At 42.5% G+C, this 63,983-nt stretch overlaps 1 protein-coding gene across 1 annotated transcript; it reads right to left on the reverse strand.

Moving 5' to 3' along the window:
- Positions 1-4,305: 4,305 nt before the first annotated feature.
- Positions 4,306-46,321, reverse strand: LOC132209503 (serine protease inhibitor Kazal-type 2-like). Its single transcript, XM_059645026.1, has 4 exons — positions 46,235-46,321; positions 16,296-16,345; positions 8,200-8,309; positions 4,306-4,389 (listed from the first exon to the last, which is right to left on the reverse strand). Exons 1-4 carry the CDS (start codon positions 46,311-46,313, stop codon positions 4,344-4,346), a joined length of 285 nt encoding a protein of 94 aa, XP_059501009.1. The 5' UTR covers positions 46,314-46,321; the 3' UTR covers positions 4,306-4,343.
- Positions 46,322-63,983: the final 17,662 nt, after the last annotated feature.

Genomic DNA, 63,983 nt, shown 5'->3' on the forward strand with positions numbered 1-63,983 from the left:
ACGATGAGAGACAGTGGGAACTGCAGATGCTGGAGAATCCAAGACAACAAAATGTGAGCCTGGATGAACACAGCAGGCCAAGCAGCATCTCAGGAGCACAAAAGCTGATGTTTCGGGCCTAGACCCTTCATCAGAGAGGGGGATGGGGTGAGGGTTCTGGAATAAATAGGGAGAGAGGGGGAGGCGGACCGAAGATGGAGAAAAAAGAAGATAGGTGGAGAGAGTATAGGTGGGGAGGTAGGGAGGGGATAGGTCAGTCCAGGGAAGACGGACAGGTCAAGGAGGTGGGATGAGGTTAGTAGGTAGCTGGGGGTGCGGCTTGGGGTGGGAGGAAGGGATGGGTGAGAGGAAGAACAGGTTAGGGAGGCAGAGACAGGTTGGACTGGTTTTGGGATGCAGTGGGTGGAGGGGAAGAGCTGAGCTGGTTGTGTGGTGCAGTGGGGGGAGGGGACGAACTGGGCAGGTTTAGGGATACAGTTGGGGAAGGGGAGATTTTGAAACTGGTGAAGTCCACATTGATACCATTAGGCTGTAGGGTTCCCAGGCGGAATATGAGTTGCTGTTCCTGCAACCTTCGGGTGGCATCATTGTGGCACTGCAGGAGGCCCACGATGGACATGTCATCTAGAGAATGGGAGGAGGAGTGGAAATGGTTTGCGACTGGGAGGTGCAGTAGTTTGTTGCGAACTGAGCAGAGGTGTTCTGCAAAGCGGTCTCCAAGCCTCCGCTTGGTTTCCCCAATGTAGAGGAAGCCACACCGGGTACACTGGATGCAGTATACCACATTGGCAGATGTGCAGGTGAACCTCTGCTTAATGTGGAATGTCATCTTGGGGCCTGGGATGGGGTGAGGGAGGAGGTGTGGGGGCAAGTGTAGCATTTCCTGCGGTTGCAGGGGAAGGTGCCGGGTGTGTTGGGGTTGGAGGGCAGTGTGAAGCGAACAAGGGAGTCACGGAGAGAGTGGTCTCTCCGGAAAGCCGACAGGGGTGGAGATGGAAAAATGTCTTGGGTGGTGGGGTCGGATTGTAGATGGCGAAAGTGTCGGAGGATGATGCGTTGTATCCGGAGGTTGGTGGGGTGGTGTGTGAGAACGAGGGGGATCCTCTTTGGGCGGTTGTGGCCGGGGCGGGGTGTGAGGGATGTGTTGCGGGAAATACGGGAGACGCGGTCAAGGGCGTTCTCGATCACTGTGGGGGGAAAGTTGCGGTCCTTGAAGAACTTGGACATCTGGGATGTGCGGGAGTGGAATGTCTTGTGGGAGCAGATGTAGCGGAGGCGGAGGAATTGGGAATAGGGGATGGAATTTTTGCAGGAGGGTGGGTGGGAGGAGGTCTATTCTAGGTAGCTGTGGGAGTCGGTGGGCTTGAAATGGACATCAGTTACAAGCTGGTTGCCTGAGATGGAGACTGAGAGGTCCAGGAAGGTGAGGGATGTGCTGGAGATGGCCCAGGTGAACTGAACGTTGGGGTGGAAGGTGTTGGTGAAGTGGATGAACTGTTCAAGCTCCTCTGGGGAGCAAGAGGCGGCGCCGATACAGTCATCAATGTACCGGAGGAAGAGGTGGGGTTTGGGGCCTTTGTAGGTGCGGAAGAGGGACTGTTCCACGTAACCTACAAAGAGGCAGGCATAGCTGGGGCCCATGCGGGTGCCCATGGCCACCCCCTTAGTCTGTAGGAAGTGGGAGGAGTCAAAAGAGAAGTTGTTGAGGGTGAGGACGAGTTCGGCTAGGCGGATGAGGGTGTCGGTGGAGGGGGACTGGTCGGGCCTGCGGGACAGGAAGATCCCAAGGGTTTCCAGATCTAATTAGGCAGTGGAGGAAGACAAATGAAATAGTTGTCAGCAAGCAATTTGTGGCAACAATTGAATATCTATGAATGGAGCTAAGTGAAAACAATCCCAATTGGGACAAGAGGCATCAGAGGCAGAGGATGTGATCTACATTTGCAAAAACTGCAAAACGCCTAACAATGGAGACAATTAGTGCATTATGATCACAGTCATAGAGGCTATCAGTCGGAAATGGTTCATTTTATGCCATGACCAGGGCTGAAACCTGATTGAAGAGCTTCAGAGTTGTGATCTAGCAGGGCACCAAGGCAGCGATATTGCACAAAAACAAAGTTGCTGGAAAAGCTCAGCAAGACTGTGAAAGGAAAAAGAGAGTTAACATTTCAGGTCTAGTGACCTTTCTTCAGAAATAGATGTTTATGGATTTCAGAGAAGTGGAGGTTGGAAATTGGATAATGATTTGAAAGGACTTTTTTCAAGTAAGAGGTGGTGACAGGAGTTTTGAAAGGGAGAGGTAACTGTTGACATTACACATTCACATGCATACAAGAAGGGAATTTGTATTGGCACCAGTTTGGTGGGAAAGGAATCAAAGGATGACCTTGGATCTTGAATTTCAACGGAGCAGGAGATTGGAAAGAAGTGAAGGATGTCAGTTTAGGGTTAAGGCCAGGGGAAGTCTAAGGAAGTTTGCCCGAATAGTGAAAGAGTGAGGAGATAGGGCTGAAGCAAAAGAAGTGAGTCTCAGTCAAATAAGTCCTGAGCTAAGATAATAAAATGTGAGGCTGGATGAACAGGCCAAGCAGCATCTCAGGAGCACAAAAGCTGACGTTTCGGGCCTAGACCCTTCTTGGCCTGCTGTGTTCATCCAGCCCCACATTTTATTATCTTGAATTCTCCAGCATCTGCAGTTCCTATTATCTCTGATACTAAGTCCTGAGCTCATTGCTTTTACTGTTGGGGATCAGGGAGGGAAGAGATATTTTACAAGGATCATTGGTAGTAGATAAAAGAAGCAGCAATTATCTTAGTTTTCCAATGTTGTCTTGTAACTTTCACTATGGCCAAAATTCTTGAATCTGCAGCCTGTGTGGCATTTGAAGAATAATTATTCAATCATCTTATTTGAAATGAAATTCAGGTCTGAAAAAAAGGCATTTCAGAGGATGCAGAGAAAAAAAAATCGTGAGAATGAGTCTACAGATGAGGAACTTAAGTGGATAGATTCAAGAAACTGGGCCATTTCTATTCGGAGAAAAGAAATTTAATAGAACAGATTTGATGGAGGTGTTCAAATAATGATGAGTTTGGAAAGAATAAACAGGGGCAAATTGTGCCCTTTGGCAGGAGAATTGAGAACCAGAGGACAACAATTTAAGATAATTGGCAAAAGAAGCAACAGATATGAGTAAAAAGGTTTTTAATACACTGACTGGCTAGGATCTGAAATGCACCACCTCACAGTGTGGTGGATGCAGATTCACAGAAAAGGTCTTAAAAAAAGAAATGGATAATTATCCAAATAAGTAAGAAATTACAGAGTTATGGGGCAAAAGGCAGGGGTATGGGTCTAGGGAAGTCAATCTGATAGAGAGCCAACACAGACAGTGCAATGACAAAAGCAGAAGTTGCTGGAAAAGCTCAGCAGGTCTGGCAGCATCTGTGAAGAAAACCTCAGAGTTAACATTTTGGGCCTGGTGACCCACCTTTTCTGAGGAATTAATAGGACCTGAAAAGTTAACTCTGATTTTTTTTGTCACAGATTCTGCCAGACCTGCTGAACTTTTCCAGCAACTTCTGTTTTTGTTCCTGATTTATAGCATCTGCAGTTCTTTTGGTTTTTATCCAGGAAGTACAGTGAATGGCTTCCGTCTGTGCTGTAAGCACTCTTTGTTTCTGTAACAGTAGCACCAATAAAGCAAGGTTAGTTCATCTTCAATTTAAATTCTTCCTCTGACTAGTTTGTGGTAGTTTGGAATATTCTTTGTAGGATAACCCACTAAGCCAACTAAGTAATTAATTTCAAGGTAACGAATTTTAAGTGTGTTGTTTGAAGGGTGTATGATTGATCTCATCAATTGGAATCCCTTTTAAGACTGAAAACTAAGCAAGTGTACTACAGTGCCACCTCAGGAACAAGCAAAAACAACAGCTTCTATTAGTACAATGTACAGTACAAAAGAAGCAGCAGCACAATTGTGAGGAAATAGTAAGAATAGCAACTGTCACTGATATATATTCAGGTTCAGAGAATGAAGAAGCACATGCATGTTCACCACATTGGCTGTTTTTAAAATTATTTATTGACAAGTCTTTTCATTATGACTGTTGCAGTTGACATAAGGTGGCTGATTGCTTGGTTAATCAGCAAGTCATGAAGATGACCTTTCATGTTCCTGGTCAGCACTGCCAACGAGCACCTAATCAGTGAATCAGCCCTCAGAAAGAAAAGTCAAATATGTTAAAAGCACAGAGATGGAGACTGGTTCTTGTTAATCGTATTTCTTCTTTTCTCAGCTCAAGGTTCCCCACTGCTTAGTTACTTTCTGTTCACTTCAACAATTTCCATTCTTCCTTATCTTCACATTCTGACTATATTCCCTGGAGATAGAGGGAGGAAATGCTTTAAGCAAGGACATCACCAGTGGAATGATCAGAAGAATGACATGGCTGAGATTACATGCAATGACTATATTACTCCAAATTTAAGACAATAACCCTAAAAATTCTGCTTGAACAGTCTTCTTGTATAACACTAGAACAATTCTTTTCAAATAGGCCAGAAGATTGGCAAGGGTGCTGTTTCTGTTCAGCTCTTACCCCAAAAGATTATTCCTCTGAATTTCCTTGTGTGATTTGGCCATTCCACCCAATGAATTATAATCTAAGCAAACAAGGACCAGTGACATTGCTGCCTGAAGCCTTTTTGTTCTCAATGGATTTGGTGAGTTGTAATTCTCATAAGGACTACCATGGAGTCAGGATCAGCCAAGAAAGATAAACATTATGGGGACCTTTGATCCTTTGTTATGAAACTTGAGTAGAACTGATGAAATTTGGGAGAACTTGTTCAAGATGTTTTGTTACATCAAGCAGAAATAGCCTTCTGATTCCCTGCAACAATGACAGGCAAATTTAATCCCTCAGCATCCAATGATGGCTTTCCAGGAGCAGGTAGACAGTGAACATACCCTTTGTAAGTCAAGTTTAATTTAGATAAATGTGAGGTGCTACAATTTGGAAAGGAAAATCAGGATAGGACTTATACACTTAATGGTAAGGTCTGAGAGTGTAGCCGAACAAAGAGACCTTGGAGTGCAGGTTCATAGTTAGTTGAAAATAGAGTCGCAGGTAGACAGGACTGTGAAGAAGGCATTTGGTATGCTTGTCTTTGTTGTTCAGTGCATTGAGTATAGGATTTGGGAGGTCATGTTGAGGCTGTTCAGGACATTGGTTAGACTACTTTTGGAATACTGCAATACCAGTCTCCCTGCTATTGGAAGGATGTAGTGAAGCTTGGAAGGATTCAGAAAAGATTTACAAGCATCTTGCCAGATTTGGAGCGCTTGACCTACAGGGAGAGGCTGGATAGGCTGAGGCTATTTTCCCTGGAGTGTCAGAGATTGAGGGGTGACCTTATTGAGGTTCATAAAATCATGAGGGGCACAGATAGGGTAAATAGACAAGGTCTTTCTCCCAGGATAGAGAAGTCCAAAACTAGAGGCATAGGTTTAAGGTGAGAGGGGCAAGATTTAAAAGGGACCTAAGGGCTTAACTTTTTCCACACAGAAGGTGGTGCATGAATGGATTGAGCTGCCAGATGAAGTGGTGGAAGCTGGCACAATTACAATATTTAAAAGGCATCTGGATTGGTATATGAACAGGAAGAGTTTAGAGGGATATGGGCCAAATGCTAGTAAATGGGACTAGATTAATTGGGATATCTGGTCAGTATGGACGAGTTGGACCGAAGGGTTTGTTTCCATGCTGTAAAGCTCAATAATTCGATAATGATGTGAAAAACTGGATGTTCACAGCAACAGCCTTTGAAGGTCAGATTTACAGACCAACTTGCCATCTGACAGGCTGCAATGTGAAAATGCTTTAACCACCTTCACATTAGGTTATTGCATGGTTAGTCCCATTCAGCATGTATTTTGTGAGCACCCACAGCACATACAATGAAGGAAGATACAAGGGCACCCAACAAAATAAAAACCACTGCTGGGTGTCAAAAGCTCTTGTCTTCATTTGCTGACAAAGCCTCAAGTAGGATTTCACCTACGTATTGTTTATCACCCAGCCATTGAACCAAGGGCTCACTCCAGAGTCCTTGTAAGATGTAGGAGCATGTGTGCACTCAAATTATTGTACTTTTGGTATAGGTCAGCATCAGAAGCTGACAAGTCAGTTACTGTGCAACAGAAATTCAGAGTAAATCTTACGCTGCCAGATGATTTTAAAAAAACTCTCTGCTGCTTTAGTTTTTATCCCTGCTCCTCCACCCTTACCTTACATAGTTATAACGTCCTCACAGGCAAAAGTTAAAGGGAAAGACTTTTGTAAATTCAAAAAGAAAGAATTGATGCAGCGTGTTTTACGATTGCAAGACATCACAAAGTTAGTGAAGTACTTCTTTTGAAATTTAGTTATTGTTCTAAACAATGTAAGTGGTATTTATACCCATAAGCTTCTAATTCAGAGGTAAGAGGCAGCTATCCTTGACATTAAGGACAAAGATTATCAAACTTTTTTTAGTGGAAGATGAAAGGAAACATTGCTAGGAGATCCAAAAGGGGATTTTTAGCACACAAACAACTGAATGTGCTTGAAGTGGATGAATACGTTAAAAACCACCTCCAATCCACCAACTTTATACATTTTTGAGACAGAGCGAGCGGGTAGACAATAAAACCCCTTCCGTAAGGCTGGTTGGTAATTTACACGTCAATGAAGTATCTAGCCTCTGTCGTAACCAGCTTTGTAGGTTTCACAGTAGGCATTTGAGTGCAAGGATAGCTTCAGAGAGAATGTAAATGCCTTCACCACCATCACCCTGTCACCCATTCTGAACTATTACTAGACCTACCTCTTCCTGCAGCATGCTGTGGTGTGTTCCCTGCCTGACTGTAAGCCAGATTGTTCAGGACACTGGGAAACTCAAATTCTCTGTTGCTCACCTGAAACTCCACCTGTCTCCTGGTATGATCTACCCCTATTCATAAGCATGACTCTACTGTTTGTGTAGATCAGTCAGGTTTAGACTAAAAAGGTCATGTATTGTAGAACTAGAAAAAAATTGTCATCCTTTTCACAACCTTAATTTTGGCATCACAGTTTATGAGGATTATCTAAGTCCCTAGAAGGGAATGCAGAGAAGATTTGTGACTAGACATAGGAAGGGATTGTTCTTAAGAGCAGTGAAGTTTGTTGTGCACAGATTAGATGGGGGCAACCATTCCCTCTAGCTGAAAGGCTAGTAATAAAGATGTAAGGTATTCTATTGTGGGATGTGGGCATCATTGGCTAGCCGGGATATATTGCCCATTCTTCATTGTCCTTAAGATAGAACATAGAGAACATAGAACAGTACAGCACAGAACAGGCCCTTCAGCCCACAATGTTGTACCGACCATTGATCCTCATGTAAGCACCCTCAAATTTCTGTGACCATATGCATGTCCAGCAGTCTCTTAACTGTCCCCAATGACCTTGCTTCCACAACTGCTGCTGGCAACGCATTCCATGCTCTCACAACTCTCTGTAAAGAACCTGCCTCTGACGTCCCCTCTATACTTTCCTCCAACCAACTTAAAACTATGACCCCTCATGTTAGCCTTTTCTGCCCTGGGAAATAGTCTCTGGCTATCAACTCTATCCATGCCTCTCATTATCTTGTATACCTCAATTAGGTCTCCTCTCCTCCTCCTTTTCTCCAATGAAAAGAGTCCGAGCTCAGTCAACCTCTATTATAGGAAAGATGTGGATGCTTTGGAGAAGGTTCAGAGGAGGTTTACCAGGATGCCTGAGGAGTTGTAAAAAGTGCTGGACAATTTTGGAGATTAGTACATTTCCCTGACCTTATGGTGGACTGAACATCATTGATGAAGCAGCTGAAGATTGATGGGTTACAAGGGCATTACCTGAGGAAATCCTGCAGAGATGTCCTGTGAATGTTTCACTGACTCACCATGAGTTCAACTAAAAGCAAAAATGAAACAGATGATTTTTAAGCTGGGTTTCATTATGGGATCGGACTTGTCCAGGATTATGAAAAACCCTACAACACATGGATGTCCACTTCAAGTAGTGAGTGCATTACCTCTTTCTCAATAGCAATAAATGATGGGTCTTGCTGCTGACATCTATGTCCTAAAACAGAACTCTCAAAGAAAATATTTGACTTCTTACCAATTGTGTAAGCACAACATACACTCGTTAGGGAATGTTATTTCATTTGTTCCACAGACTGGGTCCCGAATCCTTGAGCATGCTCTTGTATGGTACTGCGCACAGTTAGGCTGAAACAAAAAGAAGTAAACTAGAGGCATTTTCAGCAATATACAAAAACCTGGAATAATGATCAACCTCCAAGAACAATTTTAAATTACAAGATATTACTCCTCACTTAAAAAAAAAGCCAGGAGAAGTCAAATACTATAAATAAATATTTAGGGTCTGGAAGCATTTATGGAGGAACTGAAGTCAGTCAGTGTTTCATTTTAAAATGAATTCTTAATCATATCTGGCATTTACACATCATCTGCGAGGTAATAGAATGTCCCAAAATACTTCACAGACAGATGTGATACAGTTCCAGAGATATTAGAACAAGTGATCAATATTTGGTTGAGCAGGAAGATGATAAGGAGCATTTTGATAGGAGGCAAAGTTAGGCCAATAACAGTGGGGAATGGGGAGATTAGAATGAGTGAGGGGAACAGCAAAACTGAGACAGCCGATCGCCAGCCAGCAATTACCAAATAAAGGATTTAGAGAGAGTAAGGAGCCAAAGTGAGGAGTCCAGGTAGAGAAGGTTGGTAAAATAATCTGAGCAGAGGAATGACTTATGCATGTAGAAATTAGTATAATGACAGAGGTTATGTATGAAGAACTCAGCATGGCACAAAGCTTAAATTCCTTGAGATGGAGTCAAAAGGGATGAAGGTCTATGCTGTGAATGGAGCACTCAGTCAGAGAGATAGGGCTGAAGGGGAGGAGGAACTGGGATGGGAAATAAAGGAGTGGGGAATGTATAAGAATGTACAAGAAAGCAAAGTTAGAGGAGTGCAGATTTCTTGCAGAATGTAAATCCGGATGAAGTTTTTTAAAAATAAGGAGGAATGAAGCCATTTGATGACAAGGATGTGAATTTTAAATCGTCACTTTGCATTACTTTTCACTTCAATGCCACTTCACTTTAAGGAGGCCCACCAAGACATTTCACTCTTCTCTTTGCTGGGATTTCAGTTCATTTCATCTTTCTTGTTCTCTTTCATTGCTTTCTACTTCCCTTCCTGTATTTAATTACACATCTACAAAACCCACTTCCACTGCCACATCATCTTCCTGAGTAACTAGGTCTGGCTATAGTTTAGTCCATGTAGATTCCACCAATGATTACAATGATCTCCTGAATATTCAGAATTCCTTGAACTGCTCTTCTCAGTATATCCTGAATCCAGTCTTAATACCACACACACATCGCCATCCTTGACATCCATCTTCAACAAAATCTTTTGATTCTACCTCAAAACAATCAAGTTCACAGTACATCCCATCCCAGTTCCATTTGCCAACATTTTGTGCACTTACTTAACCTATCAATATCCCTCTGCAAAATGTTTGTATCCCCCTCTCAACCTGAATTTCAACTTACTTTAGCATCATCTGCAAATTTGGCTGTGATACACACATTTCCTTCCTTTAATTCATTAACATTTTTATATAGTTGCAGTCCCAGCACAGATCCCTGTGGAACCACACTGATCACAGTTCGCCAACCTGAAAAGGAGCCTCCAACTCGCAATTGCCATTTCCTGCCCATGAGCCAATTCTCGATCCATTGTTAGAGATAATATGAACTGCCAATGCTGAAGAAGAAACTAAAGAAGGGTCCAGACCTGAAACATCAGCTTTCCTGCTCCTTTGATGCTGCCTGGCCTGCTATGTTCTTCCAGCTCTGCACCTTGTTATCTCTATCCATGGTAATGTACAACTTCCAACAATATGGGTGCTTATCTTATGACTTAACATTTTGAGAATTCTTTTTGTCGAGCCTTCTGAAAGTCCAAACACAACTGGTTCCATTCTATCCACTGTGGATGAGACTTCCGCATAAAATTCTAATAAATTAATTATTACAGAGACAGTAGGAACTGCTGCTGCTGGAGAACACAGCAGGTTCATCCAGCTCTACACCTTGTCTCAAAAAATTAACTAGCCAGGCGCGGTTTCCCTTTCATGAGGTCATGCTGACTCTGTTTGATTATGTTATGACTTACCAAATGTTCTGCCATTTTCTTAATAGTTGATTCCAAGACTTTCCAATAAAAGATGTCAGGGTAGCCAGCCTATAGTTATCCATGTTTTGTCTCCCTCCCCATTTGAATAAGGATGTCAGTTTTAGCAGTTTTCCAATCCATTGCTACTTTTCCAAAAATCATTGGATTCTGGAGATGTATAATAAATGCATTCACTATCACAGAAGCTTTATGTTAGGATCCTACAATGCAAGCCTTTTGTCCTATTAGTTTGTGTAATACTACTTCTTTAGTGATGTTGATGGTGCTTAATTTCTCCCCTGTATTCATCAATCTTAATGGAATGTTTAAAGTAATTTTCACCACGAAGGCTGAAGCAAAATATCTGTTTAACTCCTTTGCCATTTCCTTGATCCCCAAAACTGTCTCTCCAGATTCATTTTGTAAGGGTCCTATATTTCCTTTATCTCCCTCTTCCTTTTTATATATTGAAATAAGCTCTGACTGTCAGTTTCTTTATTCCTCCTAGTCTGTCCTTATTTTACTTTCCCTGTCTTTATTGTCTTTTTAGTCCTCCTTTGCTGGATTGTGAATTTATCCCAGTGTTTGGGACTGTGACCAATTTTAGCCTCCGTATGTCTTTTTTTTCCCCAAACTTAATTCACTCCTTAAAGCTTTCTTGGTTAGACTTGGTTGGTTTATCCCCCTCAGAATCTTTCCTCCTTACTGAGACATATTTTTGCTGAGAGTCATGAGTTACCACTTTAAATGTCTACCACTGCTTGCACCATGTCATTTCTGGTAATTTATCCACACTGTTCACTTTGGCTAATTCCATCCTAGTTTCATTGAAATTACCTTTACTTAAGTTAAATACAGTTGTTTCCAACCCAAGTTTCTCACTCTCAAACTGAATACTAAATCATATTATGGTCACAACCTCCTAGGGGATGTTTTACTCATATTATTTATTCAACCTGCCTTATTAACTATTACCAGATCTGAGATAGCCTGTTCCCTGATTGGCTCCATGTCACATTGTTCTAAGAAACTAGCCCTAATGAGTTCCAAATTCATCATTGTAGTTACCTTTTCCAATTTGATTAACCCAAATCAACAAGAAGATTAAAGTCACCCATAATTATTTTTCTACTCTTTTAAGATGCTTTTAGTTTTTGATTTATAGCCTTTCCCACAATGTGGCTCCAGTTTGGGAGCCTGTAAACTACTCCTACCAATATCTTCTTTACCTTCCTTTTTTTGGACTCTTATCTGAGATCATCTCTCACTACTGTCCTCATTTCATTTCTTATTAATAGTGCTACCCCACCATGTTTTCCAACCCTTTTGTCTCTCTGAAAGGTCAAATCTACCTGATTGTTTTGTTCCCAGTTTGGTCTCCTAGTAACCATGTTTTTGAAATGGCTATAGATCATATTCCTTTACAGTAATTCCTCTGTATGCACTTGAGCTTCATTTCTGAGCATCCCCATGAATGATGAAATTCACAGATATGGAGCCTGTTAAAAATTACAAATATGCAAGTTTGCCTGCAGGTGTTGAATTTTGTTGCTACTTACTTTTTGGCACAGATGGGAAATTCGTGAGTGATGAACTTGTGGATGCAGAGGAATTACTGTACGTCAATTTGCGCTGTTGATTCATCTACCTTATTTCAAATGCTAGAGCTACTGTGTACAGTTTGTCACTTTATTAAAGGAACTGTATATATTGATGGAAAGTAACTCAAAGAAGGTTCAGCAGGTTGGTTCCTTGGATGATGGAAAGTTTGAGCAGATTGGCTCCATTCTCACTAAAGTTTAGAAGGATAAGACATGATCTTATTGAAATGATGAAGATTCTGCAGGGGCTAGGCAAAGTAAATGTTGTGACAAACCTAGAACTAGGGCACTATTTCAGATGAGGAGTCTTCCATTTGAGATAGACATGAGGAGGAATTTTTCACTCAGATATTCAAACTTTGGAATTCTCTCCCCCTCAGAGCAGTGGAGTTTGGGTCATTGAATCCATTCAGGGCTAAATTAGACAGATTTCAGACCTACAAGGGAATCAAAGAATATGGGATGCAAGTAGAAAAGTGGAGTTGAGCCCATAATTAGATCAGATATGGTTTTTATTAAATGGTGGTGCAGGCTGGATGAGCTGAATAGCCCATCCCTGCTCACATTTCCTATGTTCTTATGTTCATCTTAACCTGAGTGGGTAGACAAGAGTATCAGTGTTACACTGAAGCATTGATCTGAATTCTGTTCTTTGGACAGGAGCTTAAACACACAACATTTAACTGGGAGGCAAAAGTGCTGCCACTGAATTAGAGTCAACCAGTGATGCTGATCCTTAGTGTTAGAGGGAAGAATTAGAGGCACACAATAAGCAAGAAGACAAATTTTAAAGGAAAGCTTTGGAGTAATATAAACAGCAGTAGAGTTTTGTGATATAAAGGTGTCAAAGGATTTTGAGCAGAGGCAGGTAAATGAAGTTGTGGAACATAGCCATGGTCTGACTGAATGACAATTCTGGGTGAAGGAGATGAATTGCCAATATTTGTTCCTGTACAAGTTGCTGAACTGGACAGAGAAAGTAATGTCATTGCAGCACTGAAGAATAGTCTAGTTGTGAAGAGCAAGTGTTTGTCTGCACAAGAATGTGATTAATATTTAAAGAATGTCAGGAAATGTGGTTGAGGTCAATTGTTGAAATCTGAGGTCAAAAGGAATGAAAGGCTATATTCAGGGAAACAATTAGTGATCTTATTTAGAAAAAAAATTAAAAAGTGCTTTTCAGGTGGTCCATTTCACTGACCTTTTCCTGCTATGTCTGATAGATTCCCAGAATGAAAGCTGATATCATGTATAAGTCCCTCTAAAATATGAATCCATCTCTTGTGTTTAGTATATCGTACAACAAAGGGAACTTACACTTAGAGGGATGGGGCATAGCCGAAGTGTTACTTTGCATCTGTCTTTACCAAAGAGAGAGATGCTACTCAGGCTATGGGGAGAGGAGAGAGCTCAGTCACTAGAAAGGTTCAAAATTGATAGGGCAGAAGTGTTGATATGGCAGGTTCGTTAGTACTTAAAGTTGATTAGTTAGTGTGACTGGATGAAATCTATCCAAGGGTTTTGAAGAAAGAGAGAATGGAAATTACAAGGGCACTGGCCGCAATCTTTCAGTCTTCTCTAAACTTGGGGAAGTGCCAGAAGACTGGAAAATTGCAAACATTACAGCCTTGTTCAAGGAAGACTGTAAAGATAAACAAGCAATTACAGACAAATCAGTTTATCTTCAGTGGTGGGAAAGCTTCTAGAGACAATTATTTGTGATAGAATTAACCATTAAATGGAAAAATAGTGGGTTGATTAGGAAGAGTTATAAAGGGGAAATCATGTTGAACTAACATATGGGAATTTTTTTTAAAGTGCTGTCAGAAAATCTCAATAGGGTAATGTTGTTGATATGGTGCACATAGACTTTCAGAAGGCGTTTAATACAGAGCCTGTATGCAGTCAGTGGTGACATGGATACAAAACTGGCCAAGTGACAGGAAACAAACAATAATGGTTAATAGATGTTTTTTTCAGGCTGCAAGAGGGTTTGTAGTGGAGTTTCCCCAGAGTTCAGCATTAGTATCCTTGCTTCACTTGATAAATATCAATGATCTAGATCTTGGTGTGCAGGGGACAGTTTCAAAGTTCGTAGATGACACAAGACTTGGAAGAATTGTAAAATGTGAGGTCAGTGTAGAAATCCAGAAGGATATAAACAAGTTGGTGGAGTTGACAGATAGGTGACAGATGAGTTTCAATGCAGCAAAGTGTCAGGTGATGCATTTTGGTGGGAAGAACATGAAAAACCATATAAGTAGGGGTACAATTCAAAGGTGGGGGTGCGGAAGCAGAAGGCTTCTGCATACATGAGCATACATCATTGAAAGTGGCAGGATAGGTTAAGCAGAAAATAAAACAGTATCCTCAGCTTTAGTATTAGGGGCATAGAATACAAAAGCAAGGAAGTGATGTCTAACTTGTATAAAAAAGACTTGAGACCTCTGCTGCCGTATTGTGTACAGTTCTGGGAGGATGCTTTTGAGAAATCATGAAAGTGATTTATAAGAATGGTTCTAGGATGAGGAACTTCCATTATGAGGATAGGTTGAAGAACCTGGGACTGTTCTCCTTGGAGAGAAGAAGGCTGAGAGATCTAATAGAGTTTACAAACTCACAAACAGGTTTGATAGAGTAGATAGGGAGAAAAAGTTCCTGTTTGTAAATGGAACAAGAGAACACCAACTTAAAGAAGCAAAGGTGAACTGAATATGCTGAGTGCATTTATGGTCACCCTACTATAGAAAGGATATTATTAAACTAGAAAGAGTGCAGAAAACATTTAATAGAATGCTATCTTGATTGAAGATTTGAGTTAGAAGGAGTGTTTGGAAAGGCCGGGACTCTTTTTGTCCTGGAGTGTAGAAGACTGAGGGGTGACCTTACCGAGCTCTATAAAATCATGAGAAGCATAGGTAAGGTAGATAGCCAACAGCTTTTCCCTACGGTAGGGGAATCTAAAACTAGAGGGCATAACTTTAAGGCGAGAGGGGAGAGATACAAAAGGGTCCAGAGAGACAATTTATTTTCCACACAGAGGGTGGTGAGTGTCTGGAACAGGCTGCCAGAGGTAGTGGTGAAAGTGAGTACAATTTCATCATTTAAGAAACATTTAGACAGGTACTTGGATGGGATAGGCATGGAGGGATCTGGACCAAACACAGGCAAATGGGACAAGTTTAAATTGTGAAAACTGGGCAGCATTGGTAAGTTGGGGCAAAGCGCCTGTTTCCCTGCTGTAGAGCTCTGTGACCCTATGAATAGTTAGGCATGGAATGCACTACCAGAAAGTATGGTGGAGATAGGTTCAATCAAGGCATTTGAAAGGGCATTGGATGATTATTTCAATAAAAGTAATGTTGAAGGGTATAGGGAATAAAAGCAGGAGATTGGCACCAGATAATGATGCTCATTTATCAAGCATATGTGCAGGCCTAATAGGCTGAATGATTACCTTCTACACCAAAACATTTCTGTGTAAAAAACAGCCCAGTCGAACATTATAATGCTCATTCATTGGCTTAGCTTCCTGCAAATGAAAATCTTTGAGTAAAAAAAAATTCATCATTCTCTAAGAGATAGTAAGAACTGCAGATGCTGGAAACAGAGATAACACAGTGTGGAGCTGGAGGAGCACAGCAGACCAGGCCGCATGAGAATTACAGGAAAGTTGACGCTTCGGGTGAGGACCTTTTTCCGAAGAAGGGCCCAGACCCGAAACGTCAACTTTCCCGCACGTCTCATGCTGCCTGGTCTGCTGTGCTCCTCCGGCTCCACACTGTGTTATCTACATCCTTCCCTAATTTGCTTTTCTGAGAGAGTTTCAAATGAATGTCATTAAAATCAAATGTGATTGCTAGATCATTAGCTTCAGGTTCTTGAAAAAAATACCCTCCACAACACATCTCACTTGTTTCTGTCCAGCCCTGGACTTCCCAGAATCTAAAACACAAAGGATTAAAATATCAAATTCAAGGTTAACACCTAACTAAGCATCTACTAAAACAATAGTTCTTAAACGGGGGCTACCATCTAGGGGAGATGATACTTGGCCAGCTTTGTAGGTGAGCAATATGAGTGACTGCCATAATGCTGTGGTGAAAAGAAAATAAGTGGAGTCTTCCGCAACCCCTTCGCCTTTCCAGTGCGCTCGCTCTCTCTCAGAACTGTTCCCTCTTGGTCCTGCTTTCTCTGAAAAGCTCTGCTGAAGTGCAATTGTTTTCTCTCTGTACGTTAGTTTCCCTAAAAGCATTTCGAATACTTTTGCTTTTGAGTTTTTTTATTATCAAATTTTGGTGACGTGAGGAAGGGCAGCAGTTACTACACCATTTGAAAAAGGATTCCTCAACCAAATAAGTTTGGGAACCACTACTACGAAAAGAAAACTTACAGTACTTACAGTTTTAATCGATTCCTCATAATTTGCATTAATTGGGTGAACAGCCAGTACTGAAGAAAAAAAATGTTTGTTAGATTCCAGTATATAATCACAATTTCTGATAAAGTTAGCAGCATTTCTATTCCGATCTAGAACACACGTTACCCCATTTAGTACGAGTTGCACTAAGCCAACGGATTGCATCTCCCACATCACCATTCCCAAACTCAATAACTAACGTGTCAAACTGACAAAGAAAATTCCTTCAACAACAACAAAAAATTCCTTCTCTTTCAATATTAGAGATCAGGACCGATTAAACAAGTTGCTATGCTACTGTTGAAACTACATTGTCACTGTAAATAAAAATATTTTGAATACAACAGAGCAGAAATTATTTGCTATCGCTCAGTTAGAGCTGCCACTCACGCACTGTCCATTTTAACACATCCTCTATCAGAGGCGGTACCTGTAGCGCAGATGATCAACATTACAAAAAATTCCATCCTCGGCATACTGATTGAAGCTGATTTACAGAACTGGATTGGAGTTGTGTGGGGCTCCTTATGCCTGTCCCCGGGGAGGCGGGGTCCAAACCAGCAAATCACACAAAGACACGGAGAGATGTTAGGGTTAAATTGGCAGGGCGAATATAAGATTACATCCAAGACAGCAAGCTATTCTGAAATTCTAGGATTCTGATTTCAACACCATTCATTTAGAACATTGCAGGTCTTCTTGATAAACAATGCAGTCAGTTATTTCTTTGCCTCATATTTAAAATAATGCAGCAGTTAACTTTTGTGATGTTTTGCTTTGTTAGAACTGCTCTATTAATGTAAGTTGTTGGCAATGGGGAAGCAATTTACTGGGCTCAAAAGAAAAGACTTTCATTTATGTGGCAATTTTCAGAACCTCAGAATGTCCCAAAAGTGCTTTAAAGCTACTGAAGTAAAACATAGTCACTGTATGAGGGTGGAAAGAATTATTTCCCTGAAAGTGGCAACACAAGTGGATAAAGTGGTAAAAAGGCATATGGAGTGCTTGCCTTCATCAGTTGGGGCATTGAGTATAAAAGTTGGCAAGTCATGTTGCAGCTGCATCAATCTTCTGTTAAGCTGCATTTGGAGTATTGTGTGCAGTTATGTTCACTTCGCTATAGGACAGATTTGGAGAGGTTGCAAAAGGGGTTAACCAGGCCGTCACCTAGGTTGGAAAGTATAAACTACAAGGAGAGGATGGACAAACTTGGATTGTTTCCACTGGAGCATTGAAGGTTGAATGTGGACCTGATAGAAGGATATAAAATTATGAGAGGCATGGATGGGGTGGATAATTGGAGTCTTTTTCCCAGAGTGAAAATGTCAAACACTCGAGGCATAGATTTAAGGTGAGAGGGGGAAAGTTTAAAGGAGATATGCAGTGTAAGTATTTTACATGGAGGATTGTAGATGCCTGAAATACACTGCCGGAGATGAGATAGCAACTTTTAAGAGGCATTTAGACAGATATGAGCAGGTAGGGAACTGAGAAATACAGACTATATGCAGGTAGATGGGATTAGTTTAGAAAGCATCATGGTCAGCACAAACATGGGGTGGGGGGAAGGGCCTGTTCACATGCTGTACTGTTCTGTGTTCTTTATAACAGCCAGTTTTCTTATAACAGGGTCTCACAAAAAGCAGTGAGATAATTAATGGGTAATCAGTTCTGGTAATGTCAATTGAGAGACACATTTTAGCCAGGATGGGGTGGGGATGAGGTGGGGACAGTGTGGGGTTGTTGAGAACTTTTCAACTACTCCTATATCCAGCTGTAAAAATTGACAGGATAATAATTTTACACCTCCTCCAAAAAGTAGCACCTCAGGCAGTGCAGCACTCCCGTAAACTTTTACTGGGGTCATTTGTTTCAAGAGTAGTACTTGAATCCACAATTTTCCGGCTTATTGATAAACTAAATAGAATGCTTCGCAGGTGTGAATTATAGTCCAAGTTGTGTTGTATTTTCTAGTTGGCACTTTTGTTTAGATCTAAAAGTATAATCTTAAAACTATGTAACCTCATTCTCCTAAAATATAACTTTTGAAGTTTGGCTAGATCCTCTAAAACTCTGATAAACAAAACTTTGTTGTATATTTTAAGATCTTGTGAACCTTCCATAAATCTAATCTGACAACACCTGATTTAAATATTTATGAATTCCTATAAAGGAAACCTGAATTTAGCGGCAGCTAAAAGTGGTAAATTCATCATTTGGATACTTGGCAGAGGCAGTAATAGTCAGGTCCTAATTACTCTTTCAAGAACCCATAGCACCTGAGGATGAATGAAAAGTCAGGTTGAGTAGAAAGCAGGGCATTATTAATCAAACTACAAACATTGTAAATTTCAACCAGAATGAGTTGTCCAAATTCAGAATGCTGAAGGACATGCGAACTTTAACCATGCAGTTGAATCACATTCTACGAAGTATGAGCAGTTAACATTGATTCCTGAAACAGCAAACCTGTAAAGGTCACTCAGATTGAGAGCAGGCACCACTGTTATTTTGAAACAGCCACAACAAACAGCCTGGAACAAACAGATGAATTAATTGTAAAATCAGTGATTGTCATCTTTACCAAATGTGCAAGTTCTCTCAATAGAATAGAGCAGAAAAGGAAAGTTGGTTTATGATTTTAGCTGTCTATATCAATGTTAAATAAAAACAAAACAAAGCAGGAACAATGACATAACACAGTGTGAAGCTTGGTGAACACAACAGGCCAAGCAACATCAGAGGAGCAGGAAAGTTTGACATTTCGGGTCGAGACCCTTCTTCAGAAAAGCAGGAACAATGTTTGCTTAGTAGATACTCAACTTCTTCGTACCCAAGTAATGCTAAACCCTAATGACATAATCTGTCGTTAATGTATAGTTACATTGTCGTGAGTGGTTAACAAAATGTTTAGAGATCATTCTGTCCTTTCATAGGCATTAACGGTGCCACTTAAAGGCAGCAAAAGGATAGACAATGCACCTGATTGACTAAATAACAAGTGAATTGAACACACAGTGAATTTACTAGAATGTGGCAGCCTTGATCAGTCATCCAATGTAATGTGTGATATAATGTTGTAAGCCAAATGCTATAAACAAAGGCTAAATGGTTCACCTAATGCCCTTGCAAACGTAAGTACAGTCAAATGCTTACTGGAAAGAAATGCCTAACAAACAACATATACAAATGTAATGTCTATCTAAAATACCGTACTGCAGATCTAGGTGAAAAGATTGGGATTAGGTAAAGCCTAACTGCCCTATTTCACCATGGAGCACCACAATGATCACTCACTGCCAACTTGTTTATTTCAAATGGTCTAATCAGGTGGACAGAAGTGGTATATGTAGTCTTTTAAAGATGTCACTGAAATGCAATCATTGTCCACCCAAGGGTTTCTTAAACTCTTTTCAAGTATGATCCTGTTTTATGAATTGACATAACTCCATGTATCAGCAAAAGCAGAACAGCAATACTTCAATGTTGAGTTTGTATGCTATAGATCAACGCACAATAATTCTTAAGGTAAAAATTAAAATTTTATGCCTCCAAAGTGCTTTATAAAAATGGTAATATTTTCTGACCTCTCGTATGTTTCAGGCAAATTCTCCATATTCCCTACTGATGGAAGAATCATTTCATTCCCTCCCCATTCCTCAACTGCATCACTACACATAGCCAGTTCCTCTCCTTTTCCCCAATTCTCACTCACTCACTCATTCTCTCTCTCTCACACACACACACACACACACACACACACACACACACAACCATCAGATCTGTGGGCAGTAGAGGGGAGGTTTATCATGTAATATAGTTTGGGTTGCTTATCCATCACATCCTTGAGCTCACCCCCATAATGCAGAATTGACCCAAATGTGATTCCAGACCCACAGAACTTTGCTGCCCTTTGAGTTGGCTTTGCCACACAATTTGAGAATAATTAGGGATGGATAGCAAAACTGGCCTTTTTAGTCATGATGTGGAGATGTTGACTGGGGTGGATGAGTTCAGAAGCCACATGATACTAGGTTATAGCCCAACAGCTTTATTTGAAATCATTAGCTTCCAGAGAACAGCTTCTTCGTCAGGTGAAATGGAGCACTTTTTAGTGTCAGCCACTTTGCAGGGCTAAAACAAATTTGGGTCCATTACAGACAGATTCAGGAGGATTTATAATGGGAATAGAGAAATGACAGAGAAGCTAAATAATTACTTTGTGTCTGTTTTTACTGAGAAAGGTACAAGAAATCTCGCAGAAATAAAGATTTGAGTAACTAGAATGATGAGTTGAACGATATTGTTGTGAGTAGGTACTGCAGAGATTACTGGAGTGAAAGTTGATAAATCCCTAGGACACAATGATCTTCAGGTTGAAGAAAAACCAAAAGAACTGCGGATGCTGTAAATCAGGAACAAAAACAAAGTTGCTGGAAACGTTCAGCAGGTCTGGCAGCATCTGTGAAGTAGAAAACAGAGTTAACATTTTGGGTCCAGTGAAGGGTCACTGGACCCAAAAACATTAACTCTGTTTTCTACTTTACAGATGCTGCCAGATCTGCTGAGCTTTTCAGCAACCTTGTTTTTGTTCAAGCTGAAGAATGTGGCTGTAGAGTCAGTCGATGTGTTGGTGATTATCTTTCGAAATTCTTTAGATTCTGGAATGATTCCTGTGGATTGTTGAGTAACAAATGTCACCCATTATTTAGAAAAAGAGCCAGAGAGAGCTACATAGCCTATGGGTTTGTCATAGGGAAAATCATAGAATCTATTATAACGAACGGGAAAATAGATACCTAGTTGATAACAAGACTACGCGGTGTAAAGCTGGATGAACACAGCAGGCCGAGCAGCATCAGAGGAGCAGGAGAGTTGACGTTTCGGGCCTAGACCCTTCTTCAGAAATAGGGGAGGGGAAGGGGGTTCTGAAATAAACAGGGAGAGAAGGAGAGGCGGATAGAAGATGGATAGAGGAGAAAATAGGTGGAGAGGAGTCACACAAGTCAAAGAGGCAGGGATGGAGGCAGTAAAGGTGAGTGTAGGTGGGAGGTTAAGGAGGGGATAGGTCTGTCCAGGGAGGCCGGACAGGTCAAGGGAGCGGGATGAGGTTAGTAGGTAGGAGATAGGGGTGGGGCTTCACGTGGGAGTAGGGGATAAGTGGGAGGAAGGACAGGTTGGGGAGGTGGGTACAACTTGGGCTGATTTTGGGATGCAGTTGGAGGAGGGGAGATTTTGAAGCTAATGAAGTCCACATTGATACCATTGGGCTGCAGTGTTCCCAAGTGGAATATGAGGTGCTGTTCCTGCAACCTTCGGGTGGCATCATTGTGGCACTGCAGGAGGCCCAGGATGGACATGTCACCTGAGGAATGGGAGGGGGAGTTGCAATGGTTCGCGACTGGGAGGTGCAGTTGTTTAGTCTGAACCGAGCGGAGGTGTTCTGCAAAGCGGTCCCCAAGCCTCCACTTGGTTTCCCCAATGTAGAGGAGGCCACAATGGGAGCAGCGGATACAGTATACCACATTAGCAGATGTGCAGGTGAACATCTGTTTGATGTGGAAAGTCTTGTTGGGGCCTGGGATGAGTAAAGTGGGGAGGTGTAGGGGCAGGTGTACCGCTTCCTGCGATTGCAGAGAAAAGTGCCGGGTGTGGTGGGGCTGCAGGGGAGTGTGGAGAGGACAAGAGTGTCCCCGAGAGAGTGGTCCCTTCGGAAAGCGGATAAGGGTGGTGAAGGAAAAATGTCTTTGGTGGTGGGGTCGGATTGCAGATGGCAGAAGTGTCGGAGGATGATGCGTTAGATCTGGAAGTCGGTGGGGTGGTATGTGAGGATGAAGGGGATTCTGTATTGGTTGTTATTGCAGGGAGGGAGTGTGAGGGATGAGTTGCGGGAAATGAGGGAGACATGGTCAAGGGCATTCTTGACCACTGAGTGGGGCAAGTTGCGGCCCTTGAAAAACGAGGACATCTGTGATGTTTGGGAGTGGATTGCCTCATCCTGGGAGCAGATACGGTGGAGGCGAAGGAATTGGAAATAGGGGATGGTAGTTTTACAGGAAGGTGGGTGGGAGGAGATGTGCTTGAAATGGATATCGGTTTCCAGGTGGTTGCCAGAGATGGAAACAGAGAGGTCCAGGAACGAGAGAGAGATATTAGAGATGGTCCAGGTGAACTTAAGGTTGGGGTGGAAGGTGTTGGTGAAGTGGATGAACTGTTCGAGCTCCTCGTGCGAGCACGAGGTGGTACCAATACAGTCATCAATGTAATGAGGAAGAGGTGAGTTTTAGGGCCAGTGTAGCTACGGAAGAGGGATTGTTCCATGTAACCTACAAAAAAGCAGGCATAGCTTGTGACCATGTGGTACCCATGGACATCCCCTTTGTCTGTAGGAAGTGGGAGGAATTGAAAGAGAAGTCGTTGAGGATGAGGACAAGTTCGGCTAAGCGGATGAGGGTGTCAGTGGAGGGGGACTGGTCAGGCCTGCGGGATGGGAAGAAGCAGAGGGCCTTTAGACCACCTGTGTGGGGAGTGCAGGTGTATCAGGACTGGATGTCCATGGTAAAGATGAGGTGTTGGGGACCAGGGAATTGGAAGTTTTTGAGGAGATGGAGGGTGTGGGTGGTGTCATGGACGTAGATTGGGAGTTCCTGAGCCAAGGGGGAGAAAATGGAGTTGAGATAGGTGGAGATAAGTTCAGTGGGGCAGGAGCAGGCAGCTGTACAAATACTCAATTGTACAAATCCTGCCCTGGTTTGCCTTTCCAAAATACAACACTTCACATTTACCTAAAGTAAATTCCATCTGCCACTCATTGGCCTATTGGCCCATCTGATCATGGTCCTGTTGTACTTTGAAATAATCTTCTTCACTTTCAACTACACCACTAATTTTGGTGTCATCTGCAAAGGTACTAGCCATACTTCCTATATTCATGTCCAAATCATTTATATAGATGACAAAAAACAGTGAACTCAGCACTGATCCTTGTGGCACATCACAGGTCACAGACTTCCAGTCTGAAAACCAACCCTCCACCACCACCCTCTGTCTCTTACCTTCAAGCCAATTTCAAATCCAAGTGACTAGCTACCCCTAGATCCCATCAGATCAAACTTAATAACCAGGCTATCATATTGCTGAAGTCCATATAGACAATGTCTATCTCTCTGCCTTCATCAATCATTTTTGTCGCCTCTTCAAATAACTCAATCCTGTTGGTGAGACATGATTTCCCATGCACAAAAGGTATATTGACTGTCCCTAAGTCCTTGCCTTTCCAAATGCATGTAAGGTCCCTCAGAATCACCTCCAACAACTTACCCATTATTGACATCAGGCTCACTGGTCTTTAGCTCCCTGGTTTTTCCTTACAACCTTTCTGAAATAATGGCACCACATTAGCCAACCTCCAGTTTTCCGGCACCTCACCGATGCCTATCGATAATACAGATTTATCAGCAAGCCGCCCAGCAATTTCTTCCCTTGCTTTCCACAAAGTTCTGGGATACAACTGATCCGGTCCGACAGACGTATCAACTTTTATGCATGACCTGCAGCACCTCCTTTTCTGTAGTATGAGCTCTTTTCAAGACATTACTATTTATTTCCTCCAGTTTCCATATCATTCCCCACGGTAAATACTGATGTGAAATATTGGTGTAGTATCTCACCCATCTCTTGTTTCTTAAATGATATGAGGTTGGAAAAGTGTTAAAGTAGAAAGATCTCCTAGTTAAAATATGTCGCTGAAGGTTAATATGCAGGTACAGTAAGATATCAGGAAGGTTAATAAAATGTTAGTATTTATGGCAAGAACCTTTGAGTACGGGAGTAGTGATGTCTTGCTTTGATTGTATGGGAGTACAGTTCGACCACACCTGGAGTACAATCTGCAGTGTTGGCCTCCTTATCTTATGAGGCATGTTATTGCCGGAAAGGGAATGCAATGAAGGTTCAGTATCCTTAGTCCTGGGATGGTGGGACTGTTCTTTGAAGAGAGATTGAGCCAATTGGATTGGTTATCTAGATAGAGTTTTGGAGAATAGGAGGTGATCTCATTGAAACTTGCAAAATAAAGTGAGAGACAGGGTAGATGAAGGTAAAATGTTACCCCTAGTTGCTGAGTTTTTAACTAGTGGGGACAGCTTAAAACTTAGAAGCATGTCTAAGTTTCTCGGACGGTCATGAACCTTTGCAGATCTCTACCAGTGAGTGTTGCGGAAGCTCAATTTCCAAGTATATTTAAGGTAAGAAGATAGATTTCTGATTAACAGTGGTACATACGGTTATGGGGATGGGATAGGAAAGAGACGTTGAAGTGTTTGACCAGCCCCAGTCATAGTAAGTGGCAGGGCAGGCTTGATGGGCTGAATGGCCTACACTTGTTCCAATATTCCTACATAAGAACAAGCAAAACAATAGGCTTATACAAAGGCTCAATAACTAGTTCTGTTAAATCCAAGTTAGGAAGTGTGAGTTCAATACCTTCCTTTGGTGGTTTAAGCATAAAATATGCTTAAATGTGACCTACTTCAATCCTTTGTATTTTAATTGTCTTGTGGCAGAGTGGGATTATTTCCAAGATGGAATAGTCCACATTGAGACAAAGAATTGTTTTAGCTTATCTGATCAGGATGTTTGCAAAATACTTTAAATTCTCCTCACCACGTAATCACCATTATTGCCTTAGACAAAAGGGAGCTCGTGGCTTTGAATGCTATTGCTGTGACCCAATCAGGGTCCCACAGTTATCCACATGACCCCAAAACAAAAGTTTTGGTTGTCACTAGTCTGTTGTGGTAAACAAATAACTTTAAGATAGTTATCAATCCAATGTCATGTTGCTGAACCTTTTCCAGATATTCTGCATCATCCACCATGTGAGTAGTTAAGAATGCTCATAATTTACTAAATAGCATAAATACAACAGTTGAGCCCGGTTCTTGAAAATGTGCTTGAGTTGTAATATGGTTCAATATCATTTGGTTTAGAACATACCAATTAAATTGCCTTTCATGGGTCATTAAGTCTGTTTTGAAACACTGAAGGGGTGCTTTGTAAACCTTGGACAAATATGATAGAAATCAAGACATTAACAGAAACTGTTGGAAAAGCTCAGCAGGCCTGGCAGCATCTGTGGTGAGAAATCAGAGTTAACATTTCGGGTCAAGTGACCCTGCCTCAGAGCATTTGGTTCCTCAGTTCTTTCGGTTTTTATGATAGAAACACAATTTGGATGGTATGTGGGAGAAGACAGGCAAAGATTAAGTGAGTAATTGTATATTCAAACTGATTATCAAAAATTTAGAATATTTTCCATTTGCACAGGAAGTATCCTTATCATCTACTTGCTACTTTCTAGAATTGCTTTTTCTCTCTTTGCCCCTAGAATTTAAATCCCTAGAATGGAGAGAACTCTTCTGATAACATTTCCTTCTCAAGGCCTTGAGTAGCTCATTGATTGTTTGCCTGTTTGAAGACTAAATCATATCAATTTGTTATGCAATTTTGGTAGAGCCATTGATTGAGCACATACACTGGCTATACCTGGTTTCACAAGAATGGATGTGCACTTATGCTTTACAAAGAAAATCCAGATGCATGGATTAATCCTTTAATAGGGATATCTCAAACTTCATGACATTAAGCCCAGCACCATGCTTCCAAAAGCATGACTGAAGCATGTATTTTTGCTCCCATTGTAATGCTGCTCTAGTACAAACTCAGGGTCTGTATATTAAACAGTGATTGACTAAATTGGACTAGTCTCACATGGTAGCTTGTGCCTGGGATGCCAGTTGTCATGTTTCACTTGCTACCTACATGATGCACCATGAGAAAACAGTTAAGACAATGTGACCAGGACTAAATCAGCTTTTCTCTTTTTAAGCCCCTTAATCTGACCTCCTGACTCCCCAAAGTCTGTCCACTACCTACAAGGCTCAAGTTAGGAGTATGAGGGAATACTCCCACTTTCCTGGGGTAGTAAAGCTCCAACAACACTCAAAAAGATCAACACCATCTGGGACTATGCAGCTCATTTGATTGGCATCACATCCACAAATATCCAGTCTGTCCACCACTGATGCTCAGTAGCAGCAGAGTGTACCGTCTGCAGGATGCGCTGCGGAAATTAACAAAAGATTCTCAGACAGCATCTTCCAAACTGACAACCACTTCTGTGTAGAAGGCCAAGAGCAAAATGGGAACGCCACTAACTGCGGCTTTTCCATCCAAGACACTCACTATCCTGACACAGAAATGTATCAATCCTCTTTCAAAATCGCTGGGTCAAACTTCTAGAATCTCCTCCCTAAGGCATTGCAATTTTACCTACAGCACATGAACAGCTGTTCAACCAGGAAACTCACCTTCTCAAGAACAACTAGGGATGGATTAGCCAGCAAAGCCAAGTCCTATGAGAGAATGAGAAAAGTCAGTCTCAACAAATATTTTTGTTTTCTTTTTGAGTGCAGCTCTCTCACACTTCAATTAAAATGTAGTTTACTCGATCAAAATGAAGGAACCAAATACAAGGTTTTCTTGAGTGACAAAAAGAGTAATTTTATTATCTACTGAATCTGAAAAAAGTAACAGAACTTGACATCCAGCATATGTATTGTGCTCAAAAAAGGGAGAGGATCTCAAAGGTATGAAGATAAAGAATATGCAGTCAAAATGCTTTTAGGTTCTTGAATTATTACAGTTGAACTTGAGATCATGTCAATTTCTTTCACGTCTTGTATCAGACATCATAGAATCATACGGCAGAAAAGAGGCCCTTCAGTCCATCAAGACTATATCATCAAAAATATACATTTTACCTACACTAATCCCACTTTCCCATACTAGTACGTGGCCTTGAATGTGATAACATTTCAGTCATCATCCAAGTACTTCTTAAAGTTTGTGAGGTTTTCCATCTCAACTACCTTGCATTTGCATTATGGACTCTCACCACAGCCTCCTCGGTGATCCTGATATTTATAGAATCCTTTGGTTCTCAGTGAGTGAATGCTTCCCCCATTTGTTCTATTGCTGATGCCACCTTCTGAAATGCTGAGAGAAGAAATAGGAGAGAGAGGCTGTAAAGAGATTTCCATTTCTTGTTGTTATAGATCAATTTTCCTCTTTCTTTCCTGGTCTGCCAATCAGGGACTGAAATGTAATTCATTTGTATTTTCCTAGGCCTGATTCCATTGGCTTTCAAGCTGGATAGATGCAGGCAAACCTTTCAATGTCCAATATGTAGAACTCTTCATACAAGTGTAAATTAAAACCGGAGATGCGAACTTCTTGACATCTGACTCAATTGACTGGTTCCAATTGCTTTAGTAATTTTAGTTCGGATAATTTTGTTCATTCCATATTGGTTTCGTGAACTTGCCTCAACTGCAGCTATTTCAAGTCCATTTTTCTTCAGTTTTTAAAAAAATGACCCATGGAGGTCTCGGATATTAAAATTAAATGATGTAGGTTGAACATTGACAGTGCATATCTTACTACATGCCAAAGGTCTAGTGTACACTGCCGGCCCAACTCATAAAACTATCTGGCAGGTGGAACCCACATGTTGCCATTCTACTGGATTCTGGAGTTCTGCGCTTTTGGTTAACAGGATGACAGATAGCAATTCCTGTAAAGACACAGAGACATCGACCTGTACCCTGGCTACACACCAGCATCTAGAAACTTGTACATGTGGCGCTATCTATTTCTGTTCACTATTAATACTAACTAACAGTACGTGTTTTCATTGAGGAGGCACTGCTTGTCCTTGACCAATACTTAGTTGCTAGGGTTCTCCCAGAAAAATTACTACACACTTCTTTGATGCCTGATATGTCAGTCATATGCAATACCGTAAAAATGTAAGATGTAACAAGACGGTAATGGTCAGAATCATACCCCAATGTCTCACATGACCCAGTCACTCCAGTGAATGAAGAACTCTACAGAATATCATTTTCTGAGCCTATGCTATTACCTATGCTATGCAGCTCCACTTGTTGGCAGTGTGGATAGAAAATACAAACCTGTAATTCTCATAAACTGGACTACTTGTGTGAAACGCTCCCCACCCCGCAACAGGCACAACTTTTTAGCAGTATAAGAATGCCCAGCATCTTCCTTTTCTCCGTCACTACACACTCACCATTGTTAATTGTAGCACTTATATTGTGTGATGAATCAAACTTAATGCTGAGTTAACTACTGATCTGAAAATATGACACTGTTTTATCATATGAACTACCTGCTTTATTTACAGTCAGCACTAAAAAGTACATGCCATCTCGAGTTCTGGCAGTAACAACCTGATGCCATTTTTGCAGGGAACATGCCGGGTGCTGTAAGGAGGTGAAGGTGCTACATTGACACTGTGTACACAACGATGTCATAATGTGTTACATTCAGTTTCAGGGACGAATGGGGTTAGATAAGATAAAGAGCTCTCCGTTTACATCATAAAGAGGAATAGCAAAACTGGGTGGCCTTCAAGTGATTGTATCCTTGTAGGTTCTTGCTGTGCCTGGACCTGTGCATTGATTAACGCTGTAATATTTGTCCTAGTTAAGTATGCTGTCTCCTGCATGTACTCAGTCATCCTTAGTTTGTATTTCTGTTCTGTGCGTTTCACATTTCTTAATGAGCCATTGTCCAGTTTTCCCTTTATAAACACCAATTCCAAAATGTGCCAGTATAACACTGAGACAAGTGTCAATATAAGAAGACAACTACATACTGCTTCAGAAGAACAAAACTATTCTCAATCTTTGCTCTTCCCTTCCTGTTCTTAATCTGCACCATGGGTAAGTTGCCCATCTAGAACTGGGTACAGTCAAGAAATTTCATTTCTCCCACTGCTAGTTTTTGTTTATCACACTCCAAGTTGAGAGTCTACAACCCATTTCAGTACATTGCTGAAGAAGCATTCCAAGGTGCCTTTCTCCAGATAAAGCATGAAAACAAAGCCCTTCTTTTCTGTTCAGGTGCAGTAGGTAGTCTGGACAAGTCCACAAGAATAAGCAGAGCCAATTAATTGTCCTTGATCTGAATCAGCATCAGCCAGTACAGATTACTTTGTTATATGCCTCATTTGTTCACAATGCTGTATGCTAAACCTTGCCCACATTTGCCCTTCATAATGCAATCCATGTTTACAAAGTTTTGGGAACTTTTTATTTTTAAAAAATATTAAAAACAAACTTTACAAACAAACATAGTCATTAGAGCAGTTCGATTCTTTACAGTCTTTGCATATGTAGAACAAATAAACATTGGAGTTCAACTTTCTGACAGTTCCCAAAAACAAATCCAAGGTGTTTCTTATTTATATAAGACACTATTTGCATATATTGAAGGCACCTGGAGGGTCCAATAACTGAGTGGACTCTCATTGTACTTTGTTTGAAAGACCTTAGTTGGTAGCCATGCAAAGTTTTTTTGATAACAAAAATATACTTAATTCATAAAAGGGAAATCTTTATGTACATACACAGTTTATAAAGCAGTTCAGTTCTATATAATGTTTGCATACAGAAAAGACAATAAACATTGGGGTTTGACTTTCTTGATGCAACTAATCAAAAAAGGCATTTCTTAATTATGCTAGGAACTATTTACATGTATCTGAGGCATTGGGAGGGTCCGATAACTGAATGGGGCCCTGTTGCACTTTAGCATAAAGAGGTTAAATGGTAGTCTTTACCTACTGTGCCTTGGCTACAGCTATCCCAAGCTTTAGTGCATTCCTCAGCACTGGACGTTAGAATGCACCAGTCTGTAATACTCGGTCAGAGTCAACACTTTTAATGAAAGACCTGCAAATTTTGGGCAGACCAAAGAGCGTCTTTCACCAAGTTGACGGTCCTGTAGGCGCAGTTGATATTTGTTTCAGTGTGTATCCTGGGGAACAGACTGTAGAGCACAGAGGCTGGCATCACAGGGTTGCTCAGGGTGAACCTTACCAAACACCACTGCATCTCTCTGCGGACTTCCTTTGCATAGGCATGATTCAGAAGGAGATGTGTGGCGGTCTCATTCCCCTTCCCACCTCCCGCCCCCCCCCCGCCCCATCCACAGCTGCTTTGAGGGCAGCAAGTGGCAGCACAGGAAGCCTGAGTTAGCATGAAGGATTTCACAGGTAGTGTCCTTCTCACCACCAGCCAAGCGATATCTCGATTCTTGTTGGAAAGTTCTGGCGATGAAGCATTCTGCCAGATGACTTTGGGGGAAAGATCACCATCTAAGGTCTTTCTGCCAAAATGCAACAGGTTTCATTCAGTTACCAGACCTTCCTGATGTAAACATATAAATAATTCCTGGTCTTGCAAAGTTTTGGGATGCTTAAAGGAAGAGATCAGGTGATATTTAAATATAATAGTTTCTGGAGTAGGAAATACCCTTCCTGACCTACATTCTCTTGAGCGGGGATTATTGCCTTTCGAATCCCAGTGTACCACATTCCTACAAATAGTGCACTCCTACAAATTGTGGTTACTGTTCAACTAGCTCTTTTAATGCACTTGCAGACAATTCTGCTGAGGGAAGCATGTGGATGAAAATAGAACTTTGGAGGTTCTTGGAAAACTCCAAAGCTGATTGTTTGTAAGCAGAAAGAAAGACAATTGCTACCTAATCAGAAAGATCAGAACCAAAGATAATGGGAACTGCAGATGCTGGAGAATTCCAAGATAATAAAATGTGAGGCTGGATGAACACAGCAGGCCAAGCAGCATCTCAGGAGCACAAAAGCTGACGTTTCGGGCCTAGACCCTTCATCAGAGAGGGGGATGGGGAGAGGGAACTGGAATAAATAGGGAGAGAGGGGGAGGCGGACCGAAGATGGAGAGTAAAGAAGATAGGTGGAGAAGGTGTGGGTGGGGAGGTAGGGAGGGGATAGGTCAGTCCAGGGAAGACGGACAGGTCAAGGAGGTGGGATGAGGTTAGTAGGTAGCTGGGGGTGCGGCTTGGGGTGGGAGGAAGGGATGGGTGAGAGGAAGAACAGGTTAGGGAGGCAGAGACAGGTTGGACTGGTTTTGGGATGCAGTGGGTGGAGGGGAAGAGCTGGGCTGGTTGTGTGGTGCAGTGGGGGGAGGGGACGAACTGGGCTGGTTTAGGGATGCAGTAGGGGAAGGGGAGATTTTGAAACTGGTGAAGTCCACATTGATACCATATGGCTGCAGGGTTCCCAGGCGAAATATGAGTTGCTGTTCCTGCAACCTTCGGGTGGCATCATTGTGGCACTGCAGGAGGCCCATGATGGACATGTCATCTAGAGAATGGGAGGGGGAGTGGAAATGGTTTGCGACTGGGAGGTGCAGTTTGTTGCGAACTGAGCGGAGGTGTTCTGCAAAGCGGTCCCCAAGCCATGGGGGTGAGGGAGGAGGTGTGGGGACAAGTGTAGCATTTCCTGCGGTTGCAGGGGAAGGTGCCGGGTGTGGTGGGGTTGGAGGGCAGTGTGGAGCGAACAAGGGAGTCACGGAGAGAGTGGTCTCTCCGGAAAGCTGACAGGGGAGGGGATAGAAAAATGTCCCCATCCCAGGCCCCAAGATGACATTCCACATTAAGCAGAGGTTCACCTGCACATCTGCCAATGTGGTATACTGCATCCACTGTACCCGGTGCGGCTTCCTCTACATTGGGGAAACCAAGCGGAGGCTTGGGGACCGCTTTGCAGAACACCTCCGCTCAGTTCGCAACAAACAACTGCAACTCCCAGTCGCAAACCATTTCCACTCCCCCTCCCATTCTCTAGATGACATGTCCATCGTGGGTCTCCTGCACTGCCACAATGATGCCACCCGAAGGTTGCAGGAACAGCAACTCATATTCCGCCTGGGAACCCTGCAGCCATATGGTATCAATGTGGACTTCACCAGTTTCAAAATCTCCCCTTCCCCTACTGCATCCCTAAACTAGCCCAGTTCGTCCCCTCCCCCCACTGCACCACACAACCAGATCAGAACCAAACATGGTTACTTCCAAAATAAGAAAAAAGGAAGAACTGTGGGTGCTGGAAATCAGAAATAAAAGCAGACATTACTGAAAAAACTCAGCAGGTCTGGCAACATCTATGGAGAGAAATCAGAGTTACCATTTTGGGCCCAGTGACCCTTTTTTGGAACTGAAGGTTACTTTGCCAAAGGTGAATAGCAGAGTTTGAAAGTGGAAAATGATGTTGACCATGTAAAGCTGCAGAGAAAGTAGACCAGGGCTGCCCCTGATTTTGAGTTGGGTTACTTCAATAATGCAGCAAGGCTAGAAGCTGGATTGGAAAGGTTCGAAGGTTGACTTACAATGAGGTAAATGTGAAGGGCAAACACAATGAAGAAGCATGGGGAAGAGGCGGAAGTTGGATTTGAGTTGGTAGATAAAGCTTAAAAAAGGATTTTTTTTTAATGAAGAGGTGCTGGCAGGTTTGAAAAGGAAGGGACTGTATTTAATGGATGGAAACTGTTTACAATACCAACTCCATAGGACCTAGAAAGGAAACTGGATACTAAAAGGTAGACGATCCTTTGATAGTCATAATGGTAGTCAGCAGTTTTGTGAGAATAGAGTAAGGGTATTTAGTCCAGCCTCATAAAGAGTACAAGCTAACTGAGAATATGAGGGGAGGAAGAGAAACATGGGTCTCTAGGGTTAAGGTGTGGGGAAACCTTAGGCCAGGCTTAGGTTGCTAGACAAGAGAAGGCAGGGAATTATGAGTATGTGTCCGAATAGAGCTTTATATGTTCTCACCAGATGTAGCAGTGAATGGCTAAATGCTCAGCATCATTTCCACTCAAGTTTTCATTCCAAGGAGCTAAGGGAAGTAGAATTGAGGGCCACACTGTGGGAATAGCCAGTGTGGCGGATGGAGTCTAAGGTATCAAAGGTGGGAGGCGGCCATGATTCAGCGTGCATAGTTACAGAAATGTCTTTGTGAATCGAGGACCAAAGAATAGACAGTTTGTACTTTGAAAATGCACTTGCAAGTGAATTAGAAGGCAGTGAAAGAGTCAAGTAATGTAGTGGTGTGGTAGAATTTATTGTCTTATATAAAGAAGCTGACACCACGGGCTGGATTTTATGATATTTTGGCTAAGTGTCAATTTCTTAGAGGATTTCTCTTTACGGGAGTTAATAAGTTCAGTTGTGCTATTATCTCAAATTTGACTTGTTAATGACATAACCTTTCTCTATGGCTCCCTTCCCTTCCAGTTCTAGCTGTTATCTACCTGTGCTTGCTTTAACCCAGCTAGCTAGCTTACCCAGAATAGCCTGGTATCCTTGGCAGCAGCTATAGCTAGCCTGCATGACTGCACACAGTGGTTTAGTCCCAACAGAAGATGGGAGAAATTGATGCCCTGCTGTGTGGATAGGACCTCGGGTTCTTGGTGGATGGGATGATGAAAAGGAAGGATGTTCCCTTTCCCCAGCACCAGCAAAGAAGGCTATGATACCAGACTCAGCCAACTAGGTCCTCCATTGCCATTCGGGTCAGTGTGGTCTCAACCATCCAGAGGAACACCCAGCATTGTAGAAAGAAGCTTAATGATCTTTTCTGTTTCACAGGGTAAGTGCCACCATTTTCTCTCCAATACCACACACTCTATCTACTACTGCACCCACCTCCCATTAAGGGTCATGCTCTACCACTCTCACTGTTGTACACAACATCTTCGCTCACTTACTCTCACCCACCCCAATCACTGTAATACAAATCCTGCATGCCCTCTGCACTGCGTACTTGCATACTTGGGGCATCCCAGCACTATTCCCAGCTACACCTACACCAGCACCCAACTGTTTTGCCATATAGTTCCAATTCGGTCCGACTCCACTTTCTTTACTTAAAGGAGAAAATGGCAAATAACCGGCTCAAAGGGCCAAGACAGGCAGCGGGGTGCTGCACATTCAGCCCCTCCACCACAGAGAGAGGATCTTGGTCTTGGCTGGAGAACACCGGGATCGTTCCTGTGGAGAAATTGAAATATCCATGCCATGCCAACAAGTAAGAAGCATTGTTTAGTCATTACCACGCTGCCCCCTTCCCATAACACTGACTGAGCATTTTATCTTAACATGACAGACCATCTACCCCTGGGTAGTGACATTCTCTGTTTTGACTCCAGCACTTACTAGTGGGATGTCCATGGTTCCATGGTCAAGAGGACACCCTTCAACAAATCCAATCCTTCACCACTGAGGAGACAGCACAGATCCCTCAGATACAACAGCCTCCTGCATCCTCAGCCAGCTCAGAACCTGACACCTCGGTGGGTGCTTTATCTAATACATTAGATTTGGAGCACATGTTGGTGGTCACTTCATTGCCATTTCTCTGCAGCTGGTCATGGAGGAAACACCTGGGTCATTGGCACTCGGAAAACTGACAAGAGTCCAGGTACCTGCTCAGCCCCAGAGAGGAAAGGACCCAGAGAGGAAAGGACCCTGTGGTGTCAACAAACAGAGACTTCATTAAAATGCGCAAGCAGCCACAGGAGCAGTAGGTTTATCTGGTACAGTGGGCAGAGTGGTTGCAGGACTACAGCAATGCTGTTGGGACATGGCTTCTTCAAGCATGTGAGCGTCTGCCCACCTTCAGGGACAGATTGACAACTGCCTGGTCAAGACTCAATGTCTGCTGGCCAGGCCTGCGGTTCATCAGTCTAGCCAGCAGCAAGGTGATAGGGGCAATGAGGGACCAGGTATCCCTTCCTCACAAGGATACAATGCTAAGGAGGAACGATACATGCCAGAAGGACCCTCCAGAGGTGATTAGGCCTTTTACCTCCAGCCTGCCTGCCGCCCTCAGGCTCTCAGTGGGATTTCAGGCTGAAGATGGTGTACTTGCTGCTTACAAGGACGCATTCAGCATGTCTGGACCGCCTGTACAAAAACACCCCCGGTGTCACCCACCCAGAACTAAAAGGTGAACAGGTTCAAGTTTAGGGCATGTTCCTCCCAAACCAGCTCCAATACAGGATGGCATTGACTCCACTGTAGTGATAGGGAGAAAAGGGAGGTCTTCTGGTGATGCATTGGTGGCAGGAGTGACACAGGCTTGTTTTCACACACGCATATGAATTTTCACTTCGTTCCATCAGCCTCAATCCCTGTCTAGGCATAGCCAAACCTCAGGGAAATTAAAACTACCAATCCCTATGTGTAGGCAGTGTCTTGTTTGTGGTCAAAAGTGTGAAGCGTGCAACTCCTGAACCACTGGTAGGCGATCTGTAAGAGGCAGGTAATTGCTACTTCGGGAACCAGACTCCATCTTTTCCAGTTAGATAAATGTTGCCCTTGCACCAAAGGCATTAGTGGTGTCTTTTAGTTATCTTGCATGATATAGTCATGAGTGCTTTGAGCAAGCCATGGTACTGCGCATTGGAGGCAAATGCTTAAAGGTCACAAGGAAGACAGTGTTTGTAGATCTTTTTCAGTTGCAGTGTGTGGATGAGTGTGTGTTTGAAATGGAATTACCCTCTGAAGATCCTCATCTTGCTCAAAATCAAAGTCCTTCCCTTGGAAGTACTTACCCCTCATGCTCCTGTGTGATCGCAGCCATCTTCCCCTCCATTGCACATTTTTTTATTTACTGTTGGTAACAGTATCTGCTGTGCAGACTATGAACTCCAGTCTCTGCCCTGCAGAGGTGATTCCCCTACCCCCAACCTCAGCATAAACCTCCCCTTTCTGGTAAACCCTCCCCAACAACCCCATAGGTTCTCACTTCCTCAGGTCTTCAGCTAATCAAACATGAGTCTGCATATTTCCCCACTCTGCCCCCTGCTCACATAGTCCTAGATATATCAGGTAAACGTGTTAAATGTTTAGTGTGTAGTGACCCACCATGGAAGCCAGGATGCTGTTACTGTCACTGCCACATGCTCCCCTTCCTTTCCATGCTTTACAGTCTGTCCACATCTTTTATATTGAGTTTGCCCCCGCCCAACACCGCCCAGTAATGTCAACCCCCGCACCCCAGCATTCTGACTCCAGTTCCCATGATTTGGTCCCTCTTGCAGGACTGGCCCCTGATTACCCCGCCTTGATAACCGATGGACAGACCCCCTCGATTGATTGTGACCCTCCTGAATAAATAGCCAGACATACCCTGAATGATAAGTGATGTGTCACTTAATGACATCTGTCTTCCCAGACAGCTTGTACTGGGTCCACAGGCCTGAACATGACACCCGTCCAAATGACTGCCCAGTGAGTGTGCCCAAGCCCTGGGCTGATAGTGTAGGCTGTACCTGACTGTGCTGGGAGTCTCTACCTGATTAGTGCCTCCCTGAACCTCACTGAGGTCTACTCCCCTTAGACTTTGTGACATTATCATTGGCCTGAAGTAAGTGGAGGTCATTTGCTGTCTTTGCTGTTGGCACATAGTACATGTGAGATTGATGTAGCAATGAGCAGTACAGCAACATGTTCATCCCCATGCTGACTGGCTTTATATCTGTGCTAATTGACAGTTCTGTAATCCTTTAAGCTCTGGCTAAGGGAGCAACGTGCATAAAAGGACAAAGCAAAGTAAGGCAAGGCAGGAGTGCTGGGAGTGTTCATGTAGGTGGTGAGTGAGTGAATGCTAAGAGCGCATGTGAACAGCCCTGAGATGCAGCCTGATCCACTCTGAGTGCTGGGTGCGAGGGCCTGCTCTCACAATGTCCTTTTAGCAGCCTTTCACTTATTGTTGCCACCGCGGTCCAACATTCAGCATTAAAGTGCAAATGTATACTGCAAGTGGATCAGAGATGTGCCATCAGAATGTGTCAGATGTCAGTGTCTATGGACTTAAGCATGAAACTACTGTTGTGAAGCATATCCTGTGGTGCTGAAGCCAGGCATTCAAGGTGGCTTTCCAGAGGAGCAAGTGGTGAGCTGGAGTCACCAGTTGCCATAGGTCATGTCATTTGTTCCACACACTGGTATGTAGTTCGGATCACATATTGGGATTTTGTTAGGTATTTCTTTACAATATGGTTTGATCTGAGGACAGAAGCAAATACAGCAGTCCAAGATCCTAGTCTTGTCATATGCACATTTAGTAAATGTGTAAATTTGCAATATCTTACCATCATTATACAGGAAAGAGATAGAGAGCTTAGCGGCATGGTGTAAAGACAATAATCTCTCCATCAACATCAGCAAAATGGAAGAGCTGGTCATTGACTTCAGGAAGCAGAGTGGAGGACACACTCCTGTCTGCAACAATGGTGCTAAGGTAGAAATGGTCGAAAGGGTTAAGTTCCTGGGAATGATAATCGGCAACAACCTGTTCTCATCCACCTGCATGAACACTACAGTCAAGAAAGCACACCAATGCCTTTACATCGTTAGGAGGCTAAAGAAATTCATGGCCATAAAGACTCTTACCAATTTTATAGATGCATAGAAAGCATCCTATCTGGATGCATCACGGCCTGGTATGGCAACTGCTCTGACCAAGGCTGCAAGATATTACAGAGAGCCATGGGCAAAACCCAGTCCATTATGAAAGCCAGCCTTCCATGTATTGATTTCATCTATGCTTCCCACTGCCTTGGGAAACCAGCCAACATAATCAAAGACCCCTCCCATTCCTGTTATACTCTATTCCCCCCTCTTCCATCAGGTAGAAGATACAGACATTTGAATGCATCGACCAACTGATTTCAGAACAGTTTCTCCCCTGCTGTTATCACACTTTTGAACAGACCTCTCACATGTTAATGTTGATCTCAATCTCTGTACCTTCTCTGCAGCTGTAACACTGTGTTCTGCACTCTGTTTTATTACCCTGATGCACTGTGTATGATGATCTGCCTGTGAAGCACACAAAACAACACTGCATCTTGATGCATATAGCAATAATAAATCAAATCAAATCAAATCAATTGCCCGCTTGGACTTTCATGTTGGGAATTCTCAGCATCTAGTTTCTGTCCGGCATGTGAGATGGAATAAAAACTTGCAAAATGAGGCAAGATACAAGTTAACGAGTATGATAATGAGCAACAATTCCCATTAATCAGCATCCCACTGTTCTCTAGCAAGAATCTCATCTCGATGTCCCGAATGCTGCTGGAAAATGAGACTTGTTGCTCCTGACGTCGAGAAAGTCCTCGCTGGATTTCCTGTGGATTTCTCACCATAGCTTATGTCATTCAGGTCCAATGACATTCTGCCCTGTATTTTTGCATGATTTTGCTAAGAGACAACACTTTTGTTGGATAATGTCTCCATTCAAAATAGAATTCATACAAACTACTTAAAGGTTCAGATGTTGTTCGTTGTTATTCCAAAACTTTAGTTAGCTCAAAATTTGTCATTTGATTGAATTCTTGGTTGAATAACTAAAACTATTTTTTTGCCTAAATGATACAGTACAATAAGAAAATTCTGTGATACATTTAAAAACTTTTTGTAGTTTTTTTTGATAGATAGTGACCATCATTGGACAATAATTATTATTTCTCTTTCTTTTCTCATTGTAGTGGGCAAACTGCAGATAGTGGTAAGATAATGCAAATTTACATTTCTTCATTAAATGCTTTTATTGCTAGCCTGGTGTCTTGGATTGCTGAATTTGCTTCTGTCCTCAGATAACACCATATTGTAAAGAAATACTCAAGAATATCCAAATATGTGATTAAAACTATGCACCAGTCCGTGGGATCTATGGCAACGAATGCCAACTCTGTGTCGGAGTTTGGTAAAATGACATCTTTTGTATTCTTTGAAGAGCAGGCTCCTGAGTTGAATTTTATCCAGCTGAGCACCTAGTCCAGGACTGGCAGCCAGAGGATAGGGAACACTAAATAAGTTGAATTTACCCTTGGACAGTAGCATAAAGACAAGGGAAATAACATGGTGCAAAGAGTAATAATAGGCTTTCCCTTATGGAAGAGTGATAAGCTGTTTTACACTGCTGCCCAAGACCCGTTTCATTCTAACGAGTTTTGAGAAGATTTGTAGCTCAGGTTGAGGTTCTGGATGTGAGTTTGCTCGCTGAGCTGGAAGGTTAGTTTTCAGACGTTTCGTCACCATTCTAGGTAACATCATCAGTGAGCCTCCGATGAAGCGCTGATGTTATGTCCCACTTTCTATTTCTATTTCTATTTAACTTCCCATAACCTAAACAGATAAATAGAAAGCGGGACATAACACCAGCGCTTCAGTGGAGGCTCACTGATGATGTTACCTAGAATGGTGACAAAACATCTGAAAACTAACCTTCCAGCTCAGCGAGCAAACTCACGTCCAGAACGTTTCATTCTCTCGAGGAGCACATTCAGCAAGACTACACTCTGAGTGCAGGTAGTCATCAGACAGGAGTATTGACCAGAGAATTTCTACTCTGGTGTCACTACTATAGCCCTTCCTCATACTCTCTTCCAATAGTGTAACCCTGCTGAAATTGTCCTTCTAAGTTGTACCTCATCATGACAATATAAGTAACAAAAATTACATATTGCTGGAAACACTAAGCAGGTCTTGCGGGGGAGGTCTGTGTGGGAAGCTCTTTGGAGGGTCGGTGTAGATTTAATGAGCCAAATGACCTCTATCTGTACTGTATGGATTCTGTAATGTTTCAAGTTGATGACCTTTTCTCTGCACAAATTGCCTGCCTTTTTTGGACCTTTCCAGCATTTTCTAACTTTTTTTCAGATTTCTAACATCAGCATTAGTTTGTGTTTAGTGCCTCAAAACATGGAGGACTATTGTCAAAATTCTTTAAATTTTTCTGGCAACATTCTGATCATATGTAATTTAATGACTTGTACCTTGAGGATTTCTAGTGAATGATGATTGTTAAACATAGTTAAGACTACTTTTGAAGGATGTCAACATGACAAAAGCCAGGGGAGAGGAATGGAGAGAATCCGATTTTGAGGGGCTGAAAATAGAACTTGGGAAAAATAAAATTACCAACAATAATCGCAAGTAATGATATAGAACAGTAATGCAAAATATTTTAACATTCAACAGAAATCAGGGAAAATATATTCTATTACAAAACAAAGACAAACAAAATACTGACAAAATGGCACGTGTGAAGAAAGACAAAATGAAAATTTGTTTTATTCATTCACAGGATGAGAGTGTCACTGGTTAGACAGCATTTATTGCCCATCCCTAATTGCCCAGAGGGCAGTTCAGAGTCAACCACATTGCTGTGGGTCTGGAGTCACATGTAGGCCAGACCAGGTAAGGATGGCAGTTTCCTTCCCTAAAGGACATTAGTGAACCAGATGGGTTTTTTCTGACAATCGACAATGGATTCATTGTCGTCATTAGATTCTTAATTCCAGATGTTTCATTGAATTCAAATTCCACCAAGTTAGGAGTAATGAAAGAAACATAAAGTCATGAGCAGCAGCTAACAGAATGAAATGAAAGAATACATGGACAAGGAGCGAAATCAGGAAAACAACTGGAAATGCAAAGAGGAATTTTAAAATAAAATGATAAAGGCACATAAAGCCTTTATAAAGACATATTCTACAAGCAGTTAAATAAAAAGGAATGCTGGGTTTCTAAATAGTAAACAGAATAAAGTCCCAAGCACAACAGCAAAATGTAAGAAATATGAAACAATTATTTTGCTTCAGCGTTTTTTGAGAGCTGGACCAGGTTGATTTAACCAAAGTTCTCGTTACGCTCTGTGCCTGGTAGGTACTATGCAAACAAAAGTCTAAAAGCTGGAAATGATTCCCTTCAGTTATGCCAAAAATTTCCTTTATTGTATCATCAATTGTAATTGTATATTACAATTGTAAATGAATTGTAACTAACTTTTCTCCATAAATTAATTTATCTTGCTTCCAAAGATAGGATCCTAGGCTGCCCCCATGGTACTCAACACTCCTTATGTGATAACTGAATGAAATTTTGACGTGATTGCATGAATTAATCTTTGGGGCAATTTGACTGATTAAATGATGGTGGATTGGTGCCAACTTAAGAACCAAGCAACACTTGGTCTGTCACGCACACCTTTGATCACAAATTACTTTTTGTATTTCAGGGGTACCGGAACAAAAATCATGATTAAGAAGTTTGAAAAATGTTGAATTCACCTTCACAGAGGCGAGCAAAGGCTCCCAGCTAACTGTCACTACTCTTAATAAAATCGACATGATCCTTTGGTCAATCCAGTTAACAGGCATTCATTATTTAATGTTGCATTTGAGTCACACAGCTATACTGTACAGAATAGGCTCTTTGGTCCATTGAGTCTGCAATGGCAGTAGCTACCTCTAAGAGGTGCGTTAATCCCAATTTCCAGCACTTGTCCCACATCTGAATGTCGTGATATTTCAATATACACTACAGACTCACTTTTGTGCTTGAATGTCTACACACTGTCTCTCACTCAAGTACACACACAGTCCCACATTTGGGGACCCCAAGGACTGCAGTGGTTCAAGAAGGTAGCTTATACCACTTTTGCCAGGGCAGTTAGGGATGGGCAACAAGTATTGCCCCAGCCAGAGATGCCTGCATCCCATGAATGAATAACAAATCCATTCCCTGATAGGAAAAATAAAGGATATTCTATTCTAAGAATGAAGCTCAGCCATTTAGGACTAAGATGAGAAGCAATGTCCTCACTCAAATGATAACCTCAAGCCAATTCAAGAAGAGATTGAGTGACTCCGTTAATCTTCTGCGCCTTGTGGTTTCTTACTCTGATGGGTTAACTCTGTCCCTGAATTAGTAGATTCAGATTCTGAAGGAATCTTATTTGAATAGTACACAAAAATATGCTGATCTGCTGGGAGTATTGCAGTTGAGATCACAGGTATTTCGGGGATTGTGTGTTCAGTCAACTTATATGGAAAGCAGAAGGGGTGTGGTACAGCACATTGAGTTTTCGAAAGGACAGGGAATATTGGCAAAACTAGGGCTAGAATGGCTGTGAAAGATACATAAATGCAGGTGTTCAATGAACTACAAATAAAAAGAGCAAATTCGCAGTAATAACATTCAGAATTGGGAACTTAAATGTAATTGTCAAATTTAAAAAGAATTAAACTGAGTGTCTGAGAATAGTTTTATGAAGAATGCAATTTTCAGATTAGTACTAAAGCTACAACAGTTAAATTCTGAAGATTTGTTACACAGTTCAGCATTACTAAAGCAGGTTAATAGTGGTTAAATCATTAGAAAGAATTGATTGATGGAAACTATTTCTTCTGCTGGGCCAGGCCAGAGAAAACAAATCTTTGAAACAAGTGTAATAGGAAATAAATGAATAAATCTGGAATTAAAAGCCAGCCCAATTGACCTTGAGCCATTGTCGATTGTTCAGTCGTTCACTCATGTCCACAGGGTAGGAAAGCTAGCATCCTGACCTGGTCTGACCTACATGTGACTCTAGACCCAAAGCAATGTGGCTTCCTCCAAAAAGGCCTAGCAACACATTCAGTGGTATCAGGCTTTTACAGATTCTCAGGAAAGAAATGAAACCAGACAGCTAACCCAGCATCAACCTCGGCATGATAAACAACCACAGCAGAAGTAGCCCTGCTGACATCACAAATTCTTTCTTATCAACCTCCCAGGGGTGGGGGCAAGTGTCAAAATTGGGAGAGCAGTCTCACGGACAAGTCAAGCAGTAGTCTAACCTGGTTATACTCACAGAATCATACTGACAATGTCATAGACACCACCATAGCTAAAGTCTTTTTCCCATGGCAGGGTACAGGTAGCTTTCCTGTAATGTGATAGTTGTGTTCTGTATGACCTCGCGCTATAGAAAATCACCATAATAGACAATAGACAATAGGTGCTGGAGTAGGCCATTCGGCCCTTCAAGCCAGCACCACCATTCATTATGATCATGGCTGATCATCCACAATCAGTATCCTGTTCCTGCCTTATCCCCCTAACCCTTGATTCCACTATCTTTAAGAGCTCTATCTATGTCTTTCTTGAAACTATCCAGAGACTTGGCCTCCACTGCCTTCTGGGGCAGACCATTCCATATATCCACCACTCTCTGGGTGAAGAAGTTTCTCCTTAACTCTGTCCTAAATGGCCTACCCCTTATTTTTAAACTGTGTCCTCTGGTTCTGGACTCACCCATCAGCGGAAACATGCTTCCTGCCTCCAGATTGTCCAATCCCTTAATAATCTTATACGTCTCAATCAGATCCCCTCTCATCCTTCTAAACTCAAGTGTATACAAGCCCAGTCGCTCCAATCTTTCAACATATGATAGTCCTGCCATTCCGGGAATTGACCTCGTGAACCTACGCTGCACTCCCTCAATAACCAGAATGTCCTTCCTCAAATTTGGAGACCAAAACTGCACACAATACTCCAGGTGCGGTCTCACCATGGCCCTGTACAGCTGCAGAAGGACCTCTTTGCTCCTATACTCAATTCCTCTTGTTATGAAGGCCAGCATACCATAAGCTTTCTTCACTGCCTGCTGTACCTGCATGTTTGCTTTCATTGACTGATGTACAAGAACACCCAGATCTCGTTGAACTTCTCCTTTACCTAACTTGACTCCATTTAGATAGTAATCTGCCTTCCTGTGCTTGCTACCAAAGTGTATAACCACACATTTATCCACATTAAACTGCATCTGCCATGCATCCGTCAACTCACCTCACCTATCCAAGTCACCCTGTATTCTCATAACATCCTCCTCACATTTCACCCTGCCACCCAGCTTTGTGTCATCAGCAAATTTGCTGATATTAATTTTAATGCCTTCATCTATATCATTAATGTATATTGGAAACAGCTGCGGTCCCAGCACTGAACCTTGCGGTACCCCACTGGTCACCGCCTGCAATTCCGAAAGGGACCCGTTTATCACTACTCTTTGCTTTCTGTCAGCCAGCCAATTTTCAATCCAAGCCAGTATTTTTGCCCCAATACCATGTGCCCTAATTCTGCTCATTAATCTCCTATGTGGGACTTTATCAAAGGCTTTCTGAAAGTCCAGGTACACCACATCCACTGGCTCTCCCTTGTCTGTCTTCATAGTTACATCCTCAAAAAACTCCAGAAGATTTGTCAAGCACGATTTCCCCTTCGTAAATCCATGCTGACTCTGACCTATCCTGTTACTGCTATCCAAATGAGTCGTAATTTCATCTTTTATAATTGACTCCAGCATCTTTCCCACCACTGACGTCAGGCTAACCGGTCTATAATTCCCTGTTTTCTCTCTCCCTCCTTTCTTGAAAAGTGGAACAACATTAGCCACCCTCCAATCCGCAGGAACTGATCCTGAGTCTATAGAACATTGGAAAATGATTACCAATGCGTCCACGATTTCTAGAGCCACCTCCTTAAGTACCCTGGGATGCAGACCAACAGGGCCCAGGGACTTATCAGCCTTCAGCCCTCACAGTCTATCCAACGCCATTTCCTGCCTAATATAAATTCCCTTCAGTTCATCCATTACCCTAGTTCCTTCAGCCACTATAACATCTGGGAGATCACTTGTGTCTTCTCTAGTGAAGACAGATCCAAAGTACCCATTCAACTCTTCTGCCATTTCCTTGTTCCCCATAATAAATTCACCCGTTTCTGTCTTCAAGAGCCCAGATTTCAGTCTTAACCATTTTTTTCTTTTCACATACCTAAAAAAGCTTTTACTATCCTCCTTTATATTTTTGGCCAATTTGCCTTCGTATCTCATTTTCTCTATGCGTGTTGCCTTTTTAGTTATCTTCTGTTGCTCTTTAAAAGTTTCCCAGTCCTCCGGCTTCCCGCTCATCTTTGCTATGTTATACTTCTCTTTTATCTTTATACAGTCCTTAACTTCCCTCGTCAGCCACGGCTGCCCCTGCCTCCCGTTAGGATCGTTCTTTCTCTTTGGAATGAAGTGATCCTGCACCTTCTGCATTATATCCAGAAATACCTGCCATTGTTGTTCCACTGCCATCCCTGCGAGGGTATTGTACCATCGAACTTTGACAAGCTCCTCCCTCATATCTCCATAGTTCCTTTTGTTCAACTGCAATACTGACACTTCCGATTCTCCCTTCTCCTTCTCAAATTGCAGATTAAAACTTATCATATTATGGTCACTACCTCCTAATGGGTCCTTTACTTTAAAGTCCCTGATCAAATTCGGTTTGTTGCACAAGACCAGATCCAGAATTGCCTCCTCCCTGGTAGGCTCCAGTACCAGCTGTTCCAAGAATCCATCTCTGAGGCACTCCACAAACTCCCTTTTTTGGGGTCCAGTACCATCCTGATTCTCCCAGTCTGCCTACATGTTGAAATCCCCCAATACAACTGTAGTAATACTTTTGCGACAGGCCAATTTCAACTCCTGATTCAACTTAAACCCTACATCCAGACGACTGTTGGGGGGCCTGTAGATAACTCCCATTATGGTCTTTCTACCCTTAGAATTCCTCAGCTCTATCCATGTTGACTCTACATCTCCTGATTCTATGTCCCCCCCTCGCAAGAGACTGAATATCATTCCTCACCAACAGGGCCACCCCACCCCCTCTGCCCATCAGTCTGTCCTATCGATAGCATGTATAGCCTTGAATATTTATTTCCCAGGCCCTGTCCACTTGAAGCCACGTCTCAGTTATCCCCACAACATCGTACCTGCCAATTTCCAACTGAGCCTCAAGTTCATCCACCTTATTTCTTATGCTTTGTGCATTCATATATAATATTTTTAATTTGTTACTCCCCTCACCCTTCTTATCAATCCCTATTTCACCTGACCATTCTGTATGAACCCTTCTTGAGTTTTCGGCTCGGTTGGTTCTGTTGTCTTTCCTAACCTCTCTTATTTTCACTTTCCCTTTAACTTCCTTCTTACATTTCCAGTATGTCTCCTCCCCCCCACTACTTAGTTTAAACACACCTGTGTTGCAGTGGCAAACCTGCCAGAATTCTGGTCCCCCACCTATTAAGGTGCAACCCATCCCTCTTGTATAATTTATCCTTACCGCAAAACATACCCCAGTGATCCAAGAATTTGAATCCTTGTTTTCTGCACCAGTTCCTCAGCCACACATTCAAGTCCATTATCTCCCTGTTCCTACCCTCTCCAGCCCGAGGAACTGGAAGCAAACCGGAGATTACCACCCTGGAAGTCCTGCTTTTTAGCCTTCTTCTGAGTTCTATGAATGCTGCAGAATGTCCCTCCTCTTCTTCCCAACATCATTTGTGCCGACATGCACCACCACCTCTGGCTCTTCACCTTTACCCTTGAGGATTCTCTGCACTCTGTCAGTGACGTCCTTGATCCTGGCACCCGGAAGGCAACACACCATCCTCAAATCCCGCCTGTTGCCGCAGAAATCCCTTTCAGTCCCTCTCACTATGGAGTCTCCTATTACCACGGCTCTGCATGATGTATGCCTCCTCGGCTCTGCCTCCACGCCAATTTTTGATTGGCAGACCTGTCTGCCTCTCGGACTTGCAGTGTCATCTGTCTTGACAGTTTCCAAGAGAATCAACCTGTTCACGAGAGGTACTTCCCCCGGGGTCTCTTGTACTTGAATTATCTCTTCCTTCCTCGTCATCATCTCCCTTCTCTCTTCTGGTATCCTCGGTGTAATGACCTCGCTGAAGCTCCTGTCCAGAAAATTCTCGTTCTCTCGGATGAGCCTGAGGTCATCTAGCTCTTTCTTTAGTGCTGCAACATGTTCCTTCAGAAGCTGAATGCATTCACACTTTCCACAGCTATAGGAACCAGAAGCATCAGCGTCCCTGACCTCCCACATCATGCACGAAGCACACTGAATAAAAAATTGTGTTATAAGGAAATCGCTATAGAAAATTGCTATACCTGTATAGTGCAAAATTTGCATTATCCAAGCTGCACTCGCTATTCATCAACCGCATTTCAGCGAATTTGCATTAACAGAACACGTTATAGCAGAACTACCAAAACTAGAGGCCATAGGTTTAAGATGAGAGGGGAAAGATTTCAAAGGGACCTGAGGATGAACTATTTCACACAGAGGGTGGGGCGTACATACAACAAACACAGGAAGTGGCAGAAGCAAATACAATTGCAACATTTAAAAGACATTTGGACTGGTACACGAACAGGAATGGTTTAGGGAGATATGGGCTAAGTGCAGGCAATTGAGACTAGTTCAGTTTAGGACACACAGTCAGCAGGGACAAGTGGGCCAAAGGGTCTGTATCCATGCTGTATGACTTTATGACAGTAAGTAAACATCCAAATATTTTTAAAAGTGGTGATGCTCCTAGCTTCCATTACCTTCCCAGCCAGTATATTCCAGATTCCCACCACTTTACAGTCATGGAGTCAAACAGCACTGAAATAAATCCTTCAGCCCAAACTAGTCCATGCTAACCAGATTTGCTAAACTGAACTATTTCCATTTGCCTGCATGTGGCCCATATCCTTCTAAACCTTTTTTATCCATATACTTGTCCAAATGCCTTTTAAATGTTGTAATTGTACTCATCACTTCTCCTCTGAATGTCCTGTCACACTAAAACTATATCCCCTCCTGATTGACTGCTCAACCAAAGTGCACAGCTGCTCCCTACTCACCCTGTCCATGCCCCTCATAATCCTGTACACCTCAGATAATACTGAACATTGTTCTGTTTAGCAATGAACCTGTTCAAACAAAAATTAGTTACATGAAAATTCTTCACATCATTAGTGGGAGAAAAGTTTTGCATTATTTTAAAAAATACATGCACATATTTGAGCCTCTAATTATTTAGTAGATTTTTTTCCTGCTTCAAATGTTTTTTGAACAAGCATTCAATGGAATGCCTGCTTCTGATCCTTGAGAAGAACAAAAGAATGACTAGATTTGTATTTAAGTAATTCCTTAGCACATCTTTCAGAAAGATCCAATGTTTCATAAATGGTAAGCGACAGCTTGTGCTATGCACCAAGGTCACACAAATAACAAGTGAGCTGAATGACTGTTTGATCTGTGTTTTGGTGATGAAATGTTGCCTAGGACATTGGCAGAACTTCCAGTCCTATTCTAAAGAATGCTGCGAGTTCTTTGATATCTGCCTGAAATGTCTTGATAGACAATGCCTTCCAAACTGCAACTGGCCCTTGGTACTGGACGAAAGTTTAGGCTATGTTCAATGACTGTGTAAACTAATAAAAGTATAAGAGTTTCCACAGATGAAGATGAAGCAATGCCTATATGAGCACCAATGCCTATTGAATAACAGAAAGCTAACATCTCTTGACCATCTAAAGGAAGTCATGGCGTTGGGAAAAAAATTAGCTTGTGAGAATGTTTAATTTCTGCCACTAAGGAGGAAATCTTCCAGGACATCAATGAATTGGAGGTTACAGGGATGAACTTAATGAAACATATCGGATTCTTAGGGGTCTTCACAGGGTTAACACTGAGAGGATGTTTATCTTTGTAGTTGAAGTTAGAACTAGCTTGCATAATTTCAAAATAAGAGATCTCCCTTTTGAGATGGAAATAAGGAGGAATTCCTTCTCTCAGAGACTCATTAGTTGTCCATCCATTCAGGAGATCTGGGTGTGGCTGAATGGGCCAGCATTTATTGCCCATCCCTAGTTGTCCTTGGGAACCTGGCAGTGAGCTGCCTTCTTGAACTGCTGCAGCCCTTCTGGTGGAGATGAACCCACAATGCATTTTGGGAGGACGTTCCCATGTATCTGTTGCCCTTGTCCTCAATGGTAATGGTTGCTAATTTGGAAGGTGCTGTCAAATGAACTTTAGTGAATTTTTTCAATGCATCACATGGATGGCACACACTGCTGTTTTGTGCATCAGTGGTGGAAGAGGTAAATAGTTGTGGATGTGGTGCCAATCCAGTTGGCTGCATTGTGCTGGCTGTTATCAAGCTACCTTAGTGCTGTTGGACGTGCACTTGTCTCATCCAGCCAAAGGGCAGATTCCATCACATTCCTGATATGCAGCTTGCAGACTGGACAGGTTTTATGGTATAAGGAGATATTCAATGCTGGATTCCTTGCTTCTGCTCTTGTAGCCATTGTATATATATGGCTAGTCCAGTTCAGGTTCTGGTTAATGGATGATGTTGTTGGTAACATCACTGAATGTTAACGGTGATGGTAAGATTCTCAATTGTTGGAAATGGTCATCGTCTATTAATCCAAGGCTGGATATTGCCCAGTTCTTCTTGCATTTGAACATGAACTGTTTCAGTCTCTGAAAAGTTGAGAATAGTACAGAACATTGTTCAGTCAACAGTGAACACCCCCTTGTGACCTTACGGTAGAGGGAAGGTCATTGATGAAGCAGCTGGCGATGGTTGGACCATGAGGGACTCCTGCAGAGGTGTCTTGCAGTTGAGATGACTGACATCCAACAACCACAACCATCTTCATTTGTGCCAGGTATGACTCCAAATGTACTGTTTGGAATTCTCTCATCCAGTAAGTAATGAAGCTAGGTAATCACATGTATTCAAGATTTTTGACCGACAAATAGTCAAGGTTATGAAACAGGTAGGAACGTGGAGTTCAGATAATGTCAAATCATCAATGGAAGACCTACTCCTGCTCCAATTTTTTTTAATGTTCTTGAGTAAACAGAATTTGAATGCATTGAGTACAAATAAGAGTATTAATAAGTAATATAAAATAATTCTCAGACTCCATCTGGAGCTGCCCTCCCACAACACAGTTAACCAAGCCAAAATTAATGGCTTCCAAATACAGAGATGGAATTTCCAGGCAGACTAAAGAGCTCAAAAGATATATTTATCCAGGGACAATTGACAATTATCTTCAAGAGCTGAAAGCAATTTGTAAGAAGAGTTGCAAAGCATTGATATTCATTACCAGCAGATCATTTGACACTGGGCAATAGCAATAGCCTGGAAACAGGCTTATCTGATTTTCACATTCAAAAGGTGGTGGCATTATAATTAGAACTAGAATTAGAATTTGACTTTGCCAGTTTCTTTCTGATTAGTTAATCTTGTGGTTAAGCGTATTACCTAGTTATCTCAATTAAAAGAATCAAGGGAGAGATATTTAACATCCAGTTTCATTTGTAATGATGCGGCAACCAAATGTATTCTCATGAATTGCTACAACTTTCATTTTGATTCCATGCAAATGATTAGAAATAATTATAAAGTGTAAACATGAGACCCAACAGTAATTGGTTAACATCATTCACTTTGGGTTCGGGAGGGAAAGATTCTTCTAACCAATCTCTTGGAATTCTTCCAGCAAGTGCCATCTCAACTGTACTCTATAAGTCCTGTTAAATTATTTACTTGGACTTCCAAAATGTATTTGTGCAAGTGCCACGTGAAAAGCTAATAGGTAAACCTAGAATTGTGGTGATTGCAGATCATTTATTCCAGTGTGTAAGGAATTCTCTAAAGGGTAACCAATAGTTACTAGCTGGATGGATTATTTGGGGTGAAGTGAAATACTGAGCATAGAGCCCAGGGTTCAATGTTGGGACCATTTCTGTTTCTAATTTACATCAATAAATTGGACCCAAAAACCCAATAAAATCAGTGACATTTGTAGAACTTAACCTCTGAGGAGCAAGGTAACAGCTCATTCCAAAACAGAGCCCCTCTGACAATGCACTCAAACAGTGCTGCATTGATCACATCTTTATGTTTCAAGAGGGACTTGCAGCCACAACATTCCAACTCAGAGGCAAAAATGATACAATTGAGAAAAGTTGAAACTTTATTTTTAGAATTATATTTCAAGTAGTCAAAACAAGACAAGTAGACATTGACAGCAAAATGAAAATTTAATGACCACCCAAAGTTCATACTAAGAGTGAAAACCTTGTACAATGTATTTCTGAATAGATTAGTTTAAGGAACAATTCAGTGTCAAAATGAGATATGGGAGGGACATGCAGAAGGAGAGAAGAATGACCTTCCCAACCAATTATTTCTGAGGATCTCATGAAACGGTAAGAGTATGTTCAGTCAATAAAGTTCACAAAATGTCCATTCGGTGCATTTGCGTTTAACAAATTGTTTATCATCAATATTGTCAACATAATAGCAACAAAAACTGAGTTCTTGGTTACAAACCAAAATGCTTTAATGACAATGGAAACTGCAGATGCTGGAGAATCCAAGATAATAAAATGCGAGGCTGGATGAACACAGCAGGCCCAGCAGCATCTCAGGAGCACAAAAGCTGACGTTTCGGGCCTAGACCCTTCATCAGAGAGGGGGATGGGGTGAGGGTTCTGGAATAAATAGGGAGAGAGCGGGAGGCGGACCGAAGATGGAGAGAAAAGAAGATAGGTGGAGAGGAGAGTATAGGTGGGGAGGTAGGGAGGGGATAGGTCAGTCCAGGGAAGATGGACAGGTCAAGGAGGTGGGATGAGGTTGGTAGGTGGGAGATGGAGGTGCGGCTTGGGGTGGGAGGAAGGGATGGGTGAGAGGAAGAACAGGTTAGGGAGGCAGAGACAGGTTGGACTGGTTTTGGGATGCAGTGGGGGAAGGGGAGATTTTGAAGCTGGTGAAGTCCACATTGATACCATTGGGCTTTAATGACGTTGTGTATGCGATTTGTGGTTTATCAATTTTAACACCAACAGTATCTACATTAAAATTGAATAATTAATTGTACATCAAGGCTGAATGATTATTCTTTAACAAAGTCAAATTTAGCCACAGAAATCCTGGTTTGCTGGAAGCCTTCAGTTGTCCTCATTATTATTTCCACAAATTCCATACCATTGGATCCGGATGTTACTCCCAGTTTTCCTGGAAAAGCAGCAGAGCACCAGTAAACTCAAAGTCTAAAGTGAAGTTTTTTTTTCCAATGCAGATGTTAGAACATAGACAGGCTGCTCAATTTTGGAGCAGCCCTGCCGGTCTTGCCTATCTTAATCTGCTGCAATAGTTATAGAAAGCAAAGGGGGTTATTTTAATGTTTATTGCTCAGATAAAGAAAGGACTGTAGGAAATGGATCTAATTTCAGAATTTCCCGGAATTTCTTTTTATTTTCTTTCAGTTAAGATGTATACAGTGGAGTTCTGATTCACTATTGCCCATTTTTCTCCATACCAGTTGTTGATAGGGTAAAATGAATACACAGTGTGATGTGTATTGTTTGAAACAGAAACATCAACCTGGATGTGTTAGCCTGAATGCCTAGTTCGGTGTTCTAGATAGTACATTACACTGTATTATTAAACAGTTGTAAGTGATAACTGAAGAAGCAGGTCCACAACCACCTTCTTGGGGCAGTTTGGGATGGTCAACGTAGCTTTGCCTACATCCTCAAAACAGTTCTCTTTTAAATGCTGTTTGGTGAAGTTTTTCTGAGATGGCACAGTGGCTCGGTGGTTAGCACCGCTGCCTCACAGCATCAGGGACCTAGCCTCGAGTTTAACCTCGGGTGTCTGCATGGAGTTTGCAAGTTCTCTGCAAGGGTTTCGGCTGGGTGCTCCAGGTTCCTCCCCCAGTCCATAGGTGAGTAGAGTTAGATGGGTCAGTCATGCTAAATTTCCCGATAGTATCCAGGAACGTGTGAACTAGGTGGATTAGCCATGGTAAACATGGGGTATGAGAATAGGTGCGATGGATCTGGGAAGGATGCTATTCAGAGGGTGGGTGCAGACTCAACGGGTCACACGGCCTCTATCTGTACTTTTGGGAATTCTATGACAGTTGGGCCATTGAATTTACTGACATAATGTTAGGGACAGTGTATTAAAAGTAACTCATTGATTATGAAACACCTTAGGATATCACATTGAAGGTGCTATATGCAAATTAGCTTACCTCTTCAAAACAGGAAGTTCCTCCTAAAGGAGTTTTCCCCACTACTTGTTTATCATTCACTTCCCAACCTGGGCTGTCTGGTTGAAATGATTCCTCCTGCACTCTCTCTATCCTTCCTTTCAAATCTAGTGTGAACACCCCTTCTGAAATAAAAATGTTCTCAACCTACCTGTCATTGTAAAACATTCACTCATTTCCCCCTTCCTCTCCAAAGTTATTGAACATGTTAACAGTTCCCATATCTGTCTGCAAAAACATTTCTGCCATTCCGTGCCGAGAAGTCTTAAATCAGTATTCTGCCCTTGGCTCTGAACTGGAACAGACCTTATTTAGATCATAAATGACATCGTCTGTGACTGCAATGGTAAACCAATGTCTGCTCATCTTTCTCAAGCTTTACAGCTTTTCATATCATTGGACCATTCCAGCTACCTCCATTGTCTCTTCCTCTTTCTCCACCTGGCTGGGACAGTTCTCACCTAATTTCATCCAGCAGTAACCACAGGATGTGCTGCATAGCTTCCCACCACATTTCCATACATTTCCATCTCTTGATCTTCAAGGAGTTTAATCCTCTTCTATGTCTTATCTACAAGCTGCTCTTCGACAACTCATCCAAAATTACATTGCATTCTATTTGTGGAGACTAAACGCAGGAGTACCTCATTGCTATCTCTCTAAAACACCCCACCCCTGACACCATCTTTGATTTGTTACACTGTTTTTATGACATCCAGTATTTTATGAGCAGAGATTTCCTTCAATTAAATATTTGGGAGCTTTATACCGCTGCCTTCAGTTTCCATCATCAACTCAAACCCCTAGCCATTCCATCCTCTATAAAATTTCAAATGGCATTAATGGACCTATAAGGAATAGCCCACTATGCCCAGATCAGGAAAGCTGTTGTTGCTTTACCTTTCAGCATTCATTATAAGGAATGCCTTTGGAATACAATGGAAACATGGTAGATGGGCATTGGTAAAATTATTACATATTAAATTGTTAAGTGCCTGGCATAATAAGGAAAAGAAACAGGAAAATACATTTGATTACCCTGCTGTTAGTGCCCACCATTCCCACATTGAAGTGCTAGGCTAGATTATACAACTAGTATCAGAGATAATGGGAACTGCAGATGCTGGAGAATCCAAGATAATAAAATGTGAGGCTGGATGAACACAGCAGGCCAAGCAGCATCTCAGGAGCACAAAAGCTGACGTTTTGGGCCTAGACCCTTCATCAGAGAGGGGGATGGGGAGAGGGTTCTGGAATAAATAGGGAGAGAGGGGGAGGCGGACCGAAGATGGAGAGAAAAGAAGATAGGTGGAGAGGAGAGTATAGGTGGGGAGGTAGGGAGGGGATAGGTCAGTCCAGGGAAGATGGACAGGTCAAGGAGGTGGGATGAGGTTAGTAGGTAGCGGGGGGTGCGGCTTGGGTGGGAGGAAGGGATGGGTGAGAGGAAGAACAGGTTAGGGAGGCGGAGACAGGTTGGACTGGTTTTGGGATGCAGTGGGAGGAGGGGAAGAGCTGGGCTGGTTGTGTGGTGCAGTGGGGGGAGGGGACGAACTGGGCTGGTTTTGGGATGCGGTGGGGGAAGGGGAGATTTTGAAACTGGTGAAGTCCACATTGATACCATTAGGCTGCAGGGTTCCCAGGCAGAATATAATAATATATATAATAATATATATAATAATAATATAATATATCCCAAGCAACTTTCCCCCCACAGTGATCGAGAACGCCCTTGACCGCGTCTCCCGCATTTCCCGCAACACATCCCTCACACCCCGCCCCCGCAGCAACCGCCCCAAGAGGATCCCCCTCGTTCTCACACACCACCCCATCAACCTCCAGATACAACGCATCATCCTCCGACACTTCCGCCATTTACAATCCGACCCCACCACCCAAGACATTTTTCCATCCCCACCCCTGACTGCTTTCCGGAGAGCCCACTCTCTCCGTGACTCCCTTGTTCGCTCCACACTGCCCTCCAACGCCACCACACCCGGCACCTTCCCCTGCAACTGCAGGAAATGCTACACTTGCCCCCACACCTCCTCCCTCACCCCTATCCCAGGCCCGAAGATAACATTCCACATTAAGCAGAGGTTCACCTGCACATTTGCCAATGTGGTATACTGCATCCAGTGTACCCGGTGTGACTTCCTCTACATTGGGAAAACCAAGCGGAGGCTTGGGGACCGCTTTGCAGAACACCTCCGCTCGGTTTGCAACAAACAACTGCACCTCCCAGTCGCAAACCATTTCCACTCCCCCTCCCATTCTTTAGATGACATGTCCATCATGGGCCTCCTGCAGTGCCACAATGATGCCACCCGAAGGGTGCAGGAACAGCAACTCATATTCCGTCTGGGAACCCTGCAGCCTAATGGTATCAATGTGGACTTCACCAGTTTCAAAATCTCCCCTTCCCCCACCGCATCCCTAAACCAGCCCAGTTCGTCCCCTCCCCCCACTGCACCACACAACCAGCCCAGCTCTTCCCCTCCACCCACTGCATCCCAGAACCAGTCCAACCTGTCTCTGCCTCCCCAACCTGTTCTTCCTCTCACCCATCCCTTCCTCCCACTCCAAGCCACACCCCCATCTACCTACTAACCTCATTCCACCTCCTTGACCTGTCCGTCTTCCCTGGACTGACCTATCCCCTCCCTACCTCCCCACCTATACTCTCCTCTCCACCTATCTTCTTTTCTCTCCATCTTCGGTCCGCCTCCCCCTCTCTCCCTATTTATTCCAGAACCCTCACCCCATCCCCCTCTCTGATGAAGGGTCTAGGCCCGAAACGTCAGCTTTTGTGCTCCTGAGATGCTGCTTGGCCTGCTGTGTTCATCCAGCCTCACATTTTATTATCTTAGATTATACAACTAAATGGGTCTTTGAAGCTACTACTTTCAGATTCAGAGATTTTTGAAAATCTGACCTATCCTCTTTAATAGATTATTTTTACTTCTATTAACACAAAAATGCAAGTCACACAACGGTTCAATTCAGCTATTACAAGTGCTATTTATCACATATAAAAAGAATCAAGTATAGATATTCTAACAGGCTTTTCTAGGAATGTACAAGCTACCTGATTCATTAAACACTGCTGAGCTTACAGGTACCTTGTGTGACATATTGAGAATATTACCAGAAGAATTAAATAATTTCACAGTATATTCTCCAGGTTGTTTGCACTGATAAGGATGTCACATGTTTGCAAAACCCAAAATATTTGAGGAAACCAAGTTTCTATTTTTCTAGAAGGACATTAAGAGTATGGTTGTACCGTCTTTCATCACAGAGAATACATTCGTTGCTGTATGTAATCCCATTAGTTCCACAAACTGGATCGTAGATTCGGGGACACACTCCAGCGATGTGTGCCGTTACTTTACAGATTGGCTGTAAGATCAAACAGAACAATTTGTGGACTGTTGAATGCGGTGAGACTGGTATTATTCTCAAATGCACAGTAAAACCTCTCTCCAAGCCAACATCTCTATTTCCATAATAAACACAGTGTAGAGCTGGAGGAACATAGCAGGCCAGGCAGCATCAGAGGAGAAGGAAACATTTCAGATCAGGACACTTCTTCATAAAATTTTCAGGAACGAAGGCTCCTAACCTGAAACGTCAGCTTTCCTGCTCCTCTGATGCTGCCTGGCCTGCTGTTTCCTCCAGCTCCACACTGTGTTACCTCACCCTCCAGCATCTGCAGTTCTTATTATCTCTGACCAGGTTTAAAGGGATATAGGCCAAACGCTGGCAAATGGGATTAGTTCAGGTTAGGAAACATGGTTGGGTTGGGCCAATGGGTCTGTTTCCATGTTGTGTGACTCTATGATCTCTGAACATCTCCATTTCCATGGTGGCTGTAACTTTTCAAAGGAATAATGCAAGCTTTTGCAAGCAGAAATGACAAGGACTGAAAGACCTTAACACAAAGGCAACCAATTTCGTCAAAGACCCCTTCCACACCGGTTATAATCGTGAGCTATGGAATGGGAGCCAATTACAGGCGCTATGGAATGGGACTGAGTCACTGATGCACTGGAATGAGTGAGTTACAGGCACTTCAGAATGGGAATGATTTACAGGCGATATGGAATGGAAAGTGACTTGCAGGCACTCTGGAATGGGAGAGGGAATGTTGGACAGAGGAGTACCCTCGAATGAGAAGGAGGAGGTACCAGAAGTGGGGAGGTATAGGGGGAGACCCTGGAATGGGTGGTGCAAGAATGGCCCCTGGAGCTGGAGGTCCTCTCCCGACTCTTCCTCCCAATCTTCTTCTCAACCCTGTCTCCCATCTTGCCTTCCCCGACAACCGCCCCCTCATTCTCTATCCTGATCTCGCTTCTACTTGCATCCTCCCCACTTCTCCCAATACTTCCTGGTCCCAGTCTCCCCCCATCGCCCCTAAATCCTCTCCCAGGCTGCGTCCCCCTGAAATCTGCATGCACACAATTTAAAACTGCTTAGTGCATGCAGCAGTGTCAGCAAACAGAGCCTACCAAAAATCTTTCAGTCTAACATTTAAAATTAACCATTGAATTGGAAACGTTTAGAGGGTGATAATACAGTGTGGAGCTGGATGAACACAGCAGGCCAGGCAGCATCAGAGGAGCAGGCAAGTTGACATTTCGGGTCAGGACCCTTCTTCAGAAAAAGGTGCCTGACCCGAAGCATCAGCTTTCCTGCTCCACACTGTGTTATCTCTGACTCCAGTATCAACGGTTCTTATTATCTCTTACCAGGTTTAAAGGGATATAGGCCAAACGCTGGCAAATGGGCTTAGTTCAGGTTAGGAAACGTGGTTGGGTTGGGCCAATGGGCCTGTTTCCATGTTGTGTGACTCTACGATCTTTGATCTATCTATGAGAGTAACTCATAGTCATTTTAGAATGAGGGTGAATCACAGATGCTCTGGAATGCAGAATCAGTCACTGAATTCTGTCCATGTCAGTGATTTTTCAAACATAATTGCATGAAATTTAGATTGCAAAGTGAAAACAGTTGTGCTTTAAATCATAACTGCTATAACACTGAAGGATAAATATGGACCGCTTACCTCTATTCCTGGTTCAGAGTATGCAGCTATAAAAAGTAAAACAACAGGATTAAAAACAGTTGCTGAATTATAAACTGTATGAAAGCAACATGTTTTCATCTTTCGCATGCTATTGTAGGTACTGTGGTTATTTTATATTGTTAACAGGAGGAGCTTGAACCCTTCTGATAATTGCCATTAAACACAAGCCCACAATCTGTTGCAGTGGGAGAAGAGGTCCTGTACCAATAATTAAACCCAAAACACCCAGAGAAGCTCACCTCATGTCGCCTGACCTGTTAAACTGTTTTGAGAAAGCAGGGGGTGGGGGTGGTAAATGAAAGAAAATCCCTGATATTCACTTTATAAGTGACAGGTAATAATTTATTTATTTAACGCTAACAGTGAACAAATTAGCAGAATTGTTAACAAACCAAACAATTCTTCCTTAACTACTAACTATTCCCTAACTGAACTAAATTCTACTGGTACACTGTTCCAATAAACATGCTCCACTTATATAAACCCAATTAATCAGAAAATAAATTAAAACTTTAGTCCCTCAATGTCTACACATCTTTCTTCTGCTGATCCAGCTGTCAGGGGTGTTTTTTCTGTGAGGTCTGCTGTGAGGACTCCTAGCTAGAAGTGCTGTGGTATCTTTTATGGATAGATGGTGATTTCTTGTGAGAGCTTAGTGATTTCTTGTGCGAGCTAGCTGTTTATTTCTCAGATGGTTGTTTGCTCTCAAACTGATTTTTATAAACCCTCTCCTTATAAACCTTGGATGACATATCAATTTTCTTACAATAGCATTGTCAAAACCATCAGAATCAAATTCAATTGGCTTTCAATCGCTAAGTGCTTGGTTTGAATTAATTGGCTGATTCTAGCTCATTGCCAAAACATCAAAACTAGCCTAAAGTTTCCAATCACACAGCCATTTGATATATAGTTCCATTTCAGAACTGGCTGTACATTTTCCGCAACATACAGGCACATTATTTTTCTGTATAAATCTCAAACCTTAGAAAAGCACTTTACCTCTTAAAGGAACCATGCACTCTTCTCTTTATCATTTCTTTTTACAAACAGATTCTAGCTTCCTGCCTTCCAATTCACGATTACTCTATACAACTTCATAACACCGCCACTCCTTGAGAAAAAAATGAGCTAACTTTATGAAGAGATGGCTTCATTTAAAAAAAACCTTGACAATAATTATCACGAGACACATCGGTCAGTAATCAAGTATAATTATCATGAGATACATCGGTCAGTAATCTAAAGTATAATTTCCACAAGATACAACGGTCAGTAATCTAAAATATAATGATCATGAGATACATTGGTCAGTAATCTAAAGTTACACTTTTCGTACTAACTCTGTATATAGTTTTGTATTCTGGTCCTTAAATCTTTCCAAATAAGTGAGCGTGTTGTGGTCTGTATTCACAACTGTATCCGAAACATCAGTTGTAACATAAACATTAAGATGTTATAACGCTGGTACCAAACACAATAAATTTTTCAGTACTGGAGTATTTTCTCTGGTGGATTTTGAGTTTCTTTGAAAAATAACCAATTGGCCTTTCAGTTCCACCATCACCCTCCTGCATCAACAAAGCTCCAACCCCTACATCGCTGGCATCAATAGTGACCTTAAAGTTTTTGGAGAAATTTGGTGTAGCTTAAACTGGTGTGGAGGTTAACATGGCTTTTTAATTCTTGAAAACCTTGTGGCGTTGCTCTGTTTACCACAATTGCATGTTCTTCTTTAGCAAATCTGTCTGCAGAGCCACCACACTACTAACGTTTGGTAGAAACTTCCAGTCGAATCCGCTCAGTCCCAAAAATCAAAGCAGAAATTGAGGATGGCCTTGGAAATTCCTCAATGGCCTTTGTCTTCACATTCCTCTGGAGTCATCCCTCCATGTCTGATTTCAGTTTTTGCTAAACTTATAATCAATTCTCTCTCCCGTAGTTTTTCAAAGAACTCTGTCAAAGGCACCAAGTGATTTTCCATGAATGGCTAAAGATCACTAAGCCATCTATATAGACGGTACAATTAGTCAATCCTGCCGTAGCTCTGTTCATCAGTCCTTGAAATGTGGCTGGTGCATTCTTCATTCCAAAGGGCATTAATTTAAATTGATACAGCCCATTTGGGGTCACAAATGCAGAAACGTCTTTCGCTCTCTCTGACACAGGTGCTTACCAATAACCATGAAGTAAGTCTAAATTTGTAATGTAAGTTTCTGATGTCACCCCTCCAATGATCCCTGGGATTTAGGATGATACATACTTGATTTAAAGTGTTAAACCATCCATGACCTCCTTAAACAGTTTGGCAGTAAAATTGGACCCTATTCTGACTGAATCTCCGTGGGTAGTCCGTGGAAAAGGAAACAAGCAACTCTCCCAAAACCATTTTTTTGCCTTGACATTCCGTAATGGAATTGCCTCCTGAAATCTGCTAGACACGTCCATTATGGTTAGCAAATACTGATTCCTGCTTTAGGCTTTAGGGAGGGGACCTACACAATCAATCATAACCTGCATGAAAGGTTCTTCAAATGTGGCAATTGGCATCAAAGGCACTAGTTTTATTATTGCCTGTGGCTTTCCTACCATTTGACACGTATGACAGCTACAGCAAAATTCACCCACATCTTATCATCTTCTGGAAGTGAGTTTTAAAACTCCTCCAGCAGAATAATCTCCCTAAGACTCTCATATGTCTTTTCTATCTTTAATGCTCTCACCCATCTATGGAAGTTGCTATGCTTAATTTTTTCAAACTCTATATATGCCTGACCTGGTTCCTTTCTTACATTTCTCAACCGTCGTTTATATTGATCGAACCAGACAGCCTGTGAAGATATTCCTTCATATAAAATGCTGGTTACATCCCTGCTGAGCATGGTGCAATACTTGTTCTAGCTGGGTACAGATTATGGATCCTGAGATTGAACAGTGAAGGTCCTTACTGATCCTTAGGCTTCATTAAGTGAAGATGGAATCATTAATGACAGTCATTTGTTTCTGGAATCACTTTGGCCCCCAGGTGAATGAGGAAGCAGTGGTTGTGGGAGGAACAATTTATATCTGGCAGATCACTGCCTGTGTTACTGACTTATGGGGTTGGGACATGCAGTCCTGCACATCTCACCCCTGGATACATTTATGAGGGCCTTCCTCATGATTTGTGCCACATTGCACCATGTGGGTTCAGCATGTGTAATATGCTAGAGGATAGCACCATTGAACCCGGGTCCTGAAAGAGGTGCAGCATCCCAATGTGATTGACAAGTTTTCTTAACATGCTTCACTAATGCAAACATATTCACATTCCAATTGGAGGTGTGGTGCACTTCAGGCTTGCAAGAACCAAGATTATACTCAATAGGAGAATGTTCAGAGGCTTGAAAAACAGGTGCTGTACAGCTTAGTTTCTCATTATTAGTATTTTACAGGGAGTTAAAAGCATGACTGTCAATGTCTTCACTTAGTGTCAATTTTGATATTATTCTAAATTGCAAGTCAAGAAGAGTGAAGTTGAGAAATGGTTTTAAATATTACAAGAATGCATTGGGCTTCATTTGGAGCATATTGTTATTACATAGTTGCGAATTCTTTATACTGGAGGAATGGAGCACGGTAGGCATTTAGGAAAGTTTAACACCATTTCCAAAACTACCATATTATTCAGAGGCAGATCCATTCAAGAACAAAAACAGAAGTTGCTGGAAATCCTCACACCCTGCTTCCTGTAAAGGCTCCATCCCATGCTCTCAGTTCCTGCACCTCCATCGCATTCGTTCAGATGAGCCTGGCAGCATCTATGAAGATAAAATCAGAGTTAATGTTTCAAGTCCGATGACCCTTCCTCAGAACTGATGGCAGCTGGGAAAATGTCATTTTATATGCAGAAAATAGGGAGAGGGGTGGTTTAGGGAGTAAACTTCTGTTTTTGATAAAGAATTCACAATGATGCAAATAAGTAGTTTCAAATCCTCTTCAACTTCATCAATATGCTCCAAATGAAGCCCTATGCATTCTTGTAATATTAAAAGCCATCACTCGGTGGTGGCATCTCGCTGGAGATGACAGAAGTGACGTCTGATGATCTTCTGGATGTGGATGCTGGTGGGATGGTGGGTAAGGACAAGGGGAACCCTATTGCTATTGCGGGAAGGAAGAGAAAGGCGTGAGGGCAGAAGTGCAGGAGATGGGTCGGACCTAGTTGAGAGCCCTGTTGACAACAGAGCTGGGGAAACCTCGGTTGAGGAAGAAGGTGGACATTTCGGAGGCTCCCTAGTTGAAGTTGGGCTCATCTGATGAATGTGATAGAGATGAAGGGACTGAGAGAATGGGATGGAGCCTTTAGAGGAAGCAGGGTGTGAGGATGTATAGTCCGGGTAGCTACCAGAATCAGTGAGTTTAATATGGATATTAGTGGCCAGTCTATCCCCAGAAATGGAAACAGAGATGTCGAAGGAGGAAAGGGAGGAATCAGAGATAGACCAGGTGCAAGTGAGGGCAGGGTGAAAATTGGAAGCGAAGTCAACAAGCTTTTCTAATTCCAGACAAGAGAGAGAAGCAGCAGCAATGAAATCATTGATACCTCTGAGAAAGAGGTGTGAGGCCTCTGAACATTCTCCTAATGAGTATAATCTTGGTTCTTGCAAGCCTGAAGTGCACCACACCTCAAATTGGAATGTGAATATGTTCGCATTAGTGAAGCATGTTAAGAAAACTTGTCAATCACATTGGGATGCTGCACCTCTTTCAGGACTTAAACAAGGAATGTTCCATGTACCCCATGAAGAGGCAGGAATAAATGGGGACCATGCACATACCTATCGCAATTACTCTGACCTGAAGTAAGTGAGAGAAGTTAGAAGAGCAGTTGTTGAGGGTGAGGACAAGCTGGGCCAAGCAGAGGAGGGTGGTAGATGGGGATGATTCAGGCCTTTGGCCAGGAAGAAGCGGAGATCCCTAAGACCCTCCTCATGGGGAATGGACGTGTAAAGGAATTGGACATCCATAGTAGAGAGGAGGTGGCTGGATCTGGTAAACAGGAAGTTTTGAAACTGGCCTAAAGCATCAGAGGAATCATGGATGTATATGGGCAAGGATTGGCCCAGGGGAGAGAAGACTGAGTCAAGGCAGGAAGAGATGAGTTCTGTGGGGCAGGAGCGGGTTGAAACAATGGGTCTGCCCCGATGTCCTGTTTGTGGATCCACAAATTCACAAATCCACAAATCCATCCTACCATCTCACCAGCTTTGTCATCCAGAAGATCATCAGATGCCATTTCCGCCACCTCCAGCAAGATGTCACCATCAGACACATATTCCTCTCCCCTCCCTTGTCCACCTTCCTTCACCCCAACACTTCCCACAGCCCCTTGGCACCTTTCCCTGCAACCAGCAAAGATGCAATACCTGCCCTCTTACCTCCACCTCCTCCCTTCCCAGTATCCAAGGGCCCAAACATACCTTTCAGGTGAAGCAACAGTTCACCTGCCATTCCCAGAATCTGGTCTACTGCATTCGCTGCTCACAGTGTGGCCTCTTGTACATTGGGGAAACGAAGCACAGACTGGGTGAGCGCTTCACAGAACATTTATGTTCTGCTAGCAAAAAAGACACTGAGCTAGCTGTTACCTGCCACTTTAATGCACCACCCTGTTCCCTGGCCAACATCTCTGTCTCTGGCTTGCTGCTGTGTTCCAGTGAAGCTCAGCGCCAGCTGGACAACATCACCTCATTTTCCGCTTGGAGACCCTGCAGCCCTCCATACTCAGTATTGAATTCAATAATTTTACAGCTTAAACTCTCCCAGGTCCTAGCTGTCGACCCCACACACCGGATCTTTGTGATCACATAGC

This window comes from Stegostoma tigrinum, chromosome 3 (genome assembly GCF_030684315.1).
Source record: "Stegostoma tigrinum isolate sSteTig4 chromosome 3, sSteTig4.hap1, whole genome shotgun sequence".
Classification (NCBI taxonomy): domain Eukaryota; kingdom Metazoa; phylum Chordata; class Chondrichthyes; order Orectolobiformes; family Stegostomatidae; genus Stegostoma; species Stegostoma tigrinum.

Excerpts from the sequence above, each read along its gene's own strand:
- LOC132209503 (XM_059645026.1), bottom strand. The coding sequence starts at position 46,313 with ATGGACTTGAATGTGTGGCTGAGGAACTGGTGCAGAAAACAAGGATTC. Across the intron at positions 16,346-46,234 it reads TCACTGGGGTATGTTTTGCG|TACTGGCTGTTCACCCAATT; the intron begins GTAAGGATAAAT and ends TTTTTTCTTCAG. Across the intron at positions 8,310-16,295 it reads ATGAGGAATCGATTAAAACT|CCTAACTGTGCGCAGTACCA; the intron begins GTAAGTACTGTA and ends TTTTTGTTTCAG.